This window comes from Sarcophilus harrisii, chromosome 6 (assembly GCF_902635505.1).
Source record: "Sarcophilus harrisii chromosome 6, mSarHar1.11, whole genome shotgun sequence".
NCBI classification, from domain to species: domain Eukaryota; kingdom Metazoa; phylum Chordata; class Mammalia; order Dasyuromorphia; family Dasyuridae; genus Sarcophilus; species Sarcophilus harrisii.
The window spans coordinates 40,224,707-40,296,795 of record NC_045431.1 but is presented as its reverse complement, the minus strand read 5'-3'; the positions used below and the strand labels follow the sequence as shown (position 1 = coordinate 40,296,795).

At 37.9% G+C, this 72,089-nt stretch overlaps 1 protein-coding gene across 4 annotated transcripts; it reads right to left on the bottom strand.

Annotated features, from left to right (window-relative positions):
• Nucleotides 1–14,456: 14,456 nt before the first annotated feature.
• REST (RE1 silencing transcription factor) lies at nucleotides 14,457–40,169 on the bottom strand. 4 transcript variants are annotated; one of them, XM_031943770.1, is made up of 5 exons: nucleotides 39,780–40,169; nucleotides 36,904–37,208; nucleotides 36,289–36,813; nucleotides 29,307–29,390; nucleotides 14,457–20,302 (listed from the first exon to the last, which is right to left on the bottom strand). In XM_031943770.1, exons 2-5 carry the CDS (start codon nucleotides 37,196–37,198, stop codon nucleotides 18,540–18,542), a joined length of 2,667 nt encoding a protein of 888 aa, XP_031799630.1. In that variant the 5' UTR covers nucleotides 37,199–37,208; nucleotides 39,780–40,169; the 3' UTR covers nucleotides 14,457–18,539. The 4 variants fall into 4 exon arrangements, with proteins under 4 accessions (XP_031799630.1, XP_031799627.1, XP_031799629.1 ...); XM_031943767.1 differs by having other exon boundaries at nucleotides 36,289–37,208; XM_031943769.1 differs by lacking the exon at nucleotides 39,780–40,169 and adding an exon at nucleotides 39,706–39,745 and having other exon boundaries at nucleotides 36,289–37,208.
• Nucleotides 40,170–72,089: the final 31,920 nt, after the last annotated feature.

Sequence of the window (72,089 nt, the reverse complement as noted above, 5' to 3'; positions counted from 1 at the left end):
TCCTTCCTTCCTTCCTTCCTTCCTTCCTTCCTTCCTTCCTTCCTTCCTTTCTCTCTTTCTCTCTTTCTCTCTCTTTCTCTTTTTTCTTTCTCTCTTTCTTTTTTAAACTTGTATACTTAGCATGGGGCTTAGTAAACAGTGCTTAATAAATATTTATAGAATTGAATTGAATTCACTATCTAAAAAAGTATCATGTAAACACTGAACCTTTATTCAGATCTGGTTTCCAATACCAGCCCCGCCATTTACTTAACTGTGTAAATGTGGGCAAATTGCTTCCCTTCCTTGATCTCAGTTTCTCCAATTGTAAAACAAGACAGTTGGGCTATATGACTTCTAAGATTCAACCAGCTTGAAATTTATAAACCTGTATTTGAAAGACTAGCATGTAAAAGAATAGAGTTGCTCTTATTGGTTCCAAAGACAGAAGTTAGGAGTAATAAATAAACAGAAGCTCCAGAAAAGGCAGATTTTGACTCAAGATGAAGAAAAAAATGACTAACAATAGCAATTCAAAAGTCTGTCCAAAACTTTAAGTTGACTGAGATGCTGATATGCATTTGCCCAGTCAGTTTCCTCACCAAACCCAGTGAAATCACAGGTCTGGCTCTCCCTTCCCCTCCTCCCAGTGGGAGTGTATTCTCCACTCATTTGCTTCAAATGGGAAAGACTAGTTGGCTGGCGAGGTGAGAGAGAAAGCCTAAGAAACCACAGGATTTAGATGTCTTCATGCATGATCTGGATGCACTCCTGCCAGGAAGGTCAGATTAGTGTTTCAATAGAGGACCTTTGAGGTTCCTCCCAACTTTGAGGTTCTATGAAATTCTTTTCTTTTCTTTTCTTTTTGCTGAGGCAACTGGGATTAAATGACTTGCCCAGGGTCACATAGCTAGACCCTGAATCTATGAATCTTTTTTTTATTATTATAACTTTTTATTGATAGTACATATGCATGGGTAATTTTTTACAACATTATCCCTTGCACTCACTTCTATTTCAACTTTTCCCTTCCCTTCCTCCACCCCCTCCCCTAGATGGCAAGCAGTCCTATACATGTTAGATATGTCACAGTATATCCTAGATATAATGTATGTGTGCAGAACCGAACAGTTCTCTTGTTGCACAGGAAGAATTGGATTCAGAAGGTAAAAATAACCCGGGAAGAAAAACACAAATGCAAACCGTTCATACTCATTTCCCAGTGTTCCTTCTCTGGGTGTAGCTGCTTCTGTCCATCATCAATCAATTGGAACTGAATTAGATCTTCTCTTTGTTGAAGATATCCACTTCCATCAGAATTGATCATCATAAAGTATCATTGTTGAAGTGTATAATGATCTGGTTCTGCTCAATTCACTCAGCATCAGTTCATGTAAGTCTCTCCAGGCCTCTCTGAAATCATCCTGCTGGTCATTTCTTACAGAACAATAATACTCCATAACATTCATATACCACAATTTACCCAACCATTCTCCAATTGTTGGGCATCCATTTATTTTCCAGTTTCTAACCACTACAAACAGGGCTGCCACAAACATTTTGGCACATACAGATCCCTCTCCCTTCTTCAGTATTTCTTTTGGAAAGTAGCCCTGCTGGATCAAAGGGTATGCACAGTTTGATAAATTTTGGGGCATAATTCCAGATTGCTCTCCAGAATAGCTGGATGTGTTCACAACTCCACCAACAATGCATCAGTTTCCCAGCTTTCCCACATCCCCTCCAACCTTCATCATTATTTTTTCCTGTCATCTTAGCCAATCAGACAGGTGTGTAGTGGTATCTCAGAGTTGTCTTAATTTGCATTTCTCTGATCAATAGCGAATCTATGAATTTCAAACCAATTCACTTGAGAACAAATATTTGAAGTTCAGGGGGAAAAAGTGTTGGAGATGCATGGGAGGACATCAAAAAGGCAAAGAAGGAAAGGAGACATATATTTCCCTACTGTCCCTAGCAAACTAGTGGTTTCCCAATAGAAGCAAATGAGTAGAGAATGGAGAGGAAAGGATTTTCCCTGTTTGGGAAGGAATATGAGGATGTCCAGATTTTATTGCTGCAGACAGTTTCTGGCAAGAAAAATCAGTATATGGATGTTCATGAGTTGGAGAATGGCTGAATAAGTGATGGTATATAGTGTTAAGGAATATTATTGTTGTATAAGAAGCAATCAGCAAGATGATTTCAGAGAGGTCTGGAGAGACTTACATGAACTGATGCTAAGTGAAATGAGCAGAAAGAGGAGGTATTGTGCACAGCAACAGCAAGATTACAAGATGATCAATTCTGATGGATGTGGCTATTTTCAACAATGAAGTGATTCAAGGCAATTCCAATATACTTGGCATGGAGAGAGCCATCTGCACCCAGAGAGATGACAATCGCTTGTGTGTTTTTTTTTTTTGTTTCTCATGTTTATTTTTCCCTTTTGATCTGATTTTTCTTGTGCAATATGACAAATATGGGAAAATGTTTAGAAGAATTGCACATGTTTAACTTATATTGGATTGCTTGTTGTCTAGGGGATGAGGGAGAAGAGAGGGAGGGAGAAAAATATGGAACACAAGATTTTGCAAGAATGAATGTTGAAAAGTATCTTTGCATATATTGGGAAAAATAAAAAGCTATAATGTAATGTCTGGGCTAGCTTTCTGGAGGATCTCTGGATGGGCCTTGGTCTTAGCAGGAGTGTCACCACAAGGATGGTCAGGAATAGAGTCTGGAGTCTGGAGTCTGAACTCAAGTTCACACACTCACTCACTCACTCACACTCTGTCTCCAGTCCTCTCAGCCTTTAAATGCTTTAGTACAATTACATCACTACAATACACTGAGCATGTGCCCACTATAGAACCATTACATCACACTATATCACAGCAAGTACTAAGTATATGTGATTTAGAGAACCATTATCTCATCAATCACACTAAGTAAACACCCTGCTATAAGTATCTTTGCTTCAAGTATACTTTTCTCAGTTCCCCAATATCTGCAGTCTTCTACACAATTATAAAAAATAAAATTTAGAAATTTAAGAAAACTCACTGTGAAAATGCAGATCAGCATCTTTTCTCCAGTTGCCTGGGATGCTGAGAGGCAATGTGGCTGGTCCAGAGTCACAATATTAACATGTGTCAGAGCCTGGATTTAAACCTAAATTTAAATTAAATTAAGAAATTAAAAACCTAAAATCCTAAATTAAAAATAAACCTACAGAGAAAGCTCTCTATCTGCTCTCTCTACATTTTCAAAGTAGGTCATCATTACAACACAGTTCCTATTGTGCACAATGCTCCCCTGGTTCTATTCATTTCACTTTGTATCAATTCATACAGATCTTGCCATGTTTGGGGTTTTTTCTGACACTACCTCCCTTGTCATTTCACATGACACTATAGTATTCCATCACAATCATAATCCACAAGTCAATTCAGCCATTCCCCAACTGATGAGTATCCCTTTAATTTCCAATTTATTGCCACCACAAAAAGAGCTACCATAAATCCTTTTGTACATATTGATCCTTTGTCTTTTCCTTTGATCTCTTTGGAATATAGATCTAGGGATGGTATGGCTGGGTCAAGGAATGTGTCCAGAAAAACACTATCTAAATGTGAATTATTACAATTATTCCAAGACATGACAGCTTATAAAAAATTCTTACTCCCTAGAATCCTGTGAGGACAATTGGTGGAGCTGTGGATAGAGTACCTGGTCTGCAGAGTTTAAATATGATCTCAGACACTTAAATCTGTGAACCTGAGCAAGTTTGCCTCAGTTTTCTCAGATGTAAAATGAGTTAAAGAAAGAAAAGGCAAACCTCTCCACTATCTTTGTCAAGAAATGGGGTCACAAAGAGTTGGACACTACTGAATAATAAAAAGATTTCATTCTGTTTTTCCATATTTTGGGTAGCCATGCTAGCAGAATCCAAAAAATACTGTGCCCTATAAGCATATACTTTAAAAACAAAATCATATTTTTATTAATTTCATTATTTTCCAATTATATTTTTAAAATTTTTGACATTCATTTTTAAAATTTTGAGTTCCAAATTCTCTCCTTCTCTCCCCATCCCTTGAGAAGACAAACAAAATAATGTCAATTATACAAGTGACATGTAAAACATATTTCCAAATAGCCACATTGCCAAAGAAAACAGGTAAAATAAAATATGTTTTAATCAGCACTCAGAGATACAGATCTTATAATGGTATTGATGGGTCAAAAGGTATTCACAGTTTTATATATTTCTAAGGGCTTAGTTCCAAATTGTTCTGTAGAATTGTTGGACTAGTTCACAATTCCACTAATAGAAGTATACTTTTTAAAAATTCTGAACTTAACAGCAAATAAAGTGAACATTCCCATATACAAAGTATAGCTGAAAAAGAGGATTGCCCATGAAATTTGAAATCTTGATAATGTGAAACTCTCTTTTCCATTTAAGTATATATTAAATGTGATAAGTAATTTTCAAAGCTACTCCTTCCTTTTCTCTTTGTTTTTTTTTAAGCAAACATACAAACCATGAGCAGGGGGCATTCTCCTAAATGAAATAAAGCTAAGAAAACCAAAATGAGGCAACCTCACTTTGGGGGTTTCTTCTGTCTACCCTATTCTGCTTATCTGGCATTAGGACCCAAATCCAAGAACTTTGGTCAATTTCTTATGTCTTTGCCAAGTCAAACCAGTTTTCCTGGTACCTCTGGAGAGGAAAAAATAATAAGCAAAGATTGAAGGCTTCTGATGGTTATTTCACAATTTTGTCCACAGTCAGACATGTTTACCTTCATATTTAAGCCCAGACAAATAAACTGCACCTAGGAGTTATTTCAGGTTCTATAGAAGGTTACCCTGAGTTCATGAAAACCATCACCACATGTTGACACATAGTAAAGAAACAACACATACTCCAAATACATGTAAGAGAGGCAGGACTTTGCGGTGATGGCGGTTTTGACAATACAGGTTGAGATACTCTGTGCCCTAACACATCTTTACCTTCAACTTAGGTGGGTACCTCCTTGAGACTTAAAAAAAAATCTTTAAGAATATTTACATGACAGGCAATATGGGAGTTGAATGGTCCTAAAAGGAAGGGTAACTGTGGTGTTTATCCCCACCTAGCTATAGAAAAACACAGCAGGAAGCTTGAATGCTCTTGGAAAACCATGTTTCCTGACCTTGCTATAGGAGGAGGTAAAAGAAAATCATTCACCCTCACCAGGATTGGAAATTTTCCATGCAAGGAAACAAGGAAGTGTTTACAAAGCAATTCTCTGAGGAGCCCATTTGGTCCCAGCTATGGGAATGATGGAGGCAAAGAGCCAGTGTTAAAAATATATATATTGAGTAGTCTCAAGCCATGTAGTCTTTTCAGAGATCTGGAACATCCAAGATTTCTTTTTTTTTTTTTTTTTTTTTTTTTTTTATTTAATAGCCTTTAATTTACAGGATATATACATGGGTAAACTTTACAGCATTAACAATTGCCAAACCTCTTGTTCCAATTTTTCACCTCTTACCCCCCCCACCCCCTCCCCTAAATGGCAGGATGACCAGTAGATGTTAAATATATTAAAATATAACTTAGATACACAATAAGTATACATGACCAAAACATTATTTTGCTATACAAAAAGAATCAGACTCTGAATTATTGTACAATTAGCTTGTGAAGGAAATCAAAGATGCAGGTGTGCATAAATATAGGGACTGGGAATTCAATGTAATGGTTTTTAGTCATCTCCCAGAGTTCTTTTTCTGGGTATAGTTAGTTCAGTTCATTACTGCTCCATTAGAAATGATTTGGTTGATCTTGTTGCTGAGGATGGCCTGATCCATCAGGACTGGTCATCATCTAGTATTGTTGTTGAAGTATATAATGATCTCCTGGTCCTGCTCATTTCACTCAGCATCAGTTCGTGTAAGTCTCTCCAGGCCTTTCTGAAATCATCCTGTTGGTCATTTCTTACAGAACAGTAATATTCCATAATTTTCATATACCACAATTTATTCAGCCATTCTCCAACTGATGGACATCCATTCAGTTTCCAGTTTCTAGCCACTACAAAAAGGGCTGCCACAAACATTCGTGCACATACAGGTCCCTTTCCCTTCTTTATAATCTCTTTGGGATATAATCCCAGTAGTAACACTGCTGGATCAAAGGGTATGCACAGTTTGATAACTTTTTGAGCATAGTTCCAAACTACTCTCCAAAATGGTTGGATTCGTTCACAACTCCACCAACAATGAATCAATGTCCCAGTTTTCCCACATCCCCTCCAACAATCATCATTATTTTTTCCTGTCATCTTAGCCAATCTGACAGGTGTGTAGTGGTATCTTAGAGTTGTCTTAATTTGCATTTCTCTGATTAATAATGACTTGGAGCATCTTTTCATATGACTAGAAATAGTTTCAATTTCTTCATCTGAGAATGAACATCCAAGATTTCATACTCAAAGCCAGAGAAGGCTTCCAGACCCACAGGTGGGGCTTTTTGCATCTGTAGCTGTGATTGGCAGTGGTGGAGGCGAGAAGCTGCTGCAAGGGAAGAGCCAGAATCCTTCCTTGCACTGTCTTTCCCCCAGGATTTCTCCATTTCCCCCCTCATTTATTCACCTAATGAGAAATTTGTTCAGTTTCTATCACAGGAACATAAATCTGGAGGGGGGAAGATTTTTTTTCTAACAAGCATCTGAAGGGATAACAATTTAATTGTATGTCAATCTTTAAGCATCTCAGAAGTACCTACTATGTGCCAAATACTGTGCTAAATACTGGAATAAAAGAAAAAGGCAAAAGGCAATTCCTACCCCAAGCTCTGTCTAAAGGGAAAAACAGCATGCAAATAACTTTTTGGTGTGTGAGCTTTTTCTTTCTAGTGATTTTAATCTGTAACGGTTTAATATGATTTATGTGTACAACCCATATCAGATTGCTTGCCATCTTGGGGAGCAGGGAGGAAAGGGAGGGAGAAGAACATTTATAAAAGTGAATGTTGAAAACTATCTTTACAAGTAATAGGGCAGGGATAATATTAAGTGGGAGGAAATTTCTTTTTAAAAAGCCATGGCTGAGAGATAGAAAGCTGTCCAGTTCTGGACAGAGAGAAATATAGAGAGAGATAGAGACAGAGAGACAGAGAAAGAGATAGAGACACAGAGACAAAGTCACAGAGAGAGAGACAGGGAGAGAGAAGGAAGGAAGGAAGAAGAGGAGAGAGAGAAAAAGAGAGAGGGAGGGAAGGACAGAGATGAGGTGAGAGTGGGAAAGAGAGGGGAAGAAAAGAAGACCAAAGTCAAAGAAACAAAAACATATTGAAAATAAAGGTTCTGATAATGAAATAAATGTCCATGAGCCTAGTAGTATAGAAGAAATAGAATCATAACATGCTCTCTCTAATTTAGATTTATTTCTAGTGATCCTGATGTGCAGTTACATCATTTTATTTTTAAAAAAAACAGTAATTCCTTGTTCCTGCAAAATCACAAAGGCACAGAAATTTTAAAATATAACTTAAAAAAAAACCAATTTTTATAATGGATATTTCTGCTGGCATACTAGAGTCACTAAAGTGTTTATTTCTTAACTGAATGTAACTGGTTTTAAACATTCGATACAGAATAAATAATCTCAGAGATTCTTGTAAGTTTGCTTTCTTATACACTAAAGGCTCTAGTTTCCAATGATAAGAATAATCGGTATAAGCAAAACTTCTCATTTTTATGTAGTATTTTTAAGAGGCTAAAATATGACTCAAATTTTTAAATAAAAATATGACACTCATCCAAATTCCTAGTTTACATTGGGCAAAAATAAACAATTTTTGAAGCTTTCCAAAAGGAGAATAAGATTTCAGTTTCCACTTCTTACGCCCTTCTCACTAAACTGTTGGTACATAATATTGCTAGGTTGAGAATAAAACTAATCTGAAAATTTGATGTTAAGGACCCTTAGTAGTAAACATTTGGAATAACATTTTTAAAAGCTGTTACTTCAAGGACTCTACTGAATTCTTGCTAAAACTGAAAAATTTCTAATAATGATATATAAGGAATGACGGTATAGCCCTCTTATGAAAAATGAAAGGTAATTTATTAAGTAATCATTGGGGAAACGAGGTCATATGCTAGACAAGTCAAAGTATTCCCACTTCTTCACCATCACTTTCTCTCATACTCTACTGGAGATAAGCAAAGTTTTATCTGAACTCAAGAGTGTTGGGAATGATGGGACCCCCCAAAACCCCTAGTGCTGCTTCCAGCCCATGTCCTGCAGCTTAAGGATATGGAGAAGGAGCTCACTTTTCACACCCCACTAATACCCTCTGTTATGGTAAGCCAGCATTGCATGTAAGCCAGCATTGCACAGACCCCACAGATCCCCATTTTTGCTTTACTACTTCCACAACTACCTTGCTTTCAGCCCAATCCTTGAGTCCATCATACTGGGAAGCAAGCTTCTGCTTCTCCAGGTACTGCAGCCACAATTACTTGAAGGCCCAGAAAACAAAGCTCTGACCGCCAAAGTCTTTGACACTGTCAAATTATTCAACACTAGAAAACAAGAATGTTTTTTTTTTTCCCAATAGAAATGACACTATAGATAATACATCAGCAGCAGCTTATACACAGTAGCTACATAGACTGCAAAGACCTTTCTCTCTCACCTCCTCTCTATGTTGTTTCCCCTATTAAAATGTGAATTCTTTTGAGAGTAGAGACTTTTTCATTTCTGCATCCCGCAACACTCAGCATAGAGCTTTATACATGCTACAAGTTTAATAAAGCCTTTTTCATCCATGGAGTCATTCACATCTCCTCAAATCTAAAAATCTCTTCCCATTAGATTTTCATTAAATCAAGTTGGTTGGCAAGTTCCATTTGCAACCTCATCGGTCCCTTTAGACAAATTCTATTTTTTTTGCCTTTTCATTGAAGTAGTTTCCCTTATTCCTAATTTTATCTTGGAGCATTTCCTATTTAACTTGACAAAATTTACTGTTTTTATATGATATTGCCAAGACACTATGAAAGGGATTTATGTGAATAAGATACTATCCCTTTTCTTCAAGTGGGTACAAGACATGAGTTCCACCAATCATAATATAATGTAAAAAAAGAGGTACTATGAGATGTATATTATAGGATTGTAGAGGAAGCACAGATTACCTCCAGCTTTCAGCTTTAAACACTATGACTCTGTAAGCTTATTAGGGAAGATTTCTTAGAGGGGACAACATCCAAGCTGTACCTTGAAATATTAATATAATTTTCTACAGGCAGAAGGCATCCCCTGTAGGCAGGTCAAGTAGTGTAATACCAGAGTACCCAAAGATCATCATATTTCAGATAAGAAAGTTGAGGTTCGTTTATGACATTCATGATTTCTGTGTTGAATTTAAACATTCTGTGAGCAATAACATATACATATACATACATATATATATATATATATATATATATATATATATATATATATATATATATATATTTAACAGAACAGCTTTGAACTTGAAAACTATTCTGGCAGCAGATAGTGGGAAGAGAAGGAAGAAGACAATTGCAGTATCTCAGATAGTGCTATAGGATAGAATGCTCAGATAGGATCCTATACGTAACTGATTAAATTTAACCAAGTTTCTGAAAGAGTCCTGAAAGAGCAAAATCTGGAGATACTTTTATGTTAAAAGCCCAGAGTTATCTCTGTCACTCAAAGACATAAAGAGGTGGATGTCTTCAACAGTAATCTTCCAACACAAAGACTTCTTTGATTTGTACCCACCGGACTAGTCTGGGCCTGGATGTGATATATCTATGCACTCAATGAGTTTCAGGAGCACAAGCTTAAATTTCACAGGATTACTTTTCGGAAATGGAAGAACTACTTTGTTACCATTATCAGCTCAAGTGTCAGAGGGAGTTGGGTGGTGTGAGAAAGGACCTCCAATCAGCTCTATCACAACGTGTCTGTAGGAATTTTCATTAAGGCCACCAAGCCTTTTCCATAATGCTGTACAATACACATTTTCCTATCTTAATCTTTAATCTTACAAATCAAAACAAACCACTTAGAAGCCCAGAATTTATCTTTATTATTTTGTCCTCTACTTTTTCCATTCTTAAAGTTTTTTTTTTTTGTCATGTCGATTTCCAAAAACATTTCTCCTTTTGAAGAAAAAAAGAGTAAGCAACACTGACCAATATAAACTAGTATATGTGCTGTCCCCTACTGCTACAGGAAAAAAGAAAAGCATATTTTCTCATGTCTTTGGAGTTAAGCTTGGTCAATATCTACTTGCAGCATTCAGTTGCATTTTTATTTTTTTTTATATTCTTTATATGCAAGCCCAGGAAAACAGCTAGCACACTAAAATATAAATTGTATTTATTGTATTTTATAGTGTAATGTGCAAACTGTTTTCCTGGTTTGCATACAAGTCCATGTGTCTAAGGGAAGAAAGGATAAAGTGAGCTTTTTTTTCCTTGTCACCAATGATACTTTCAGCCCTTGGAAAAGAGGAAAAAAGGCGACATCCAACTGAATTCTGATCATCTCAAATGGGACTGAACGTGTTGAGAAATGAAAAATCATTTATTTTATGCTCTGTACCAAGCACCTACCAAAGCCTAGATAAATTCTGATTTGATCATTGCTGATTTTTAACTTAAGACTATTAGTGATTTGAAAATCATTGGTGAGGAAAGATTTCTACCAGTTCTAACACTTTGATTCCGGGATATTGTTAACACTGGACGTAAGTGGATAGGAACAAATGAAATAATATAAAGCATTTGCAAGACAAAGCACCATATAAATATCATTTATAACTGAAGTTTTGGAGTTAACCTGGATGTAAAACTTTAGGGCAAACCTCAACAGAAGAAAACTATAGCATATTTTAAAAGGGAGTTTTACATTAACATAATCCACTTATTTTCTTTTAGGTTAAGCTTTTGACTGAGTTTTGTCCTTTTGGAGAAATCCTAATTTGGACATTCTAGTCTGGTCATACTCCTTTGAAGCACTATTATGGGATAGCTAGCATTTTCCCCTTGGCTCTGACTTTTTGGGAAGGATGAAGAGAAGTTTCTTTCAGCTGAGCATCTATGTTGCTTTGAACTCATCATCATATGTAGTAACTATCCTGGATGTCTCCTCTACACAATCTCCAATTTGTCAGTCTTTTCTAAAACTTATAACTAATTACAAATACAACATTCCAGATGTTGCCCAGTACAACTCAATAATATGCTTCTTTTAATGTAGCCTGAAATTGTTAAAAATTTCTTGGTTCCCATTTCACACTATTGACTCATTGAATTTGCAGTCAATTGAGAAACATGGGAATAATTTCATGAAATGAATTATCTCAAATACATACATATATATATATACATACATACATACATATATAACAAAAATATAAGTAGAAAGGAACAGATAAAAACTGAATGCTTTTAAATTATTATAAAGAACAAACTTGACCAAAGATTTCTAGCACCTCCCTCTACTTGTTTGTAGACTGTGGGAGTACGCATATAATCAGACTTTTTTGATATAGCTTAATTTTCATAAAATGTTTTCCTTCTTTATATGCTTTAATATAAGGGATGGCTCTCTGGGAAAGAGGGGGAAAGGATACATTGAGAAATATTGGTGATATAAAAATAAAATTGAAAAATCAAACCTCTTCAGTGAAATTTAGAGCAACAAAAATCCAGAGTGAATAAAAAACATTATCTGGACTATAGCATACACCTATTGAGTGAATATGTATGTGGAACATTTATTGCACATGTTGCAATATTGGACCCAAAACTGAGCCAGATAGCATTTGAAAAGTCAGTGTCTATTATCCCAAAGTGCTCCCTTTTACAAAAGGTCATCTAAAGTAACTTAAAATCACACGTAACCTGAAGCATGACACATGGTAAAAAGTAGGCTGTTACTTATCAACAATGAAGGTATGTGTGCAAAAGACAGTCATACAACATGGGATGATCCTGTAACAAGAATGAAGAAATGGTAGTGTATACTGCTTGAGAATCTGAGGCATACTGGGTACCAGAGAAAGTCCTTCTGTGTACTGAAGAGATGATTTATATAAACATAAAAACCACATAAGATGAAAATGTGAAGGATCACAACCTGTTGCTAAAACCACAATCAAATAGAATGGATCCATAAGCTCATTGGTTACCTATCAAAAAGTTGAAAGGAAAATGGCACCCATAAACTGGGGCAAGGCTGAATCAACCATGCTGTGTGATTGCACCAGAGTATTACTACATTATTAAGAAATGCTATCAGGCATTGGGGCCATAGGAGGGGATATGGAACAATTTCTAAGGAAAAGTGAGCTAAACTAAAATATGCAAAATGAGGGAGCTACTAGTAATCAGGAAAGCAGAGTTCCAATATGATCTAGCATGAGTTGTACAGGCCTGGGCAAGTCCCTTAATCTGTCTACCTCAATTTCAAACTGTAGACTGGGGCTAATAGCACCTCACTCTCACAGTTGTCAGGAAGCCCCAACGAAATATGAAATACATAGGAAGCACTTCCTTCTGAGCATACAGTGGGAGTTGCATGCTATAGAAATGCTTATTCCCTTCCCCACTGAGTATTATGAAGACTGAAAATGGTGCTAAAAGAAACTCATTCTTATCAGCAATAATGACCAAGAGCGGTGGGTGAACCTCAACTTCCCTCAGCAGAGGTAGGTGATTGTGAATGTGGAATGGGGTACATTCAGAAGAGATCTGTAACTGCTGGTTTTGCAAGGAAAAGATGAATGTGCATGAGGGGATGTCAAATGTTAGAAATAAACAGCAACAAAAACAAAAAGCAACAATAAAACTAAAGCTGAGTATCAAGTAATGAATTTTATTTTTAATTAGCAACTTATGAACATTGATGAAAATCATCTCTAGTATTTAAAGCATCAAACATTTTAATTACCTATTTAGATATTCAATCATTTTGAACTCTTTGTAAACAACTTTTATTATATTTTCTCTAGTTAAGAAATTGGATTGGAAGAAACCTAAAGGTCATCTGCTCTAACCTTCAATGCAACCAGCAAGTCCTACAGTATCCTTTGACAAGTAGATAATAATAAATCTCTCTTTAATGCTTCTGGCAAAAATAACATTCAATCAAGGGGAGATCTAATTGTTAGAATAGGCTTAGCAGTTCTGCAAGGAAAGAAAAAGGACACTTCTAACACTTTTTAAAATGTTAAATTTTTGTATTATCAAAAGCTTTCTATCTTGGATTTTTTTTTCTTAGTGGCAAAAAATAAATTTTTACCTATCTTCCAATACTGAGGAAACATTAGAAGTTTAAGCTCATATTGGTACCTACTTTTATCACCATCCCTTCCCCCCCCCCTTTTAATAGACCACAATACCATTTGAGAAGTGATTGCATGTACAATCTCAAGTGTGGTTTAATCAATATTGTCCTGCAAATACAGCTTACCTAAATTTTTAAAAGGGCTTATTAAAATTGTTCTAATTCATGCTATTCTGGTGGAAAAGATGGAGATACTGGCTAACAAGCTGTATAAATAGGTTCAAAACTGATCAAATGATTAGACTCAAAGAATGGTGTATGTTAAATTGCAAAGTCTCCATTAGAGTGAATGTTTAATATGTTTTTCAATAATCTAGATAATGGCACAAACAGCCAAAATTTAACAAACTCTTGTTAAATTTTCATCTAACACAAAACTGGGACAGCTAACACTGAATGACAAGAGCAGACTGTCAAAGATTTGATAGTTTCTAACACTGAGCTGAACCAATTAAGATTAAGCTCAAAGATGAATGTAATGTATTATACTTGATTTAAAGTTTCCCATGCACAAAATGGGGAAGATAGCAATTTAAAAATAAATTAAGCAGCCTGGTGTAAACCTGAGCTGGAATTAAGCACCTATACCTTAGGTAAGGCACATCTGGCCTACTGTGTTCAATCACGGGAACCACATTTTAGGAATGTCATCGAAAACCACTAGGATTATTGAGGAACATTTAATTCTATGCAATATGAAGACAAGCCACAGCACAGATAATGCGTGGCTCAACAATGGAAAATATAAGGATGCTCAAATGTTTAAAAGGCTGCCATGTGGAAGAGAAATAAGGAATTGGTTGTGTGTGGCCCAAAGGACTGATCCAAGAGTAATGGGTATTTCAACTAGCTACAAAAATATACTGATCTATATGTATCTTGATTATAGCCTGTTAATTATTTCACATCAAAATGTCAAGGTTTGTTGTTTGTTTTTTGTAAGCCATGATTTAAACTTCAATGGCTTTAAAATAATTACCTAATGGAAGACTTGTTTCCTACTAGAGACTATAAGGGACTCTGCTCAATCACAATTACATTGAAATAATTTTAAGAATTATGAACAAGACTTAACACCAAGGCAATACACTTTTTAATAAAGTTTATTTCAACATAACTATGCTTAGGGAAATACACTCATATGGGTTAATAATGCAATTTAGTTTAACTTTACACTACAATTTGGACCAAAGACTTGTACATGGTTTAGGTTAAAAAAAACAAAAAAAAACAAAAACAAAACAGGATTTGCAATCTGGTTTATTTTTCATCTATTACAAATGTATAAAAGATCCTCAAGTGCTGCTATAGCAAGCAGCAAGAACCATGAGAAATTTACCTTTGGTTTACCTTCAGAAAATAATACATTTATTGCACTGTAAAAGCTTCAAACATGGTGCAACAAAACATTATAAAAAATGTTTCAGTGCCAGCTTACAAAAGTTCAATAACTAGTGTAGTCTTACAAAAACAAAGCATATGTACACATGAAACAACTGCATTAGCTATCTGGATTCAGTTAATATTGCATGTAGATTGTGGATCTACACAAACCAATATTCAAGGAGTTCCTTGAATATGAGTAACACTATAAGCTCAGTTATTCTGCTGAGGTCAGCAAGGTGACAACACATTGGCTGTCAGTTTTCACCGTTTTGCAATTTATATAAAAAAACCAAAAACTTCAGCCTTTGAGCCTCAGTCCAGAATTGAGAACTACACTAACAAGTTTCAAATTCCTCATTCAAAACACACAGGAAAATATGCTGGGGGAGAGGAGGGGGTTGCTTCTGTTTAAGGTTACAAACCTCTGTCAATCAATACATCCTTCCCTCCCCCAACATAGTTCAAACAGAAATGGCTCCAGAAATGGGCCAAGCATGAAAGACAAGAGCAGATTTCTATCTACAAGAGGCATCATCAACAAGCCTCAAGAAAAATAAGCACCTATGACTGGAAACCAAAAAGAGAAATAAGAAATACACTGGAAATACTGAAAAGAGGAAACGATGTGGTACACAGAAGTCTAAAGTGTAAAGGAAATACATATTTTAGAAGACCAATAGCATAAGTTAATTAGGTTCACACACTATAGTATTTCGGTAGTTACCAATAATACAGAAGCATCAACTTACACATATGAATAGGATGTTAGGTCTTGTTACTTTCTCTTAATATATTGCCAAAAATTCTAGCTTCAGTTCTATCCAAATAAAAAACTGAAAGATGAGACATTTTCATGCAAATACTTAACATTCCAAATAAAATTTCTATTTATTGGAAATTTATATTTGGAATTATTGATTTACTTTAAATCAATAAGCAAAAATACATAGCAATAAAGGACAGTACCTAATATAGGCCTGACTGTCACAAAGTCCTTGCTTGCTGGGGAAAAGGCCTTAAAGTTCCACCTACTTCCCAGTAAAACAAAAAGTTATCTTGCAGCAACATAGGTCTTGATCAATTTAATGATCAAGTTATTTGTTAATTTGTTACATTTAACTTTTAAGGTTTTTAGACTAGTCTTAAAACTGGATTAGAATATTACTAAAGCTCTTCAGCATCTATAGAGATGGCAAATTTTCTTGCTTAAGAGATTTGAAGGGACCTAATAAAACCTCTTTGCAGAACTGAGATTTCTATAAAAGTCTCTGCTAAACATTTACCAAAAGATAGCAATTTTCATATTCATATACTATAAAAGAAAACCCAATAAAATGTACCCATGAATATTAAAACTAGGTGTTTTTAAAGGAAGACATAACTAGTATCATTATTAAAAAAATTTTTTAACATAAATATAGTTGCAACTTGATCTTATGTTGACAATGATTGTCAGAGCCTAGTATTCAACACCATTTAATCATACCCATTCATGCACACTGAACACATGCTACATCACACAACTTACTCCTGCCATGAGATTTTTCTGCTTCCTTAAATCTTTGGCCTCCCAATACCAAGTTCCATACCCTTGAACATCATCTCCAGATCTCTGCCAAAAGAAGCATCCCCCCCACATCCATGTCCATACCTCCCCCTCCCCCCAATTCCCTCCCTTCTACCCTAGCTTTCCCATTCATTCAAGTTGTACTGCTGCACATTTGGGAATATGGTCGATATAAAAACCAGAACTCATTTTCCATGATCAGGTCTCATGTTTAAAGAAGAGAACCTAAACATTAAAGTGACTTTCCAGAAATGCACTATTGGGATTCTTCAGATTTTTTTGTCCCATTGTGTTCAAATTTCATATATTTGCTATGAAAACTTTTCAGATCAAAAAAAACTTTTAAGAGCAAATTTTTTATCTGTAGTTTTCAGCAGCTGGCCAAAGAACCTAGGGGAAAAGGACCACTAAAGAAGACACTGCCCTGAAGAGATTTCCCTTTTAGTGCTAACTGCCCACTTTGAATGTGAGTTGATTTTTTTTAAAATAGCCTCGGGCTGCTGCAAAGGCGACCCAGAATGCACACACCATGGGAGCTAGCCAAATGTATTCTGACAGTGTGTGTGTGTATATATACATATATAAGAAAATCTGGATGGCACTTCAGAGTTAACTTTATTGGCTGTCCTGTTCCCTTTCTTCATGGGGAGAAGTTGGGGCTGGTCTACAAACATCTGTAAATGTCTTTTTTTTTTATCCCAGGTGAAATCTTGGAGGATTCCATGGCTCTGTATAACTTGAATGAAAAAGGAAGAGGCAATTCCCCTCCTTTCTTTCCTAACCTCAGGTTTGCTACTTACCAGCATATGGTATTTATTTGGATTGGTGACTTCATGGACAACAGCCATTTATGAAAATAATGTTTACATGAAAAGTCCAATTTATACTATGCAGTTTGAGAAGCAGCAGTACCAAAACGGACTCAGGAAAAAAAAAATCTACTGATTTTTTTACTATGTGAGATTTGACTCACAAATTCATCATATATATATATATATACATTATACAGCCAAAATGCATAATGATTATGAAATCAAAACCAAAGAGTGCCAATTTACTATAGCCACTTTAAAATAAATTAACATGAAACATGGATTCTAATATGCATTAGATGTGAAAATCAAAATACAATGGATTGAATCTGCATTTACTTCATCTGCTCACAAACTACACATTAGCATACATACACATAAATAATGCTTATTTTAGCAAACTCAAATGACTTTCCATGAAAAAGACAACAAACTGCTGCAAAGGAAATGAACAGAAAAACGCCTGCTCTGTGGTAAGCAACAAACCTGAAAGTTCTTTTAAAATGAATCAAAATAAACATGCATATATATACACACATATATATATATACACACACACATACATACACATACACACACACACACATATATATAAAGTGTTCCTGTACAGCAAAAAATGCTATTTCTAAAAGATTACACTGCATAGGTAAAAAAGGGAAAAAAAAAAATCAAAAACACAATGTGCAACATTTTAAGCCATTAAAGCACCACCAAAAATAAAAAATAGCACTCCCCTTTACTTCCCACAATTATAAACCAATGTTATAATATTGATGAAGATTGACACATATCAGAAATTTTAATCAAAAATCAGAAAAGACTAATAAATGTGGACAAAATTCACTGTCCATTAGAGGGAGAAACAAAAAACATTTTAAAAGTTATGACTGTTCATTTCTTTAACCACACACTGTGGCTTTTTTTTTTCTTTTTGTTAAAAGTGCTAATTTTCTGAAAGAGATCAGATTCCTCAAAGAAAACCACTGAGTAATTTGCTACCAATATGCTGATTTATGCATAACTAAACAAGGAACCAAAAAATAAAATGTATTTTAGATAAAACTAGAGACTAGAAACGGGAAAAACACTGACTACTGCTAACTGTATGATCAATAGAACATTTGTGTATATTTTGTTTTCTAAATCTCATTTTAAAAATAATTTATGCAAAGGCTAATAGTTTTCCACTAGCACTTGTTTAGTAGAAATGAGAAATCCGATTCCTTGGATTTACTAGTGTATGCAAGAGATTAACAAACTATTGTAAAAGGATGGTGAGGAAAAAGTATCTACCTTAAATCATTAGACACTACTCCAAAATTAAAAAAGAACTGTCTACTACAAGAATTATTCATCAGAGATCTTTCATACAAGAATTGTAGGCTTGGTCAGAGGGAGCCGAGTCATTCTAACTCCTTAGTTGCTTCCTCAAGGTAGTAGACATTGACTAAATGTCGATTAAGGTGTTTGCTATATTCTCCTTCCTTTCTAAAAGACCTATCACAGAAAATGCAGACAAAGTTGGCTGCTTCAACTGCTGTGGAGACTTCCTCCTGGGAAGCTTTCCTACTGGTTTCTTCCTGCACGGATCGAGCACCATTCAACCCAGAGTCATCACTGCCCTCTGACATGTTGTCACTCAGGTCACTGCCATCATGACTGTGGATGCCCTCATCTTCATCGATTTCCTGAGACTCGCTGGCGGCAGCGGGCACTGAGGAGGGCACCGGCACGGGCTGGGAGGCCGGCTCGGCCCGTTCTGCTGCTGCTGGAGGAGCGGGCGGCGTGGGCTCTGCCAGCAGTGGGGGTTCTGGCAGGGGCGGTTCTGGCAGCGAAGGCGGCTCTTCAGCTGTCAAGTCTTTATCAGCCAGATGCTGTACTGGGCTTGGACTCGGTTCAGTTTCCATTTCACACACGGTGTCAGTCTGATGTTCTTTCTCAGGAAGACTGTCCCCTGGTTCCCAAGATGATGGACTACAACCACATGAACCCCTCCTTGGGACTTCATCTGGCGCTCTCTCAAGAGCAGTTTCTTTGTCTTCTTCCCGCTGCTCCGGGAGCATTTCTTGGTCTTTCCTTTCTGCGCTTGCCACACTTTCAGCAGGTGCTGCAATGGCAGGGATAGGCGCTGCTGCGGGCTCAAGCACTGCCAGGTGCTCCTGAGAGCCCGGGCCTTCGTCGGTTATCGGGTTCTTAACAGGCACTAAGGCATCTTTCACAAGGACCTCCTCTTTTGGGGGCTCTTCTCCAGAGCTGTCAGACTTCTCCCTTGGATCCTCTGGAGAGAAAGGAAGAGGAGGGGGAGGGGAAGGAGGAGATTTTTCAGGGGCCAGTTCATGCAGAATTGGCTTTGCCTGCCCGGACTTGGCAGGTTTTTTACCGTGTTTACCTTTCAAAGCTTTCTTCTTTTTGTTTTTCTTTAGGCAAGCTTTCTGTCTCTTATGCTCTTCAGCGCGGACTTCGTCTTTGCCAGCTTCCTGGCTCTTTCTAGATTTGCCCTCTTTCTTCTTCTTTTTTACCACAGGTTCTGTATCATTCACTGGATTATTACTTAAAGGAGCTGCTTCACTTTCCGCCTTCCTTTTCATTTTTTTGTTTTTACATGGTTTTTCTGAACCTTTCCCAGCTTTGACATCTACCTCCTTTGACTCTGTTGCCAACTTTCGATTTCGGGTGGTCACTTGGCCTAAGGCGCCTGGCTTTTTCTCTTTTGAGGCATTTTCTTTTTCTTTTTTCTCAACTTTTACACTCTTTTCACTCATCTTTTCTACCGCCTCTCCCTTTGTTTTTGTTGGCTCTTTTTCAGTTTTTTCGCTGGCCACGCTATCAGAAGCACAATTCTCTGCCTCACTCTTTTTGGATTTTTTGAGTTTCACTTTGGAAACATCCATCGCAATATCACAACAGTCGGAATGCCTGGACTTGATATGATACTGCAGGTTACACTTCTTGGAAGCAGCATAATCACAAACAGGGCAAAGGAACTGCCGCGGATTCACATGGAGTTCTACGTGCTTTTTGAAGTTACTCCGGTCGGCCGTTTTGTAGTCACAGTGAGGGCAAGTCAGTGGCTTCGGCCCATTGTGAACCTGCCTGGCATGGCGGGTAACTTCATGCTGATTAGAGGCCACATAACTGCACTGATCACACTTAAATGGTTTCTCTCCTGTAGACAAATAAGAGAAGTGGGAAGAAAATAAGTTTTAAGCAAAATGAATTCAAAATTAATTGGAACAAATGTAGAGGGAATGGATGCAAACAATGTACCCAAACTTAAGCAAATATGCACAAAGTAAAATATTGACCCATGCATCTTTTAGTTGCCATATTTACTAGTATAGTTTCGCCGCTTCTTTGCCAAAATTTTGATTGTAAAAGGACTTATTGTTATCCATTTCTGCTACCATTTCCAGCAACTTTTAAGTTTGAGAATCTCATCCACCTTTAAAATGAGCTTTCCTAATAGTTGTAGAGTAATATATAGCAGGAGGAGGTCTTTCTGGTACCCCCAGCCTTATCCTCTGAAATTACCTTTCATTCACTCTAGCTCTATTTAGAATGTTCCTAGCCATGTTCATATTTGCCTCCTCCACTAGCATATAAGTTTCTTGAAGTCAAGAAATTATTTCTGCTGTTTTTATAGTGGCAAAGAACCAGAAATTGACTGGATGTCATTAGTTGGGGAAGAGCTGGGCGGGTTACAGTATATAAATGTAATGGGAATGTTATCATTCTATAAGAAACAATAAGCAGGTTGATTTCAGAAAAGCGGGGAGAGACTTTCATTAACTGCTGCTGAGTGAAGGGAGCAGAACGAACCAGGAGAACATTGTATACAGTAACAAGATTATGTAATGATCAACTGTAATAGACATGGTTCTTCTCAAGAGTGAGATGATTCAAGGCACTTCCAATAAACTTAGGATAGAAAGACCGACCATCCTTATCTAGAGACCGAAGTGTGAAAACTGAATGTGGACCAAAGCATACTATTTTCATCTAGTTGCTGCTGTTCATTTACTTATTTTTTCTTGTGTCTTTTTTTCTTTTACCCTTTGATTTGATTTTTCTCGTGTAGCGTGGCAAATATGGAAATGTTTTTCAAAGAACTGTACATACTTAACCTATACTGAACTGCTTGTTGTATATGAGAAGGGGGAGAGAAGAGGGAAAAAATTTAGAGCACAGGGTTTTGTGCAGGGATGAATGATGAGGACTATATTTGTATATATTTGAAAAAATAAAAAGCTATAGAAAAAAAGAACATTATTTTTGTTTTTCCTATATCCCTGCCACTTAGCATAAAACCATGAGGACTTTGAGAGTGATGGACAGGAAGGAAAGGAGAGAAGAGGAAAGGGATAACTCACTCTCTTCATTTCCTAGCCAATGGCAAACAACTAGATATTCCTTTAAATTAATCCAATGTCTATGCTGGCACAAACTCTGTATTACGTTCACCACAGTGAAAGTTCAGAACTCTGTTCACCTCACTCAAGAATCCTAAGACTATCATTTCAAGAAAGGGAACTTAGGAACTGATTTTGGCTCGTTCATTTTAAAGAAGGAAAAATTGGGGGACTTTTGATTTAAATCATTTATGTAAAATTCTCCACCATGTCCTCACCAACACTTTCATTTCACTGAAATTAAGGCCATCTCATAGGCAATTTCTCCTTTCATGCTCCAAATGTTCTCAGCACCCCGTTTTCACTTCTTCCCTTCTCTTGACAAGGAATCGCTAAATTTAACTTCTCTGTTTTCATACTCATCCCCAGGACATTTTCCTGGTCTGTCTTACACTATTCTGGTGATTAGTTTGTCTCTTCCTACTTTTCTCTACATTCTCTACTTCAACCATCTCATTCACTTAAAAAGCTTTATACCCAACACATCCAGAGGCTCTGGCTTACTGCTACAACCTCCTATTAGTTCTGTCCTCCAATTTCTCCCTGTTTCAATTAATTATTCAAATTGCAGCTATTTTAATCTTCACAATCAAGTCAATGATCTTGTTCAATCATCAACAAGGACTCCTTAATGTTTTCTGAGCAAGTCCCATTTCTCTGCCTGACATTCAACAATTCTTTTAAAATACTGAATCCCCCAATCTCCCCATCCTAAATCTTAGATGCCTTAGAATGTCGTCTTCCTGATCAAACCTGCTAGGTGGTATAGTGGACAGAATGCCAGGCTTGGAGTCATTTTCCTCAGTATAAATCTGGCCTCAGACCTGTGTGATCCTGGGCAGTCATTTCACCGTTTGCCTCAGTTTACTCCTTGTTAAAATGAACTGGAGAAGGAAATGGCAAACCACTCTGGTATTTTTATCAAGAGAACACAAACAGGGCTATGAAGGGTTCAATATGACTGAAAAACAACTAAACAACATCAAACCTGCTAAATTTGTACCCCTTCTTTTAACTCCAACTCGAGTATCACTTTGTGAAACTTTTCTTCTTTGAAACTTGTAAAACATTTTGCTTTGCACTTTACAATGATCTTCATGTGCAAATACACTGTATATTTTAGTTGCATTTTATTCCTCTGCTAGATGATGAAAAACACTGATTCTGGAATCAGAAGTCCTGAACTCAAATTGTTCTTCTGATTTTATTACCTATATATGACTTCAATTTCACACTTGGCAAGATGAATGGTTTAAACTAGCTGTAGAAGACCTCTGAAATCTCATATAGCTCTATATGTATGCATCTAGGGCAGACTTCCTAATCTCAGCCACATGCAAGAGGTGTATTTGGTCAACATTTAATGAACTGAAGAGAATCTTACTTAAAAGGATTTCTTTTTGGCAAGTTCATCACAAGATGAGAAGATACTTTGAAAGTAAGAGTATTTCAAGGGAAAACACAAGTAAATATGGCACATAAAAGAATAAGCTAGGAAAAAAATACAATCACAAATACATTGAAAAAAGTACAAAAAAAAAATTAAAAGGAGCAATAGAATAACACACATTCTATCAGAGTACATACCCAGCTAGATCACTCTATAGTAATATTACCAAATGGTATCCATACCCAACTGGTCCTTTGGAATGCATTGTAGAAAAATGGAAATTAACAATTGATCAAACAGAATATTCACACAGTCTCAAAAAAAAAATTAAAGTTGTTCAAAACTTTAAAGTATTTTTAATCTATATTAAAGTAAAAGGGAAGTCTCAAAATTATCCAAGACATTAAAATGCCTTACATTAAGACAACAATTCCATAATGAGTAATGGTAAGATACTTAATTATTAAAATACTCAAATTCTAGCAAATAAAGCAAGCACATGCATATATAATGGTAAATGCTTCTTTAAAATATTCTCAAAACATACTATATGGCTTAATATTAAATACACAAAACCCCCATCAAAGCATAAAAAGCAGTTTAAGCGAACATATCCTATGTAATAAAAGTAAATTAACACAATATAATATAGTTTCAAACACATCTGGAAACATATGCAATATTATTAACTAAAAATGCCCTTTCAAAAGACAATACATTTTGAGTAAGCATATTTTTGTTCAAAACCAATAAAGGATGCCTATTCAAAGTACACAGAAACACTCCTTTCATAGGTCATTCCCAAAGGGTCACATCTAAGTCACTATGGGGATATATTTTTATTCATTCCCATTCCTTTCCCCGTTTTTTCCTTTACTCATAGAAATAGATCTGATCTTAGTAACATTTACTGTCTAAGTGTATTCATGTAAGTCTACAACTATTAGCAATGGTGGTAACTTGTTTCTCTATAACATCACAAGAACTAAGTTTTACAACTTTTAAATTTATTCTGACAAACCGACAGGTATAATAACAATATGATCATATCTTCTGTCCAAGGATTATTAACAAATTTGTTTTTTCTTTTGATGATTGTTCATTTTTTCATTTTCTTCCCCACAAATGAAGTCAATAATTAAAGCAAAAAAAAAAAAAGGTCAAAGTCCAGAAACTACAGACAAGCTTGACAGCTAACAAAATTCAAAAATGGAAAAAAGAAACTCAAATTAGTTTCAAGTTTCATAGCAAACTGCCCTCATTTCTTTTCTTTTTAACATGTTAATTATTGCGATAACCTGGGAGGGTATTCTCATTATGTCCTTCCTCTGATAAGCTACTGGGTATTCTTGAAAACTATGCTTATAGAAAAAGACAACATATCTATTAGATGAGGACTGAGCTAGGTGCCCATGGACAGGTCTCTATGTTAGTTCTTTGCTACAGTAACCCACAAAATCCATTTACCTCTTAGACAGGTTCTGACACTAGCCAGTGGCAGAAAGAAGTAACAAAATGGATGAAATCAATCATGGCTCTCTCAAGTCTATGAAACATTTAATTAGTAGAAATGATGAGACTATTTTAGACAAAGTAGGAAAATGTGGGAAAGATTGTATGGTTACACAGATGCAGGACTGAACAACTACCCAAGGATTACTAACTGGAACAATGTCAAACTAGAGGAACATCTAGCTTTCTGCTCAACAACTTTCTTGGTGAAGACATACTTATCAGATTTTAATAGACACAATGTCAACCAAAACATTTATTAGATGCCTACTATATACTAGGCACTATACAAAACTAAGCTTACATGGGACAAGAGAGTCAGGATTCCAAAAAATCAATAGTCTGGAATAAAGTTACTTTTAGTTCACATAAATATAGAGTCCTACACTGAACAAGTTTAACTCTCATGAAGCTAAATTTTCAGGAGGCAAACTGCCAGCTCTGGAGTCAAGAAACATCCAGGTTCTTGAGTGGACCTGGCCAAGACACTGACCTTCCCCATGCCCCAGGCAACTCTTTAATCAAGACCCTATACTGCAGACCAGAGGCCTGGGTCCAAAAGTCTAAGACAAGAGAAGGAATGAAAGGAACTAGCAGGCATCTGTCAAGATGCTCAATTCTGAGACTAAAAAGGAAACACACAAGCTAGCAAATCCCCAAGAACACATTCAGCCTCAAAGGGGGAAAGAGAAAGGAATAAAAGAAAGCAGCAGAGGTGAGAAGGAACAGATGGACCTGGATAAGGAGTATTCAAATTCTCTCAAGATTAAGACAAGCTAGGGCAGCCAAGTGACACAGTGGATAGAGCACCAGCCTTGAAGATAGGAGGACCTGAGTTCAAATCTACCCTCAAGACTCTTAAAAATGTCCTAGCTGTGTGACCCTGGGCAAGTCACTTAACCCCAATTGCCTCAGCCAAAAAAAAAAATTTTTTTTTTGATTGTGAGATAAGTTTTAACAAAAGAATTTCTAAGTTTCTCATCCAATAAAATGATTCTTCATTAAAAACAGGCTTATTCAAGTCCCACACTGTAGAAATTACAAGATGAAAGTTCTCAGCAAAAGCTCCTACTTGAAGAGCAGGGACCCACCTGAGGACAATTTGTAGGAGCCCATCCATGCCTTTCCATCTTGGGCATTTCTTGCTCATGTTTCCTCATAAATAATACACAGGACCTAACTGAAAGGTAACAGGCCTTTGCTTTGGTCTTTTTATGTTTTATGGAGATCTGAATCCATCCATCTGCTTTTGTTTTCTCATACCATGTGATTAGCCCATTTTGCTTTTCCACTTATAAGGCACCCTCAATAATACCCCTTATGGTACTTTTTATGTATATTAAATCACCACATGAAACATGTTTTAGCCATTTTTTTGAGAAACTCTCAAAAATGACAGAAGATGGGAAGAGCCAATATTGGAGACAATATGGAAAAGAAAGGCACAATGGGCTCTGAATTGGTCCAGCTATTCTGGAAATAATGTGGAATTATGAGAAAAAAGTAAACAATATCTATAAGCCTTCTAGCCCAAGAAGACTAATGAGAACCAAAAAAGCCCTGTCAAGATGACTTTATACACCTCATCACCACAAACCTGCTGCATCAAAAACTTTAGCTCTGTACCCAAAGATAATTTGTCAAGATATTCAAGGAAAAAATATGTGAAATGACTTCTTTCACCCCAGAAGTACACAAAAAGTGACAATAGATATAGATGCTTCCAAAACTAGCAAGAATGGAGGGCTCCCTGAAGGAAGTGTCGGGGATGGTAGCAGCCAGAAGTTACCAATTCTCTCTGAAAGTAGCTTAGACTAGGACTAGTGTTAAGAGGATGAAGTTCTAACCTTTAAACAGAGAAGACACCCTGAAAATACAGTTGATGTTAAACAAAAAATACCACAAATATATTTTTAAAATGTTGACAATAAAAATTCTGAATCACCAACAAAAAGTACATTTTGCTAAGTATAAATACATTTTGGTTAAGACATGGAAAAGTAAAATGGTTTTAGATTTTTAAATCTAAAACAGTCAAAAATATTTGTAAATGGTTCTTAAAATAACCAATTACTAGAAAATTTTGATTAATATAAATCACAACTCAAATATATTTTTCTAAAAAGTCAGAATGCCAAAAACTTTAATGGTTCCTAAGTGATAACATTTTAGAAACTGGGAGAGTGGTACAAATAAGTATAAATTCTAACTGATATTATAGGGGCAAAGCCATATTAAAATGATAAAGGCAAAAATCTTTAAGTAGCTTATAGTTTATGGTTTGTTTGTTTTTTCTGCAATACACATAAGTTTGCCTGGACAAATAATGTTCATGAAGGGTGTAACACTAAAATGTCTATGCTGCTACATGCCATTGCAAAACTTGAACCTTAAAATGGCTTTGCAATATCTTTACACACACACATACACACACACAAAATTTATGAAATAATTTACAAAATCTGGAGCTGATCAAGTTTTAATCATTTTTATTATTTTCAAATGGCCCTAATTCCTTAAAAAAATTTTAAGGACTATACAGCAATCCCTCCCTCCCCCCCCCAAAGATAACACACACCCTAAATTCTAGGGATAAGGTTAACATTTAAATCTCTAACCAAAACAAGAATAAACATGTAACAAATGTGATTAGTTATGACTTTATGCTTTCATGTGGAAACATCTTATAATGATGAGGTTCCCTTTATCTGTTAATAGAAAACCACCATAAATATAACCCAGAATCTTAGCAGGGCAGGGAGGAGAAAATAATGTCATAAAGAATAGAAGAGTTGGAATTCTGCATCGATCTGGGCTGTAAAAGCTTTCCAGTGTCACTGGAGCTGCCTGAGGATCCTGGTGTGATAGTTTCAAGAGCTGTCCAGTTTACACAGGTAGAATGATCTATCCCCAAAGTAGAACATACAAGGCAGATTATGTCCCTGTCAGCCCTACAAGCTATATTCAATGTAACTATCCTTTCATACCAACACCTAAGCCCTTTTTTCTAATTCTTTGTTCACCAAACAACATTCTCATCTAAATTTGGTCTGCTGAATAGACTTGTTCATCAGGAAGGAGCACACCTTCCAAATGACCAGTACTTGTCAGCATGTTACCCTAGTGTTCCCATTGTAAATTATCAACAGGCATTCTTATCAAAGATTCACGCAAAAGTTATCCTCAAATAAATGGGACCATCCAATTTTGTGCTGGAAGGAGACCTAAGATATCATTACCTTCCACCCCTGTAATATTTAGCACACCAAATATGTTATTTTATGAAACTTTTTGTTTTTAGGTCTTATTTATTAGAAATTGGTATGCCAAGGTCTGATCATCCCCAGTCAAGTTTGGGAGCATGTAAAATTGAGAAGAGCCCTTTCTTGAGGACTCCCAGGGGGTCAGCACAGTTAACTACCTATTTCAGAGAGCACCCAACAAGAAACCCCCCCCCCCAACGCACCCCTTCCTTTATGCTGGGCTAAAGTGTTAGCATGAATATTCAAGACCCAAGAGTTTACAAGGAAGGAGCAAGTCCAAGGATAGAAACAGAGAGCTCTTAAAAGATTTCAGAACTACTAACAAATGTGAAGCTCCCGAATCACTAATTTTGCAAGAGTACTCCAAATCAAAACAAGGCTTCATCTCACATGCATCAATTGTCTAGAATGACAAAGGCAAAAATCTAAGTCCTGGAAAAAGGAGGCTGGCACACTGATATGCTGTTAGTAAAGCCATGAATTACTCCAACTTTTCTGGGAAATTTTTGGAATTAGGTGGAAAGAGTTGCTAAAAATGTCCAAAACCTTTGATCCAGAGATCCAACACGGCATTTATCCTGAGATGGTCAAGAACAGAAAGCTTCCCCAAATCTGGAGAGCATTACACTTTTTGCGACAACAGAGAGCTGAAAACAAAGTGAATGCTTAATGATAAGGTAGTGCTTAACAACTTGAGGCACATAAATGCAAAGGAATATTACTGTCTCAAGAAAAGACAAATGAGGAATTCACAAAAGTATAGAAGACTTATTTGAACTGATACAAAGCAGAACCATAAAAACCAATATTAACAACTACAAGAACATTAAAAAATAAAAAATGAATGCTGAATTGCTTAATAATGACCAAACTCAGAGCCTGTATTTCCCCCCCCCCCCCTTTTTTCTCTGTTGCTAGGAAGATTTACCAAGCAAGGTACAGGTATTGTGAGAAATATTTTTAAAAGCATCAGAAAAATTAAGATAATAGTTAGTCCTCACAACACCAAAATTCTGCATGTACTAAAAGCATAAAAAAACAATTCCAAAATATAGCACACAGCAGAAGCAAGATTCCTTCTTACATTCTAAGAGAATTCCAACTAATCTGGAAATGACTCAATTATAGGGAGATTAAGTTTATGGCCTAATTAAATTTGGGGAGGCTCATACATAATAGGTTGCTAATATTGTAACAGACACTCAACTCTTGAAGACTTTGCTAAATTAGAGGAGTTACAATTTTCAGTGGTGGAAGGATCCCATCACTAATGAAGTACTCACAATATATTTTCCTACTCACAAAAGTCTTTAAGTTACTAAACATCCATTGAATTAAAGTGGAAAACTTCACTAGCGTCCATTAGGTGGAGCCACAGATTAGTTTAATTATGATATAAAAACATCAATTCCATCACTAAGAAGCTGCTTCAGTAATTATAGCTAGTACTGAACACTTACCTAAACATAAGCCTTTTATCAGATAAGTCATTATTTTAACATATTTCAAAATATATTTTTAATAAAAGTTGAAGAAATAGCTGTAAAATAGTTTGTCCTCTAAAAGATGTTTACCAACCATGACAAAAGTACCAACCTGAATGAGTACGCATATGTCTAGTTAAATGTGTCTTCTGCGAGCTGGAATAGGGACACATAGCACACTGATATGGGCGTTCACCTGCAAACAAATCAATCATATATTTAAATGTCAATAAAGCAAAATACATAGCAGATCTATTACTTACTGACAAAATACATATAATTCTTATCACTATCTAAGCCCAGGCAAAATATAATTGATATAATGGTGTGACTAGTATGCAACTAAGGATTATCAGAATCTTCCTTGATTCAGTTCAACATCTGCATAAATTTTTGAATTCACAACAAATTTTAAAGTTGAACATGATAAAAACGATCCTTCAAAATGCTCTCCAATAACTGAGTGGATGCCCATCAATTGGGAAATGGCCAAATATGAATGTAATGGAACATTATCCTGTAAGAAATGATCAGCAAGTTGATTTCAGAAAAGCCTAGAATGACTTACATGAACTGATGCTGAGTGAAACGAACAGAACTAGGAGAACATTGTACACAGCAACAGCAAGATTATACAATGATCAATTCTGACAGACATGGCTCCTTTCAACATGAGGTAATTCACACCAATTCCACTAGACTTAGGATAAAAAGAGCCATATACATCCAGAAAGAGGATTGTGGAAACTGGATGTGGATCACAGCATAGTATTTTCCCTTTTTTAACTGTTGCTGCTTATTCGCTTTAAAAAAAAAAATTATTTTCCCCCCTTTTGATCTGATTTTTTTTTTTAATACGGTGTGATAATGTGGAAATATATTTGGAAAAATTGTCTATGTTTACTTGCTGTCTAAGAAAGGGGGAAAAATTTGGAACGCAAGATTTTGTAGGGGTGAATGTTGAAAGTTCTCTCCATGTATTTTGAAAAATAAAACACTTAAAAAAAAAATGTTCTTCAGCCCTCCATGTACTTTTAAGTATCTAATAACAATAATATTTTAGCTAGTTGAAAATACAGAGTATCATGAATTAAATAGTCTGGAACAACTGTGGAACTTTAAAAAAATATATAATTCTTTAAAAATCTGATTTTGACAGGCCTACACCTATGATAATATATATACAAACAACAATTGTTCAGGCAAATTTTTTTACTACCTATCACAGACTTATTGTGAGGAGAGTGCTTTTACAAAAGCTTAAATTAGTAAACACAGGACTTAGGAGAGTTAGAGAATGTAGGCTCAATTTCTACTTATTGTCTGTGACCTTTAAGAACTTAAGTTTCTTCCCACTATCCCCATCATATGGCAGTATTAACACTTGTACAGTCTTCCCCAAAGGGTTACTGGAAGGCTCAAACAAGAGTAAGCGCTGGGCATGCCAAAACCGGAGCTTTGTTCTTGAAGCTGAACGCTGCACTAAGACTTTTGGGACACGTCTCTGAAGTGGGCTGCCAAGCTTCATGAGCCACAGCAGACTGAACAACTTTATGAGATGGATTAGTATTCACAAGCACTTTATGGATAATACTAATAAAAATCTCAAGTTCATGTCTATAGCTCCTCTCGAGATGACTCGGAGGGCAAGCCTGGAGGAAAAGCCCCAGTGCCAGTTCTGCCTCTGTGCTTGTGACCCCAGAAGACTACAGCTCCTCCTCAGTCAGAGAAGTTCTGTGGGATGCCCCCAAACCCTCAGCTGTCACTGACAGTAGGGGGGAGCAGGAGACACAGCCAAAAGGGGCCTGGAGATTTCCAGAAGCTCTAATCTGGGCCCATCTTCCCACCCAGGCTAAGTCTGCAGTGGCCCTGGCACTTCCCGCCACCTGCAGCCAGAAAGCCCGACTCGTTCGCCCGCTTGCCAGCCCTGTAACCCTGAACAAGCCGCCCAATCTCTTCGTGCCTCAGTTTCTTCCCCCAGAATGCCTTGCAGTGAATACAGGGCCAAGGGCAACCCCTGACTTCCTCTCCACTTTCACCAGATCCTGCCCCCTTTCCCCAGCCCCCCCCCACCCCACCCCCTCCCCCCCCAAGCACTTGCTGAGCACAACTGTGCTGGGAGACACAAATAAAAAAGGAAACTCTCTTCAAATCCATGTATATTAGTCACAAATCTGCCATCAACGGCAGAGAGTTGGTGTGATGTGAGTGAACTCATGTCCTGCCTCTGGAAACCCTGAGCTGCGTGACCACAACGGGCTATTGACTCTCAATATTCCAGGCCTCTGAGTAGAGACAAGGTGGTTAAGAATTACGTAGTTTCACACCAGGGAGTTTCCCTTAACGAATGAAATCACAGGTGAAAGCAATCAGAAAGGTGATCTGATATAATGGAAAGCTCTATTATTCTCTTAGACTTGGAGACATTTCAACTCCTACACTTAGAAGCAATGTGACTGTAGGCAAGTTAATTAACCTCACTAGGCCTCAAAGTTCTCCATCTGGTTAAAAAAATGAGATTAAGAATGAGTCTACTTTAAGTGGTACTGCTTTGTAAATCTCAAAATACAAATTCAAGTTATAATTTTGTCCTCTGAAAAGTGGAGGGAGAAGAGAATAAAATGCATGTGAGAACAGAAAAAAAAAGTTGGGAGAATGGACTGGAAATTAATGCATAAAAGCTAGGAATGGATGGTCCTATTAATAAAGGCCTCTGTTTACCATAACTTGGGTCTGGAGACATTTTAAGAAAATGGCAGATTTTATTAGGGGAAACACTTGTGGATGGATGAAGCCTTCTGTCACCAAAAGGAGTGAAGACACTGACAATGTCAACTAGACTTCAGGGGTAGCATTAAACTGATTTTCAACTAGAAACATTCTCCCATGATGGAAAATTTCATCTTAGAGAGAACATGTGAACTTGTACAAAACTGGGGGGAAGGAGAAAAGAGAGATATGGGTGACTTTTCCTCCAAATCATGAAGTAATAATATACCATCAAAACTATGTTACCTTCAAACTTACATGTAAATAACAAAACAATAAAACAAAAGGAATAGACTAAACAAGCAGTTTGAAGGAAGATGGACAAATTGCTGGAAAGAACCTGGGTAAGTTATTTTGCCATTTTCCAATTCTAAGAATTGATTAAATTACAGTCTTTCCACATCAAACAATTTAGAAATTATCAATGAGGAGATAAGAGGTACTTAAAAATGTTTTAAAACTCTAAAAATAAAAAGAATCTCCAAGGATCACCATAGTAGAACCAATATCCTGACATATTTAAACTCCACTGACTTTCAGAGTTCAACAGTTAATCCTCAATACTAAAAACATAAATGAGGCATAATAGTATAAATCAAAAACATATGAAATGACTTTTAATCTCAGTTATCAAAAATGTAAATGGTTTTGATAGCTGACTTTTTTTTAACTACATAGCAGTCCCATTCCAAAGCTATCAATTATAACAACCTCAAATGAATTCTATGTAACAGTTAAAAAAAAAAGTCTATTAAAACTTCTAATGGGATAAAATGGAATCAAAATAGATTTAAAAAAACAGAAAAAATACTAAGACTGCTAAACAAAGTAGACTAGTACTCATTAATTCTTACTCTACATAATATTAAATCCTACCACCAACAATCTTAACTTCTCATGCACAGCAGAAATGAACATTACCTATTCAATAAAGCCTTCTCCAAAAGGAGAATCATTTCTGTCCTGCTGTTGACAATTCACAGGAAAAAAATAGTATTACAGTTTTTCTTTTACCTCCTAACTGGGTATTAGTAGACTGTAAGGGCACTTTTGCCCTTAAAAATACCATGGCACATGGAGAAGCAGTGGCTGAGAGTCTGAGGACATGATCATATCCCACTTTGGAGGTGTGGTCAGTCCCTTTACTTCCACGAGCCTCAGTGACCTCTGTAGAGAGGGTGAGGAAGCGGGGCAGACTAACTAACTTCTGGGGTCTTTCCAGCTCTAAATGGATGATCCTTCCTTACTGATCTCTCTCCCATTTCTTTGCCTCCCATGAAGGAATTTAATGTTTAATGAATGAAACAAATCAAGAATATTATATAATGAGTTATTAGTTACATCTGCTATAATCCTTTGAACCAATCTATTGCTTAAAATCTTTCAATGAAATGCACTGCTTAAAAAATTGGAATATAATATCACGAATGGGTAAGATCTACTTCTCTAGCTATTCATCCATCAAGTTTCCAAAACTATCAATGTACTTGTTGGCAGGCCCTTCCAATCCTTCTTGCCCCTCATTTTTCTTAATGATGCCTTTTAAAATTATATCCTTCCCCCTCAACTTAAGAAAACAGTTAAAACCTACATAAACATTCCACACCCCAAATAAAGATGTTTTATCTTTATAAATCTTCCAAAACATTAGTGAATTAAAATTCTCAATGACATTTATCTAAAAAAACAAAAAAGGAAAAAACTTGTTAGGATATTTGTATGCCTTTTCCCTCTCTTCCCACATTTCTCCATATGTTCTGCTTCTCAATCCTCCTTTCTCCAGAAGCCAAGTACAGTTTTTTTTCAAGAAACTAAAAAAACATATTGAGTTAGAAAATATAAGATCAGGAAGATCTTATTTTAATTAAGGTTAGTTTGTCAAATAAGCAGTCCACATGTCTAAGAAATTCAACCAAATACTGAAACCTGTTACGGGGCTGCAAATTCTGAACCGGAAAGAAACACACACCTACTAAGTTTGGGCTATGACCTAGTGAAAGTTTAATGAAGATTCCACTATGGATTCAGGTAATATGGAAATTTTATGACCATCGTTAAAAAAACATGGGTTGATCAATTCTCCCCACTTCCAACCTGAATTAATCACAGCACTAACAATCTCAGCACTACTCAGAATCCTTATTTAGAAAAATTGCTTTTTAATTGAAACTGTCACCTGGACAAACTTCATTGTATGAAGTAGACAGGCCACTGGGGCCTGGAATCAGAAAAAAAAAAAAAAAAAAAGTTTAAATATGACCCCAAACATTAACTAACTGCAGGGATCTTAGCCAAGTCCTCCAACCTGTCTTTGCCTCAGTTTTCTCATCTGTAAAATGGCAATAAGCCACACAGCACTTACCTCCCAGGGTTATTTTGGGATCAAATGAAACAACTGAAAAGCACTACACACAGTGTCTGGCACAGAGAAAACACTGTATTAAAGTTAGCTCATTTTGATGAATTCTTTTAAAAATGTACTTATGCTAACGAATGGAAGGAATTGTAAAGACTAAAATAAGAGAATCTAAAAAATTTTGAAATGCACTGACTCCTGTTTATTAGACTAATCTTTTTCTTAGGCTATCGCTAAAATTAATCTGCCTGCTAGGAAGAACATAATGGCCAGGAGACGGGAAAGATTGCCCAGGAGTATCCTGGTTGGCAGAAGTGGCTCATGATTCCACTAGCCAATAAGCCACAAAAATGGATAAAATGCCCACAGATAGATCATTCATCACAAAATACAGGGCACACTTCACTCACTACATAATTCAAGAACCAATCCAATTGATTTTCTTGTACTGAAGAGTGAGCAAGCCCAGTGTAGCTCAGAGGAACCCCTTTACCAGTGTGCTGTGTGCCAGAAACTACAAGCACGGAGAGAACATGGAAGTTCTCTTCCAGAAGAGGGATTTCCATTCGCACACTTGTACCACTGAACACATAGAGTTCCTCTGCCAGTCACAGCCCTTCTCAGGCAGGATCATTCAGACCTCTTCCCTGTCCCACAGGGCTAACAGACTGGAATCCGAAGGTTTGGCTAAGGAGCGGGGAGGTCTACCACAACTATCAGGAATCCCATCCTCTCCTTAGTCTTCTTCAGGGGTTTGAGCCTCTTAGCTCTCTCTCTACTCTTGTTCATTCAAGCAGAACAGTGTTAACTGTCCCACCTCCAGGTGGTTGTAAGGAAAACACTTAGAAAGGGCCAGTTAGATAAGCACTGATGTAGTATTAGTTATCAAATACTGTTTTAAATAGGTGGCCCATCTACTATGGCTTTTAAATCCTGTATTTTACTGTGAGAGACTTCGTTTTAACACAACGCAACTAATATTACTAACTGTGATAGACAAATGGAAATCTCTAAACAGGTGTGCCAACACAGCTTCATATTTTGTACTTTAGCTCTGGCATTCTTCTGGGAAAACTACTAGTAGAAGGTACCTAATGGTAATAAAGTTTTCCACCTAAATAACAATATATTAGAATATTTATTGTCTCCATATTGCCCTTAATTATTGATAACTGATTGGTATTGATATTGATATATAAGCATTTTTATACCATGTATAAAAATATAAGACATGCAAAAACTTTACTACAACTAAAGTGCCAACCATTTATAAAGTTAAATCAATTTTTAACGATAAAAAGGCCTAACAGATCTCTTTTATTCCCAAATAAATTTTTTTGGGGAAGGAATGAGCAAATTGTGGAAGACTATAATATTCATGAATAGAGAAGTCTTGCCTTTTGAGATTTCATGAGTTGTAAAATGAGAATTAATCAGGTTAAATTTCCCAACTCACCAGGCAAATTCTGTCTTTCCTAAGCTGATGTAATAATATGAGGGGCTTTTCTTTTGACAGCTGTACCATCTAAAAAGGGGGGTGGTTTACACTAAAGGAAAGGAATGTCCTTTCTAGAGGAAAATAAACATTAAGCATCACAGGTAAAATTCCATTTAATTAAATCCACAGAATGCAAAAAGATTATTAGCATTCAGTTTCTATTATTGCATACACTGGAAAGTAAAATAAAATTTTTAATAAGTCCTTTAATGTAGACTACTTTTTCCAATTAGTCTTGATAAATGAGGTTTTGCTTTACAATCTAAAGTTTGCTGGTGCAAACAGCACTAGTTCTAAAAGATTTTAAAGTCGTCTATCCAGATCAGCCTCTTCTCTTCCCAGATGAGCACATAAAGATCAAGACCCATGCCTAAGGTTCAACAGAGCAGGTTGGGGCAAAAGCAGGTCTGGACAACAGGCTCCCATAAAGGAAACACAACCCACAAAATGGACAAAAACCAAAAAACTTACCGGTATGTGTTCGAATATGTTGAATGTAATTATTTTTCCTGTCTGAAAAGTAGGAGCACTGCGAGCAGGTATACACTTTCTTAGGAAAATGATTTCGCAAGTGTTTCTTCCAGTGATACTCGCTTACGGTGGTATAGGTGCACAGCATGCACTTGTACACCCGCTCATTCTCTCCGGCTTTATTGTGGTGCTTCAAGTGAGCTAAGTAGTGATCGTATCGGTTGGTGTTGTAGCCGCACCGGTCACATCGGATAGGCCCCTTGGAAAAATCAGCTTCTTCAGCAACAGAAGGCTCCGACTCCTTGGTCTGCGCTTGCTGTGCTTGTTTCTCTGCATTTTCCTCTGCAAAAAATTTGTTGGCACTGTGGACTCTGATATGATGTACAAATTCTTCTTCCGACTCAGCTTCATACTGGCAAGGTTTGCAGCGGAAAGGCTTGCTCTTCAAGCTCTTGCATTTGTCCTCAGGGGTCTCTGGCTGATAGGGAGTCTCTGAGGGAGGATCTTTTTCCGAACTAAAAGTCTCTGGAACAGATGATTCATACACAGTTTGAGGGTCAACAACAATGATTTCCAAAGACCCCAATTCCATGTTTTCAGGTCTATTTGACTCACTTTCTATTCCAGGAGCCCCTTCGAGACCCTCCCCATCACTGTCTGAGAAGTTGTTGTCTCCCACTGTGGTCAACTCTGCCATTTGTCTTTCTTCTCCAACCATGTAGTCACAGCAACCGCCATTCACTTCCCCAGTCAAGGCCACGTTGGCCAACATAATCAGCTGAGGTGCTGCCAGCTCAGCTTTGGAGAGGTCATGTAAGTCGTACATGTCGTTAGGCAATGCCATGACGATGTTGGCATTCCCAGTGAAAAGCCCGTTGCCTCCAGTCTGACCTAGCACCTGAGTGGCCATAACAGCAGCTCTGTAAGCAAAGACCAAAACAAATAAAATCAAACAGGTAAGAAGACAGAATTTTAAGATCTAAAGCTGAAATAACCTACTTTAGCTTTAAAACTTTTAGAGCCTAAGAAAATTTTATCTTGCCTTTTCCAGAAATTTGAATTCAAGTAGTTTTTCAAATACATTACTCAACACTTTTTATTTTCTTTTAAATTGAGTTTTAAGAGCTCTTGTTCCTGAGAATCTGAATCCAAGGCCACCATTGAACAGCAGGCATGACCTTGAGTTTTGAAAGACTACACGAGCAAAATGCAGCCTCACAACACAAGTTGAAAGCTTTCTAGAGGCAGAGGATTAACTAATTTAGACAAATTCAAAGATGATCATTAAAAGACTCCTATCTAGAACGACTTTTTGGCAATAGCAACTCATAAGAAGTCTAGTCAAAGGAAATGCATCAGACCAATAAAATCAAGTATTAAAATCAAGAGAACTGGAAGTAATTTTAAATGCTGTTTAAAAATACTTTAAATCACATTTGTGGGAGGGTACTACATCCCAAACAAAATGGCTTGATTTTCTCAAAAATAAATGTCAATTTCAATAATGTTACCAACAAAGTTTCAAATAAGTGCAATATGTATTTATTTGATTTATATTCCTTCCTTGGTTTCTCCACTCTAGCCCTTCTGAATTTCAGGTGCAAAAAGTTAACAAGTGACAATTCCTCTTCAGTTCCGTTTTTTTTTTTTTCCATCTGTGGCAGCACTTCATGGAAAGACATTTCCATAACTTTGCAGAGCTCTCCCCTCCCCTCCACATTTTACTGGTCTCTTGAATCCTACAGCTCGGAGGCCTCTGAAAGCCACGCTGTGCATTCATTATATATACACAGACAAGTCTGCAAAGGGGGAGACCGCGATAATTGGTCAACTTAATTGAATTTCATAGGAACTCAATCCCTAATTCCAGATGACTAACCTATTGTGAAAAGGACCATCGAGTTTGTTTTAATTTCTAAAGGGTTCCATTGGTTTAAAAAAAAAAAAAAAAAAAAGCGAATGCCCCCAATTCCTAGCAAAGGAATGGGATATTGATTGGCCAGGCCCCTCATGGATGAAAAAACAAGCGTGGAAGTGCCCCCGGGAGGGGCGGCAGCAGCAACTTGGTGCTTGCCTGCGGCCCGCCGGCCCCGGGGCCTGGAAGCCATGGTGGCCCGGGGCCCTTCTAGACCGGTTGACCCCCCGGGGGTCAGGCTGCCCCCCCACCAAGGGAGAAAACAAAGGGGGCCGGGGAGCCCCGTTCGGGAGCCCGTGGCCCAGCGCCCCCGTAACCGCTGCCCGGCCAGGCCCGAACAAAGCCAGCACGGCCCGGCGCCCCCGGCCTGGGCGAAGTTTCCAGGAGAATGCCAGCACAGGGCGGCGCGGCCCGGCCGGCCCCCGCGCCCCCCTGCGCCCCCAGCCCGGGCCCGGCCTTCAGGGCGGGGGCTCCCACGGGCCCGCACGAGCACGGGGGACTGCAGACATTCCGCTGCCTCCACGGCTGCATTCCTGCCGCGAACAGGCATTCGGCCATTTTCTCCAAATACCCGACACAAAGCGGCTCCGGCCTCGGCGCCCCCGGCCCCGCCTCGGCACCCCCGACCGCCCCAGCCCCGCCTCGGCCCCGCCGGCCGCCCCAGCCCCGGGGCCCGCACTTCCTCGTCCTCGCCCCCGCGCCCCCGGAGATGGGGAAGTTGGGGGGGGGGTCGGCTTTACCAGCACTTTCCGGACTCGGGCGCCCCCACAATTCTCCTGCTTCCCTCGGAGGCGAGGAGCGGCCCAACTCCGGCCTGGGCGCTAGCGGGAGAGGCCGCCCCCCTCCCCCGGGGGTCCGGCGGCACCCCCACCCACGCCGGCCCGGGCCCGCCCGCCCGCCGCCTCTCCCTCCGGAAGTTTCTGAAGTTGAGTCCCCCGCCCCCCTTACGGCCGGGCTCAGGCTCTGGGGATGGGGGGAGGGGGGGCGAAGCTCGCGTGGGGGTGCTGCGGGGGACGGCTGGGGCGGGAGGGCAGCGGCGCAGCCCGGATCGCTGTCCAGCCTCATGGGCCGGCGCCCGTCCGCTCCGAGGCAACAGCGCCTTCCGGCCGGGGAGCGGCTCGGGCCGGGCCCGGGGAGGGGGCGGGGTGGGGAGCGGGAGGCCGCGCGCCGCTGGGGGCCGGGCCTACGAGGGTGCGGGGCCACGGGGTCCCCAGCGGACAGCGGCAGGAAGTGGGCTCGGGGGTCGGCCGCCGGAGCGGCGGCGGCGCCCTCGAGGGGGCCAGGTGCGCCCCGCCGACCGGGTCACCTGGCCGAGGCGAGGCCCCGGCGGCCCGCTCCCTTCCCCCGCCCGCCGCGGGGGTGTAACCCGAGCCCGCTGCTCGGCCTCCCCCCCGCCCGGCCAATGCAGCCCGAGCCGCAGATCAGCCCTGGACAGCGCCTCTGCTGCTGCCGCCGCCGCCGCCGCCGCCGCCGCCGCTTCCCCCACGCCGCGGCCAGCCTACCTGAGCTCTGTCCCCCTCCTCAGCGCGGTTCCTTCCGGCCGGGCCCGGGCCGTGGGGGGAAGGGGCGTACTTACCGGGCTCCGAGAAGGGGGGCAGCACGTGCACGGCTTCCTCCTCCGCCGCCGCCTCCTCCTCTTTGTGGACGCGACTTTGAGCGATTGTTGGCGGGGGGAAAACAGTTTCCGACGAGTAAAGTTGGGGCCGAGGCCGCGGAGACCCAGCAGGCCCCGGGGAGCCCGGCTGCAGGTGGTTCTCGGGCAGCGAAGGCTTCCCCGGCAGCTCCCGCCTCCTCGGGGACCTAGCGCGGGGCCCGCGGGGGCAGCGGGGCCGTCAGAGTCCCAGAGTCCGGGGCAGTGATCGAGGCTGCTGCGCCGCGCGGCCGCCCGATCCGCACATTCCAGCACAGGAGGCAACGCGGCGCAGTCCGCCCGCCCGCGCCGCCGCCGCCGCCTCCAGCGCGCCACGCCCCCTCCGGCTGCCCGCGCGCCCGCCGCCCGGCGCGTCCCCGGCGGGCGCGCGCGCGCCGCCGCCCGGCACGTCCCGTGGGCGCCTCGGCCGTCGCCGCGGTCCCGCCGGGCTGGCGAGCCCCGCGCCGGGGCCGGGGCCCTTGGCGACCGGCCTCCCCTTTTCCCGTGATCTGAGCTGCCTCTTTGGGGCTCCGGGCCGGAGGGCCGGGGGGGGAAGGGGCCCGAGCACATGGTTGCACCTGGGGGGATCTACACTAAACCGTCCTCGCTTTCACTTCCTGGGGGTCCAGAAAGGAGACTTGGGGGCATCAAAGCGGGGGCCCCCTCCCTGACTCGGGAGGTCTCCAGCGCGGACTTGGGCCGGGTCTCGGCTCGCTGACGCGTGCATGCCCCCGGGAGAGCGCTCCATCTTTGGCTGCAACGCTTCCTCCTTTGTAAAGGCAGGCCGGGCTGGGGAGGGAAGGCAAGCCCGGCTCGGGACAGCTCCCGCTGACCGCGCCGCCCCTTACCGAGCGGCCGACGGCCACGCGGGGCAGGCACCTGGGGCAGGAGCTGTGCCTCGGCTCCCACACACGCATGGAGTCAGGCGAGGGTCGTGCTCGCGGCTCCAGGGGGTCCCGCGCCGGGATCCGGGAGAGGGGAGTCCTGAGCTCTCCAGCGAGAGGCCCGGGCGTCAGTCTACGCTAGCGCCCGACAGGAAGCCGCGCACGAAGGCAGAGCGCGGCTGAAGCTCCTGGCCACATCTGCCTTTGGTCCGAGGGGCACCCGGCAGGCCGAGGACGGGGCACCCGAGCAACCGAGTCGGGCCCGCAAAGGGCGGCCCCGGGACTGTCATCGCGGACATGGTGGCGCTGGAGGACTAGGGGCAGGGGAAGGGGATCCCCGAAGCTAAAAACAGACTGAGGGGGTAGTCCCGAGTCACCCGTGGGGGAAGGGGTTCCCCGAAGCCAAAAACACAAGCTGAGCGGATAGTCCCGGGTCACCCGCGGGGGAAGGGGTTCCCTGAAGCCAAAAACGCAAGCTGAGGGGGTAGTCCCGAGTCACCCGTGGGGGAAGGGGTTCCCTGAAGCCAAAAACGCAAGCTGTGCGAGTAGTCCCGAGTCACCCGTGGGGGAAGGGGTTCCCCGAAGCCAAAAACACAAGCTGAGGGGGTAGTTGCGAGTCACCCGTGGGGGAAGGGGTTCCCTGAAGCCAAAAATGCAAGCTGAGCGGGTAGTCCCGGGTCACCCGTGGGGGAAGGGGTTCCCCGAAGCCAAAAACACAAACTGAGGGGGTAGTCGCGAGTCACCCGTGGGGGAAGGGGTTCCCTGAAGCCAAAAATCAAGCTGAGCGGGTAGTCCCGGGTCACCCGTGGGGGAAGGGGTTCCCTGAAGCCAAAAATGCAAGCTGAGCGGGTAGTCCCGAGTCACCCGTGGGGGAAGAGGTTCCCTAAAGCCAAAAACACAAACTGAGCCGGTAGTTTCGAGTCATACGTGGGGGAAGAGCCAGAATTCCATGGCAGGCCTTCCCGAGCCTGGTTGCCCAACTCTGGCTTCGGGAAGAAACAGGTTAGGAACAGGGATAACTTGGGAAGGAAAATACTGCATTCTGCTTGAATTGAGTCGGTCTATAAAACACTGAGCCGCATGGCCCCTGCCTCCAGATAGCTTCCTATCTAACGGAGGAGACTCCGTGCACATAAATATGCCCCGCTAGCCCAGTCCTGGGTAAAAAAGAAATAACTGACAAACGCAAAGTAATTAACCAGAGAGCGGGAACGCAAAGTAATTAACCAGGGAGCGGGAAGGCTTCCTGGAGAGAGCAGGACTAAAAGGAAGCCAGGGAGGCCGGCCCCGGGCAGGGGAATCTCCGAGATGAGGGATAAGGAGAGGAGTCCAGAATCAGGGCCTCTTGTTCACAGGACAAGTAGCCGGAGAGGTCACCGCATGGAACAGGATGCATCTAGCAGCAAGGAGGGAAGTGGGGGAAGACCTGGAAAGATGGGAGATGGCCAGTCACCAAGGACTTGGAAGGCCCAGGGGTACTTTGTGTTTGCTCCTGGAGGGGACAGGAAGCCCCTGGGGTTTATCGAGTGGGTGAAGTACCTGTGCTTAGAAAAATCACTTTAGTGGCTGAATGGGGAGGGACTTGATGCAGGAGGAAGAACCAGCAGGCCCACCGCAGTGGGCTATAAGGGATAAGGGGCCTGTATAAGGATAAGGCTATGGACTCAGCTATGAAGGGATAAGGGGCCTGTACAAAATCGCGATATATAAAATACTGTTGTGTGTATACACATGTGTACATACTCATCTAGTGCATTCATATATGTACACAGACATATCCTCAGACTCATGCATACCCCTATAAACTGTTTCTTTCCTTCCTCATCCCAGTATTGCTCAAAGCACCCCATTCAATCTGTTAACATATTACAACTAAACTGTTCCAAACTGCTAGAAACACCTGGCAGTCACTACAGGGAACTGTTTTATCCCAGTGTCTTAACTTCTCCTTCAATTACTACCCCCATCCCAGCCCCAAAGGTTACACCACAGGGTCCCCCTTTTTCCTATAATTCACTAATGGAGGAGGCAATGTGAAATGTTGGAAAAGACACCAGACTTGGGATCCAAAAACTTGAATTTCTTTATTTAATATTCTTAGTAAATTCAATTCTTACCATTTCAAACTTTCTAAATGTTTACTCACTGACTTAAATTTTCACTTGGATGCTGAACTCAAATGGAATTCAAAATTTTTCTTCCAAAACCATCTCTGCTCCTGGCCTTTTTCTGCCAAAAGGCAAATTGGTAACATGCAAAAATGCAATGTCAGAAGAGAAATTTTCATTCTTTGTATTTGTGTCCCTAATACCTGGCACATATTAAATGCTTGTTGATTGATAAATAGGCATTTCAAACTTAACATGTCCTTAGCAGGCTAAAATCCCATCTTAAACGTTTACTAGCTTTGTGACACTAGCAAGTCACTTTATATCTCGGTTTCCTTCCCTAGATGGCCTTCAGCCCTGGCTGTATGTATGGTCCTAAAATTCTATGATCTTTTTCTAACAAATGCACCACATTCCCTATCTCTCTTAAGGGAAATCATCCTGCCATGCACCCAATCTTATAGCTTCAGTCCTCCACTTTCATTCTTTACTTCAGCATTCCAAATCAATCTTCAAGTCTTTTCTTAATTACCTTCTTTTTATTTACAGGACCAGCCTTAATTACCTCAAATTTGTACTTTCACAGTAGCCTCAATTGATCTCTTTGCCTCCAGTGTCTCCCCTCTCAATCCATCCATCTTTCAATAGAGTTGACAAAGTGATATTCCTAAAAGTCTGACTCCCGCTCACAGGGCACCCTATTTCCTCTTAAAACACAATCCTCAGTTTGTCCTTCTCAATAAGCCTCCAAATCTATTCTTCAAGACCACTTTTATCTTCTTTCCTCTCATTCACTCTTCACTCCAACTGGACTCTTAGTTGCTATTCCTGTATCTGAGATATGATCTCCTACTTTTGTGCTCCTGCTTAGGCTCCGTCCTCAAATCTGCTACTTGGAACTGACTTAAAGGAATGACAAAAAGGAAAGCCTTAATAAAGGTCTAAGGTTCAAAGTATTCCAAGTTTGTTTCTTTTATGAAAACTGCCCTTTTATAAAGAAAAACCTGGGAAGACTCATATGAACGGATTAAGGCTTAAGTGAGTAGAACTAAAATAATTTATACAATGACAATAATATCATAAAGACTAACTGTGAAAGACTTAAGAACTCTCATGGATATAATGACTAACTACAATTCCTAAGAAGTTCATGATGTTTCATCATGCTACACCCTTCTCCTGATAGGGAGGTGAGGGACCCAAAGTTCAGAGAGAGGGTAATGGTTGTTTTTTGGCACTGGCAATGTGGATGTTTGTTTTACTTGATTATTCATAGTTGTAATAGATTTTGATTTTCCTTTCTCAATTGGGGGCCAGTAGCACCTTGGAAGGGAGAGAGGACAAATTTTTGCTTACTGAAAAAACTATATTTGATGTTTAAATTTTATCCCTGTTGAATTTTACATATATTTAGCCCAATACCTTAATCTGGGAAGGTCTTTTCAAATTCTGATGACATGTAGTGAATTAGCCCTATCCCTCCAATTTTGTTCCATCTGCAAGTGTGATAAATATACTATCCATGTCTTTTTCCAAGTCATTCATACAAATATTTAACAGAACAGGGACAATCACTGAGAGGAATCTGTGACACTTTATTAAAGACCTTTCTAAATTGGTCTTTAATCATTAATGACCACTCTTTGGGAATGGCCATTGACCCAGATTTTAATCTAGGTAATTGTAATCTAATTGTAATTAATCTCATAAGAATAATATTGAAAATATTGTTCAAAACTTTGCTTAAAAAAAATCCACCACCACCATCCCCATCCAACTATGTAAACTATCATAACTTTTTTTTTTTTAAATCATGGACTCCTGTGGCAATCTAGTATAAACTATGAACTCCGATTCAGAACTTGTCACCTATGTTCATAATTAAAGAAAATGCTATATTTCACCTAAAGGTCAGTGAAAATAAAGATGTATTTTTTTTCCCCATCTGTGACCTTTAGAGAGGGGAAATTCTGAAAGCCTAAGATTAAGAGCCTCTGATCTTGCAGTAACCCAGTCAAAAAAGGAAATTACATTAGTCCAACATGACTAATGTATTTGATGAAGCTGTGTTGGTTTTTATTGTCATGGGTCACTTTTCTAAATTTTCACTGTTATTCTTCCTTTGGATCTGACTCTTCCTGACCTGGTGGATTGTATCACACCAATATTGTCCATGGGAAGGATAAGAGAATGGTTTACCATTTTCTTCTCCAGAGGCAAATAGAAGTTAACTAGGCCAGAGTCACCCAGTTAGTATCTGAGGCTTTGAACTTCCTGCCTCCAGACCCCTAGCTTGATCCACTCGACCACCAAGTTGCCTCTTTTCAAATTTTCTCTAGCAGGGAAAAAATACTATTATTTTTAAAAATATATGTTTTATATGTTTATATGTCCACCATCATTGGAAGAGGGGAGAAGAGGGAAAAAAATCTTGTAAAAATGAATGCTAAAAATTTTCTTGGCATGTAACTAGAGGAAAAAATAAAATACTATTCAAATTTTCTCTAGCCATCCCTTAAAAATAAAATGGCCTAGAAAGACTCTAAATTTGGAATTCTTTCCATGAAGACAAATTCACTGACCCTAATTTGCACACTTCATTATTTACCTTTTTTTAAAGTAATTCAAAACATCCCTTTAGTTGTAGGGACTTCTCCCACTCTCTGGGATCTAACAGAGATCACTGCCAGCGATCATCAGCCAGGAGACAAGTCAGTTCTTGAAGCACTTTGAGTTGTAATTCATCAGGGCCAGGTGACTCAATCAAGGTCAGTTAATTACTGCCTTGTTATCATCTTTCTTATCTTATTCAATACAAAGAAAATTTTTTAGTTAAAATTTTTCAATTCAAGCACAGGTTTAATCTGCCTATGGAAGGGAGGTGGGGAGGAAAGGAAAATATTTGGAACACAAGGTTTTGCACAGGGGAATTTTTAAAACTATCTTTGCATGCATTGGGAAAATAAAAAGCTATTTAGAATTTTTTCAATTCATTTTTTTTTTCTTTTTCGCTGAGGCAATTGGGGTTAAATGACTTGTCCCTAGGGTCACTTAGCTAGAAAGTGTTAAGTGTCTGAGGGCAAATTTGAACTTAGATCCTCAGGACTTCAGGACTGGTGCTCTATCCACCGCTGCCTACTAGTTGCCCCTCAATTCATTTCTGAACAAAATGGAATCATATAGGATCTGAATTCCAGACTTAAAAAAAGTCACTAACTTCTCTCTGCCTTAGTTTCCACATCCATAAAATTAGGGAATTGGAGTTAAATGATTGCCTGTCTATCTCTAAATTTATGATCCTGTAATTTACAATTGTGCTAAATGGCCAGAACAGTAAAAAAAGCTGTAGAACTTCATATTCCTTGAGATTGTTATTTTTTCTCATTCATCAAAATTCACTTAGCCTAAGACTTAAGGCTGTTGTTGTAAAACTTGACCATTATTAATTTCTTTCTTTAAGTACCGGTAACTCTCCTTTACATTGCACCTCATGGTATACAAAGCACTTGAACCACACTAGTCGCGGCATAAAAATGGTAGAATTGGTTTTCTCCACATTAATGGAACGGGAGAAGAACAGCTGAGGCTGTAAGTAGTTCAGTAACGTGGCTATTGTTCCCCAGTTAATAAATGTTTGAGAAAAGATGGGAACTCATCACAAAGATCTGAGAAATGAGCAGTCCTGGTATCTGGTTGATGTGGACGATCTCAGAGTTGGTTTGCTTCATATTATCTTTCTCACTGTTCCTTGTTCCAATAGGAACAATGTTCCTGTTGCTTGGACCTTAATAAATTAATAAAGCACCAGCACTGTGCTAAGTCCTGGATATACAAAAAGATCTCAGCTCAAGGCACTTACATTCTAATGGGGGAAATAGCACCTCCAAGTCACACATCAAAGTCCCATGTAGGGTAGAGTGTAGCAGAAAAGGAAATAGTGATGCATTTTCTTTAATGTCAATTCCACTGATAAAATCGTGAATTTTTGATGTTGAACATTTAACAAGGAACCAAGGATCTTAAATATTAAATATGTGTAGCTTTGCATATAGTAAAGGAATACTTTTTGAAAAAATCCACTTATTAACTTAATAGGCCTATGGAACACTGTTTTATGACTTCAGTGTAGTGATTTACAATTTCTCCAATAATTCTGTATTTTCTGAAAAGTTTCCAACCATAGTATGATTCTCCCCATTTCATCTTAATCCCACAACTACATGGTGCTTGCCTATTTCAACACTGATATCCTTTCACTATCACTAACACTTTACAAATAATTATCTCATTGATCTTCACAATCACAATGGGAGGTGGGTGATAATATTCCTCATTTTGAGACCAACTGACTTGACCAGGGTCACACAGCTAATATCTGAGGCTCCATCTGAACTCAGGTCTTTTTGATTTCAGGCCTGCAGCTCTGTCCACTATCTAGCTATCTCTCAAGTAACTTCTATGCAATTAATATTTTATTTCTCTAGACTGATCAATCATTACTTGTGGAACACTTACTATCTGTTTAATATTTAGTGTAGTGGAATGGAAGAAATTAAAGTCTTCTTCATTTGATAAATAGTCCAAGGATATAAACAAGCATTTTTTCTAAGGAAGAAATCCAAGCTATCAACAAGCATGTGAAAAAATTTCAACAAATCACTTAAAGAGAAAAATAAATTAAGCCTCACACCCACCAAACTGGCAAAACTGACCAAAAAAGGAGGAAAATGATCAGTGCTGAAAGATGTGCAGGAAAACAAGCACATCTACTGTGGAGGGGTTAAGAGAATTCTAGAGATCAATTTGGAATTATGCCCTCAGAGTTAGTAAATTTGCATATGTTTTGTCTCAGAAATACAACACCAGGCCTAGCCTCTAAAGAGAGAAAAGAATGAAAAGGATTCATATGTGCAAAGATTTATAGCAGTTCTTTTTGTGGAAGTGCAAAATTTGAAACTAAAGGAATGGCAATAAATCGGGGAATGACTGAAAAAATGATAAGATGTGAGTGTAATGGAATATTATTGGGCCAATGATGACAGAGATTGTTTCAGAGAAAGCTAAGAAGATTTATATTAACTAAAAAAAAAAGTGAACAGAACTGGGAGAACAATTTATATACATGAACAGTAAAATTAAACAAGTTTGAAAGCATTAAGACTATAATCAATACAATGACCATGATTCCCAAGGATTGACGATGAAACACCTCCTAACACAGAAGTGATAGCATGTGTTGTACAATGAGTCATGGATTAATTTTTTTTTTGACAGTCAGCATGGGTTTGTTTATATTAACTAAGTAAAAGGTTTTTGTCACAGGGTCTTTTTTTTTTTTCTTTTTTTCCCTCTTAATAGTGGGGAGGATAGGATAAAATGAAGAAAAATAGGTATTTGTTAGTTGAGGAATTTTTTTCTTCTCTTTTTAAAAAATTGCTCATTTTGTATTTTTATTTTTATGATTAATTTAAAAACTTTTTAAGTTTTACATTCTTTTCCTTCCTCCAGAAGGCAAACATGAAATCATGTAAAAATCTCCATATTAGCTGCTATGTTACAAAAAAATTTTTTTTGCTATGTAGTTTTCTTCATCTCTCTCTCTCTCTCTTTCTCTCTCTCTCTCTCTCTCTCTCTCTCACACACACACACACACACACACACACACAGTCTTAGCCTAGCCTTCCTCAAAAGTCTGTTTTACTTCTAACTGCTGCTTCCTTTAATCCTGGCTCCCTCTTATCACCCTACTTCCTCTTTCTTTTATCCCCTTCCCCTCTTGCTTTGTTCTTAGGTAAAACAGATTTCTACGGAATTTTCTTTTAAAAAGAAAAGAAGTCAAGATAGTCCTAATTTGTAAAATTTTCAAAACACTGGCTTTGGACTAAATGGTATTTAAGCTGTATCCAGTACTAAAAAATTATGTGAATCTGTAACATGATCCCTGACCTCAGGGATATTGCAATCTATTTGAGGTAAGAATACTAACATTTCCAAATGATAAGAGATCCTTTTCATTATTTTCATGATTGAAAATGTAAGGAATGGCAAATATATCTTATTTTAGAAAATGTCAGTGATTAAATAAATGCAATAATGCACAAATTCTGTATTAAAAAAAAAAGATCTGGTGAATAGTATATCTCCATGAGACTACTTGTAGCAGTCAGGATGATATATAAGTGAATTGGAGAAACTGGAGCATATGTAGACTTCCTGAGCATTCAGAAAGGCTGAGTCAGCTTTAACTGAATTTCTTCACTTCATTTATTTCTTCCATCAATCATGGTTTCCTATGGGAGACCATGCTGCATGTGGTCCTAATAAACAGGAGTCAGTCCTTGGCCTCTGCATTTTTTCTTTCTTATTATAAGTTAAGAAAGTGGAACCTCAATGACCTTGTGAATTTTTAAAAAAATTGTAAAGAAAGTCTGATTTTTCAGCATCAATGCCCTAAGGAGCAAAACCCAACTCTTACCGGTAACCTTCTGGATTCAGGCCAACAGATCCTAAGACAAGGACTCATCTGCCAGTCATCCCGCATCTAGACACGACATCCGGGGCCATCTCTAATCATCCTGATGGATATCTGGCCATTGGACCCAAATGGTTCCAGAGGAGAATGTAAGACTGGGGACTTTGCACAGCCCTCCCTCACTTCGATCCAATTCATTTGCAAGCCATAGTATCAACTTCCTGACGTCATGGTCCTCTTGGAGAACAAAGAACAAAACAATATTCATAATTTCATTTCATGGTTATTTTGGTTTATTAGGGTTATTACCTTAATTATAAGGTTTCCATGGTCCTGGATGATTTTAAAATATTTCATACTACATGTGTTCCTGAAAAACAGAAGTAGACAACAAATGGAAGAAATTATAAAAGCAAACCAAAACCAGATTCCTTACTGAAGATAAAGGTTGTGTTTTGTTCTGTTTTTTGGCTTTGTTTTGTTATACAGAACAAACAAGGCACTTAAAATAACCTGTGAGGAAGGAATTTTGATATCTAAAATCTGTAAGAAATTGGTGAAATTTTATATGACTAAGTTTTCCAATATCTATTCCAAGAGATAGATGGTCAAAAAATACTAATAGGCAGTTAAAGAAAGTAATGAAAAATCATTAATAAATAAACAAACACCTGGGAAATTGCTTCAATTCTTCAGAAATTAGAGAAATGTAAATTAAAACATTGTGAAGATACTATTCCCACTAAGTTAGCAAAGACATTAAAACCATAAAATTCATGCTAGCTGGTGATTAAAAAAAAAAAAAAAAAGCTCATTTTAAATCCCAATAAAGCTGTGATTTGTTTTGGCTCTCGTGAAAAGCAATATGGCACCATATAATAAGAGTTGCAAAACAGTTTTTACCCTTTAACCCAGTGGCTGTGCTGTTAGGATTATTCTCTAATGATGTTACTGATCTTTAGAAAAGTCTATATACAAAAATATTATCAGCAGTTTTATTTGCACTAATAAAAATTGAGAATAATTGATGTCTTCAATGACTGGGGGATGGCTAAACAAATAGAACAATATGGAAGCAAAGGTAATTAAGCATAAAAATCATTGTGCTTATATTAAATATTTACTGTGCGCAGAAAGAATTAACCATGGAATGTTATTCTCTATATGAAATGACAAAAGTGAAGAATGAAAAGAAATAATGGAAAAATCTTATTAAAGTGATTAAGGGAAGAAAACAGTCCTAATAAAATATGGATATAAAATTATTTAACAATAAACAGGAAAAAAATCCAGAAAATACACAGAAGAAAAGGAATTGAGAACAGGACACAAATAAAACATTTTTTTATTTCTATCTATTTTAATGCACTTATAAAATATTAAACATATATTTAACAAAATTCTTATTTGCGTATATGGGAGATTTTGTTAAAAATAATTATTTACAGGAAGCTAGATGATGCAGTGGCTTCAGATACTTGGCACTCATTAGCTGTGCTTAACTATGATTGCCTTCCCAAAAAGATTATGTATATATATAATATAATAATAATAATAATAAAGGAAATGCAATTAAAAAAGAATAGAAAAATAGGCAGTTTTTAAGTGTTAGACATGGCTAATATGGGAATAGATTTTGTATGACTTCACATATATATGCATACACAAACACACCCACCCACCCACCCACACACACACACACATGTATACTCAATATCGTATCTCAAGGGATAGGAGAGGGGAAAAAGAGAAAGAATTTGTAACTCAAAATTTTAAAAAAATCAATGTTAAAATTTTACATGCAATTAAGAAATATTTCAAAAATAAATTTTATATATGTGTATAAGATTTTACTGTGATTAGAAAGAAATATGAGATTCCTCCAACTCACCCTTACCTTAAGGTATATTACATATAACATATATGTTCAGCATTTTTTCAGTGTATTGACCAGTTGTGCCAATGTTTTCCCCTTTACTTTTCTTTTTTTGGTCTTAAAAAATGTTATTTATCATTTCAGATGATGTCCCCCCTCTTTCCATAGTTATGGAAAACTATGATTATATTAAGCAAAAAAGACATCAATGAATTATTTTTTAAAATAATAATTAAAATTAAAAGTGTTAGTATTAGGTTTTGCTTTTTATATCAGTTATTTTCCCCACTGAGCTCTACTTTATGTTACTTTCCTTTTGATGGGACTGCTCCCAATAACTGAATGAAACTCAAAAGTTGGGACCTACAAAATGGGTTCATGACCTAGGCATAAAGAATGAAATTATTAATAAATTAGAGGAACACAGGATAGTTTACCTCTCAGACCTGTGGAAGGGGAAGGACTTTATGACCAAAGCAGAACTAGAGATCATTACTGATCACAAAATAGAAAATTTCGATTATACCAAACTGAAAAGTTTTTGTACAAACAAAACTAATACAGACAAGATTAGAAGGGAAGCAATAAACTGGGAAAATATTTTTACAGTCAAAGGTTCTGATAAAGGCCTCATTTCCAAAATATATAGAGAATTAACTCTAATTTATAAAAAATCAAGCCATTCTCCAATTGAAAAATGGTCAAAGGATATGAACAGACAATTCTCAGATGAAGAAATTGAAACTATTTTTAGTCATATGAAAAGATGCTCCAAGTCATTATTAATCAGAGAAATGCAAATTAAGACAACTCTAAGATACCACTACACACCTGTCAGATTGGCTAAGATGACAGGAAAAAATAATGATGATTGTTGGAGGGGATGTGGGAAAACTGGGACATTGATGCATTGTTGGTGGAGTTGTGAACGAATCCAACCATTTTGGAGAGTAGTTTGGAACTATGCTCAAAAAGTTATCAAACTGTGCATACCCTTTGATCCAGCAGTGTTACTACTGGGATTATATCCCAAAGAGATTATAAAGAAGGGAAAGGGACCTGTATGTGCACGAATGTTTGTGGCAGCCCTTTTTATAGTGGCTAGAAACTGGAAACTGAATGGATGTTCATCAGTTGGAGAATGGCTGAATAAATTGTGATATATGAATATTATGGAATATTACTGTTCTGTAAGAAATGACCAACAGGATGATTTCAGAAAGGCCTGGAGAGACTTACACGAACTGATGCTGAGTGAAATGAGCAGGACCAGGAGATCATTATATACTTCAACAACAATACTATATGATGACCAGTTTAGATGGACCTGGCCATCCTCAGCAACGAGATCAACCAAATCATTTCCAGTGGAGCAGTAATGAACTGAACCAGCTATGCCCAGAGAAAGAACTCTGGGAGATGACTAAAAACCATTACATTGAATTCCCAATCCCTATTTTTATGCACACCTGCATTTTTGATTTCCTTCACAAGTTAATTGTACAATATTTCAGAGTCTGATTCTTTTTGTACAGCAAAATAACGTTTTGGTCATGTATACTTACTGTGTATCTAATTTATATTTTAATGTATTTAACATCTACTGGTCATCCTGCCATCTAGGGGAGGGGGTGGGGGGTAAGAGGTGAAAAAACTGAAACAAGAGGTTTGGCAATTGTTAATGCTGTAAAGTTACCCATGCATATAACCTGTAAATAAAAGGCTATTAAATTAAAAAAAAAATTAAAAAAAAAAAAAAAGAGTTGGGACCTAGTATAGGGGCTCAAAGAAAGTTACTTACCTCAAGTTCAAATTGCTTCCTGGATACATTTCTAAAATTATAGCTTGTGAGCCCCCATCGGGGTGTTTACCTTTAATAGTTTAACCAGTTGATGGAATTAGCTCAATACAAAGGCATTTACAGAGACCATAAAAACAATTGCTGACAGAACATTCCCTCCCATGAACCTGGAACTTATTTGCTTTCTAGAAACTACAAAAAGCATTAGTGGGAAGAATGAGCACACACTTAGAGTACACTAGGACAGAGGCACAATCATAAAAGTTCCACAGCCATGATGTTTTTTGGCTTCTCATCTATCTGGATCAGCTGTTTTGCTTCCAGTACCTCCAATTAGACATTCCAACTAGATCTATTCAAATTCAACATGATCAACACAGAACTAATTAATTTTACTCCCAAAGCCACTCCTTTTAGGAATTTCCTTCTTGTGGAAGACACTACTATCCCTACAGCCATCCAGGTGTGAAACCTCAGTATCTTTGACTCTTTACATGATAATCAGCTTCCAGATCATATCATTTCTATCTCCACAACATCTTCATGTGTGTTCCTTTTTCTCTACTTACATAACCATCACTCTGGTTCAGATACTCATCACATCATTCATAGTCTATGAATATTTTGATATATCTGAGGCTTTCTTTTTTGTTTCATCTTCTGCAAAAAGGTATCAACAGTGAATTTTCTCTTAAAATTCCAAAGTGTTTCGCAGAATGGTTGCCCCAACCAATTCATAGCTCTTCCAATAGCATTATCAGAAAACTTGACTTCCCATGCCCTTCAACAAGTTCTATTTTTTGAATTATTTTTTCTTCTTTGGAGGAGTAAAATATCTCTCTCTAAAGTCTGACTTTAAAAACTCATAGTATAAATACTGAATTCGTTTCCATTTATTGTGATATAAATACACAAGGATAAATGAAGAACTGCATTTACTTTTTTAATGTTTCTTTTTTATTTTTATTATCTTTTATTAAAGCTTTTTACTTACAAAACATATGCATGGGTAATTTTTCCAACATTGACCCTTGCAAAATCAACTGCATTTACTTAAAATTACAGAGGTCCTTTTTACAAAGGATGGTGTATTTGGTGACCCAAATTATAATGACCTCAATATCATAGGTCAAATTCACTGCCATGTATATTGACTTCCCTTCCACACACACACACCCAACTCCAAACCCTACCAAGGGGAACCCCACCACCTTGTCTCTTTTTTCCCCATCATTGATCTTAGAAAATAGAAGCTCTTACTCCAAATCCTTCAAAGATGGGAGTTGGGGGGAAAAATTTTAAGTAGATCACTATGTAATGTATGCTATAATTAATATAATGTAGTGCCTTTTCATTACTTCTAATTCAAATTGGGATTCATTTTTAACAACTCCTTGCTGTAGAACCTACTTTAAAGTGTAGAATTAATCCTTTCTTCACCAACTTCACTAAATTATCTGGAGGAAAAAAGTAACATCTCAGCACTCCCATAACTATTGAGTGCCCAAACACTAGGAAAATGGAAAATTACTTCATTCATTCACTCCCTCACTCACAGAATCAATGAATTTGAGAACTGAAAGGGATCCTCATTATAATATACTCAACAACTAGTTATCCAACTTGAAGACCTCCAAGGAAAAGGAGTCCACCACCTCCCATTGCAGCCCATTCCACTTTTGATCAGCTCTAATTGTTAGGAAGTTTTTCCTGCTATGTACTCCAAATTTGACTCTTAGTAATTTTCTCCCAATCTTCCACTTAGATGTCAAAATGATCTTCCTAAAATATAGAGCTGTTGTTGGTCCCCAAACAGCATTCTTTCTCCTTCTTTTTGCCCTGTAACTAAAATGCATTTCTTCCCCAATTCTTAGCTTTTCTGAAGGCTCATCTGAGTAGCTAACACCTATATAAGTATCCTCTACCATTGTTCCATTAACTTTTTTTTGCATCAGTATTTATTTGAATTAATCTTGTGGGAAAACATGTTTTAATGGGCACTGTAGTCTGCTATAGAACAAAGCAACTATGCAAAGAGGGATAAAATTATGGAAGTAAGTAGACATCAAAGAGTTTGAATATGATGTCTTTTCTTTATATTTCTTGGGGAAGAGGATATGGATGTAGATAATCCCTGAACTGAATCACAGCAGAGATGTATTGAGAGAGTGTCTTAAGAGAAAATAGTTTTATGTGAAATGGGGAGGAGTAAAAGTAATAAAATGGCAATAGGCAAAAATGAGAGCTGCGCCAATTCAGATTCTATGTGTCATACAATCCTATCCAATGATTGACTTATCACAGGCCTAATATTTGGACAAAAATAGACTATTGGCAAGTAAACTGATTGTAAGTCACAGGGAAGATACAGATTTGTAGAAATTTCTTCATCACAGTTTCCTACATCAGTAAAAACTGATTGAACAAAAGGTTTTGCAAGGGTGAATGTCGAAAATTATCTATGCAGATGTTTTGAAAATAAAAAAAGTTTAATAATAATCATAATAAAAGAAATTTATTGGCAAAACTATACTTTCAGTGGACTCTACCACCCATTAAGACAATGTGGCCCCTTCTCAGAATTACAAAGCTAGCAAGAGTTACTTAATCAAGCTTCCTGCAGGGGTATTAGAAAATAAATGCTTAAGAGTGGACCTAAAGTTTGTAAGTCATAAAGTTATTCTAAACCTCTAAGGTCCCAAGTTTAGATAGGTGTACCAGTGATACTCTAAAGCCTCTGAAACTTGTGACGATGGTACCAATATTATAACAGTCCTTTGGTATACAGAGGATGAATCTCCACTGAAATACAAGGTTCCGATTCAAAAGCCCCAATAAAAAAATTCCATTACTCTCTCAATATCAGCAGCAAAGTTGAGTTACTTGAGAATTGGTTGGATCCTGGAAAATGAGTGGATGCCCATCAGTTGGAGAATGGCTGAATAAATTGTGGTATATGAATATTATGGAATATTATTGTTCTGTAAGAAATGACCAACAGGAAGATTTCAGAAAGGCCTGGAGAGACTTACATGAACTGATGCTGAGTGAAACAAGCAGGGCCAAGAAATCATTATATACTTCAACAACAATACTATATGATGACCAGTTCCTCAGCAATGTGATCAACCAAATCATTTCCAATGAAGCAGTAATGAACTGAACCAGTAATGAATACGCCCAGAGAAAGAACTCTGGGAGATGACTAAGAACCATTACATTGAATTCCCAATCCCTATATTTTTGCCCACCTGCATTTTTGATTTCCTTCACAGGCTAATTGTACAATATTTCAGAGTCTGATTCTTTTTGTACAGCAAAATAACGGTTTGGTCATGAATACTTATTGTGTATCTAATTTATATTTTAATATATTTAACATCTACTGGTCATCTTGCCATCTGGGGGAGGGGTGGGGGAAAGAGGGGAAAAATTGGAACAAGAGGTTTGACAATTGTCAATGCTGTAAAGTTACCCATACATATAACCTGTAAATAAAAGGCTATTAAATAATAAAAAAGGGGGAAAAAAAGAAAAAGAAAAAACAAAACAAAACATTCACAAAAAAAAGAGAGAGAATTGGTTGGATCTTCTGCTTTTTGTATCTGTAACTTTAGGACCTGCCTCATTGCAACCAACAATGCTTATGATATGATGGAAGTTTAATAAATAGATCAAATTCCAAAAGAAATTACTTTGTAAATTATGAATCAAAAGTCAGTAATGCAAAAAATGCCTGGAAAAATACAAATGGAAGAACATGAATTAGTTAATATTAGAAAAAATTGCTCTTTCCTTCTTTCCCCCAGGATGTCCACAATGCACATTTTCTAAAAACTTAGGGGACTACTTATTTCCCCAGCAATACTTTGCAAAACAGCTGTGTTAAAGAGTTCTTCAGGACTAATTTTTTTTTAACAAATTATAAGCTAGAGAAAAAGATGCAAATTAAGGAGGGCTTTTGATGAAGTCTTTACCACCAATCCCTATATTAAATGTAACATAGTAAGCATCTAAGTTCAGTGAGGAGGTGTTGTTTCTTCAAGGCTAGCTCAAAAAATCCTAAATTAACTGTAGCAGTAACATTTTGTTGGTCCCCATATAGGGGAGGCTATTTTAAACATGTGAATTGATGTTTTCATGTAACAAAGTCCTGGAGAAAACGATCTAGAACTATATGCAGTTTTTATCTCCTTTCTTTTAAGAAATTTTCTTCTAATTGCACATGTTTAGCATATATTGGATTACTTGCTGTCTAGGGGAGGAGGTGGGAAAAGGAAGGGAAAAAATGTGGAACACAAGGTTTTGCAAGGGTGAATGTTGAAAATTATCTATGCAGACATTTTGAAAAAAAAAGGTTTAATAATAATAATAAAAGAAATTTTCTTCTGAATAGCACATATTTATTTTGGATTGCTGGCTAGCTTGGGGAGGGAGGAAAGGGAGAGAGAGGGAGACAAATTTGGAACATGAGGTTTTGCAAAGGTGAATGTTGAAAATTATCTTTGCATATATTTGGGGGAAAAATATATACTATTAATAACAAAAAAGAAATTTTCTTTTGTACTTTAGTTCACCTAGGAAAGCAAGATAGCATTTTACTACTTACCATCTAAAAGTCATAGAAAGGTGTACTCATGAGTTTGTTAGTATGAATTAGGAGGAAAAAATATTAAATCTTTCAATGAGATTTGTTTATATGAAGAAGCTAGATTCCTCAGTCTTCAGAAAGATTGAAGTATTGGACTGAGTTGAATTGAATTTGGATAAAAAGACCAATATCCAGTTCTCTCCATGCTAAAAAGTACATCTGTTTGGATGCTATTTTTTCCACAAAGTAAGAAATAATTGAATCCAAAAATAAAGTTAAAATGAAGTATTAACACAGGAATATAACTGCAGCAAATTAAAACTTCACACTTGAATGGCTGTCACACACAAAAGCCCATGCTATTCCAGGAAGTCCTACCTATTCTCCTAGAAGTGGGCCTACAGGAAGGAGAAACATCTCCAGATTTCTTTTTTTAGTAACTGAGCTTCTCTGCCTCCAGAAGCTGCTGGATATCCTGTGACTGGCAGGCAATAGCACCTCACAGAATATAGAGCCTCAATGGTTTTCAAAAGCCTTCCATCATTCAACAAGGCTCTTCATCTTCCCCACAGGAAAGTTGACCAGCCAGCCACAGCCTATTCCATGTGATTCCAATTAATTTCTTTACACTTATCTGTCTACATCATGTATCTACCAGTAGAATGTCAGGTCCTTAAGGACAAAGGTTTTTGTTTGTTTTTTTACTCCTGTCTCTATCTCAATATTTTGCAGGCTTTATTTGTTTAATTAAGTTTGATAGAAGCAAATACTATGGCAAGACATTGAGGTTTATACCATTTCTGAATTTTTTGATCTTGATTAGAGCTCTTTTTTATACTAAGGTTTTCAGGAGGGGACCAACTCAAACTCAAAGTTTTTTTGTTTTTTTTAACAGTCTGTTTTATTTTTCCCCACTTAATAGTATTTTGCTTTTTCCAATTACATGTAAAGATAGTCTTCAATATTCATTTTTTGGAAACTTTTAAATTTCTTATGCCCAAAGGATTTTCAAAGTGTGCATACTCTTTGACCCAGCAGTGCTTCTACTGGGCTTATATCCCAGAGAGATCTTAAAGAAGGAAAAGGGACCCCCATGTGCAAAATTGTTTGTGGCAGTCCTTTTTATAGTGGCCAGAAACTGGAAACTGAGGGGATGCCCATCAGTGGGAGAATGACTGAATAAGTTGTGGTATGTGAATGTTATGGAATATTATTGTTCTATAAGAAATGATCAGCAAGATGATTTCAGAGAAGCTTGGAGAGGCTTACATGAACTGATGCTGAGTGAAATAAGTAGAACAAAGAGAACATTGTACAGGGCTAAAACAATACTATATGGTGATCAATTCTGATGGACGTGGCTCTCTTCAACAATGAGATGATTCAGGCCAGGTCCAATGAGCTTGTGATGAAGAGAGACATCTGCACCCAGAGAGAGGACTTGGGAATTAAGTGTGGATCACCACATAGCATTTTCACTCTTTTTGCTATTGTTTGCTTGCATTTTATTTTCTTTCTCATTTTCTTTCCTTTTTGGTCTGATTTTTCTTGTGAAGCAAGATAATTGTATAAATATGTATGCATATATTAGATTTAACATATATTTTTACCATGTTAAACATGTATTGGATTACTTTCTATCTAGGGGAGGAGGTGGGGGGGAAGGGGAGAAAATTGGAACACAAGGTTTTGCAAGGGTCAGTGTGGAAAAATTATCCATGCATATGTTGTAAAAATAAAAAAGCTTTAATAAAAAAAAGATTTTAAGTTCTAAATTTTCTTCTTCCTTCTTCCCTTACCTCTTCCCTTCCCTAAGAAAGCAAGCAATCTGATATAAATTATATAAATAAAATCATTTTAAACACATATTAATTCAACCCCTAAATTCTAAACAATATAACCAATCTTCTGGCAACCTTCTTTTTCAAATTCCAAACGATTTAAATGAGATATTACTACTTGCCCAGATCATTAGGATATGAGAGTTTATTGTAACTGTCATTATGATCAAATGAGGGGATTCAGTCATGTTCTGAGGTCTTTCTGTTAGAGGGTATAGAAATGCCATGGAGCCCTGAGCACCCTGTTCTGTGCTGAAATGAAATAGATACTCACTGGTTGATAGAACAGTAAACACGAAAATGTTTACTTTTCCCTAATGAAACATATGGCAGCAAGCACATAGAAGCACTTCATCTCCAGGTGTGTGTGGTCAGCAGGGCAAAGCAACATGATGACTGGTATGGTCTTCAGAAATCCACCATAGCAGAGGCTAGGGTGTGAGGGGGAGCAGTTTTATACCTTCAGGGGTCCAACAAGCTGCCAAAGGAAACTGGCTAATCAAGTCCCAAGGTCAACTTTTAGAGAAAACTAATCCATATTAAGGGAACGGGGAATCCTATCAATCAGTGATTAAACTTGCCACTCCCTCTGAACTCAGCACCTTAAAATCCTGGGTTTAAAGCTAAAAAGGCTTTGGATACCAATTTCAACTCCTTCCTTTTATAGATGAGGATCTAAATCCCAGAGAGGTTGGGACTAATTTGAGGTCATACAGGGAAGTGACTGAGCTAGGGCTCCAGCCCATCCATCATCATGATGATTCTCCAAATCCAGAATCATCACAATCACTTTAAATTGAAAAACAACCCTATCTTTTCCCTATCTCTCACCTTCTAAGCCTTTCCTGGGAGAGCATCCAAAGTAGGGTGAACAGGAGGATGATGGCAATCATGTAGCTAGAGCTATGCAGGTGCCATAAAGTGCTATCCTTAGGTTTTACTTTGTTGCCGAGAAGGAAGGGAGGATCCCAGATTATCCACTATGACTTCTTTAGACGTTCCTAGGGAATCTCAGATAGCATTTGAAGTGGTAACAGCTGCAGGGTTTAAGGGTAGAAATTTATAACTGATAAAAAGTTCTTAATTGCAGCTCTTATCAATGAGTAATTGTTCGTACAGATTGCTCAAGCCCTTGAGTCTGTATAATGAACAGAACGCTTTGCCAAGTCTGCAGGAGATACAAAAAATAAAAGGTATGGGAGAATGCTAATCATTTTTGTACATGTTGGTACTTAACAGATGGATCTGATCCAAACAGATGCAATTCTTAAACAACATGGAGAGACTTATATTAGGCAGGGCCATAAAAAGTGTACCTGAGCTTATTATTATAGCTTCAGGTCTCTTTATCCACTCTATCAACTCAGTTCAGTAATGGAGGTGAGCCCTGTGCTATCAGGGATTGCCAGGGAAACCTACGTCCGAAGCACAATATTTGCTCTCAGGGAGCTTACAATCCCAATGAGGAGACAAAATATACACATGGAATAGATAACAAATAGATAAAAAACAAAGGGAGACAAAGGTTTGCTATGGCACTAGGAGTGCTGATCTCTGCATCTCCTAGGCTTTATTTATCCACTTGTGATCTTCTTTGAGAAGTCATGGTTATTACTGGATCCTGGACACTTTATAAAGGGTCTTATGTGTTTATAAGCACAATGACAATGAAAATATAGATGGGCAATGAGCTAGGACAGAACTCAAGAGGATCAAGGAAGAACACTGGATTATCTCTGGGATGCTGTCCAGTTCTTCCAAGGATCTCACGTTGCTTGCTAACATAAGTGTCCTCTCTTAATGATGTTATATGGCTCCTAATTTTTATAAACACGGAAGTCTCTGAAAAACACAATTGTGGATGACCTAAGCAGTGGTCCTCAAAGTGTAGTCCAAAGAATTGTTGGGGTCTCTGAAACCCTTTCAGAGGGTCTACAAATTCAAAATCATTTTTATTTCTAATATAGTAAATAGCTATAAATATAACCCATGCGAACAAAAACTTTTTGAACAGATCCTCGATAGTTTTTTTTAACAACATGAAGATACTGAGAACAAAAGTTTGAGAACCACTGACCTAAAGGATAATGCTCAGGTAGACTGAAGCAACATGTTGCCATATTCTTGTCAATTAAAAGTTGGGTAAAATATGTCATCCACAAGATATGAGATTAAAAAAAATGAGTTCATATGTCACCTTTGCATTCTCTTAAAGGAACTACTTGAAAATGCCATCCTTTGAAAAGAGACATCTACAAAAAAAATAAAAAGAAAAATAAAAAAAAAAAAAAAAGAAAAGAGACATCTACACTCAGAGAGAGGACTGAGTGTGGATCACAATGTAGCATTTTCACTCTTTCTGTTGTTGTTTGCTTGCAGTTTTTCTTATTTATTTTCTTTCCTTTTGATCTCATTTTTCTTGTACAGCAAGATTATTGTATAAATATGTTTACATATATTAAATTTAACAAATAGTTTAACATGTATAACACATATTAGATTGCTTGCCATCTAGAGGAGGGAGTGGGAGGAAGAAGAAAGAATTTGAAACACAAGGCTATGCAAAGAGCATGTGTTTTATGCATAGAAAAATAAAAAAGCTTTAACGACAATAAAATAAAAATAAAAAGCTTTAATGACAATAAAATAAAAATAAAAAGCTTTAATAATAATAAAAAGAAAATGCCATCCTTTGGGTATATCAAGGAGAATTCCCATAAGATGCTTAAGAAACAGCAAGAATTTTTTTTAAATTAATCAATGTATTTATTTTTATTATTATTATATATTATATCATTATTATAAATGCTTTTTATTTACAAGATATATACATGGGTAATTTTTCAGCATTGACAATTGCAAAACCTTTTGTTCCAATTTTTCCCCTACTTTCCCCACCCTCTCCCCCAGATGGCAGGTTGACTTATACATATTAATATGTTAAATACAATATGTGTATACATGTCCATATGGTTATTTTGGATCAGCAAGAATTTTAAGGCAAACATTCAATGCCAGAAACAACTCAGAAAGCAATAGGTATGCCATTAGCATGTTTTATCCTCAGGTTGAAGATGGTACCAAAAATTTGGCAATATGAAGAGATATCTCTCCATATGGAAATGAGGGGGCTTGTGTCTACCCAAAATAAGTACTATTAATAGGAGAGCAAGAAGTACTTTGGGCATCTATCAAGTCTGAAGAGCAGTGACCCTGTGTGATGGGTAGGTACCCTTTGCATGAGAGGTTATCAAGCTACATCAAGGGAAACAATCTGAGCCTTTACCCCATAACTGGACCAATCAAATCCTGACTTTGTATTTTTATTGAGAAAATCTAGCTTAATGCATATGTGTGTGTAAGAGGAGGGAAGCCTGGCAGACATTAGTTTTATAACAGAAGGAAGTATCCATATCAAGTAAATAACAGATCCAAAGAAAAATTAAAGTAGAGCTTGCATTATATTGATTATATTTTCCAAATCTAAAATCAGAGCATATGTTTTTTAATAGCTTTTTATTGACAAAACATATGCATGAGTAATTTTTCAACATTGACCCTTGCAAACACATCTGTTCCAACTTTTGCCCTCCTTCCTTCCACCCTCTCCCCTAGGTGGCAGATAGTCCCATACATATTAAATATGTTAAAGTATATGTTAAATACAATATATGCATACATATTTATATAGTTATCTTGTTGCACAAGAAAAATCAGATTTAGAAATAAGGTAAAAAATAACCTGGGAAGAAAAACAAAAATGCAAGCAAACAATAACAGAGTGTAAATGCAGAGCATATGTTTTAACAAAGGAACTCAAGTTTACTTACCTGCCGAATGAGGGCCTTCCTAGACCCAGATCTATAATCTTATGATTCTATCTTTTTTGAAAGAAAAGCATATAAAACCCCACATACTTAATTGTCTTAATTGTACATGTTTAACATATATTGAATTGTTTGCTGTCTAGGGGAAGCGGTTAGGGAAAGTGAGAGAGAAAAATTTGGACCACAAAGGTTTTGCAAGGGTGAATGTTGAAAACTATTTATGCATATATTTTTTAAATAAAAAAGCTATTTTTTAAAGCTTAAAAATTTTTCTTAAAATTGAAAATTAATTGAAAAACATAAGACTTAAAGTCAGCTTATTTATAATAAGATGAGATCACGATTTTCTTTCTGGCCTAGTTTTCTCTTTAGGAAAAAAAAAAGAGTTCTTGGAAAAATCTTACCAAATAATTATGTATATTCTAGAAACTTAATTTCTAGAAAGCCCTTGTCTTACTGCTTAGGCAATTCGATAATTTTTTTTTGCTTAATGTATTTATCTTTATTTTGAACTTAAAAGATACCAAGGTAAAAGGGCATTTCCAGAGACATAGGTTAAAAAAAAGGATTGTTTATGAAAATATAAGTCTCCATTATATGTTGCTTCTTCTTTTAAAATATATGTAAATTTAATATATAACTTGCAAAACTGTCTAACTTGTCTGTAACTCTGGCTTGCCTTCCATTTTCTTCTGTGCATTAATTATAAAAGGTACTTCAGTGATCTTTTTTCTCTTTTTTTTATATTTTTTTTTGTAGGCTTCTCTCTAGTCCCTTCTTTCTATACAGCTCTTGAGAATAAAAGAAATCAAAATATGCAAGTTCCCATTCAATCCCTGATTTTTGCACCTTGAATGCATCACCACCTCATCAGAATTCTTAATCAACATCTCTTACCCAGACTAGTTCTACCCCAAGAGATAACTGACTAAAGTGTTCTTGAGGTGATGCTATAGCTTTAAAATTATAGATCCTCAGGCAGGATGATTTCAGAGATCCCTGGAGATACTTACATGACTTGATGCTGAGTGAAGTGAATAAAACCAGGAGATCATTGTACAGAGATAAGAGATTATGTGATGATCAATTTGGATGGCCGTGGGTCTTTTCCACAATGAGATGATTCAGGCTAATTCCATGGATGGAGAGAACCATCTGCACCCAGGGCTATGGGGACTGAGTGTGGATCACAACATAGCATTTTCACCTTTTTTGTAGTTGTTTACTTGCTTTTTGTTTTTGTTTTTCTCATTTTGTTTTTGTTTTTGTTTTTCTCATTTTTTTCCTTTTTGATCTGATTTTTCTTGTGCAGCAAGAAAATTGTGGAAATATGTTTAGAAGAATTGTACTTGTTTAACATATATAGAATTACTTGCCATCCAAGAGAGGGGATGGGGGAAAGAAGAAAAATTTGGAACACAAGGTTTTACGAGGGTGAGTGTTGAGAACTTCTTTGCATGTATTTTGAAAATAAAAAAGCTATTATTTAAAAATAAATAAAATAAAATTATAGATCTTAAGTCAAAACAGATCATCCTCTGTATGAGTTTTGAGCAAAGGGAGAAGTCAGAAAGAAGAGGTAAGGAGGGGCTGAGAGAATCAAGACAAGGATCTATTTTTTAAAATAAAGCTGTAGAGTTAAGGAGCCCTCAATATGGGATGGAGAATCTGAATTTATATTCTGCTTCTTTTACTTGACTATGAGTAACCTTGAGATTCTGTCACTAATCTGGCACCTGCAGTTTCTTGAGTTGAGTCAGAAATTCTCCTGTTCGTCAGGGTAAGGGAGTACGTGCAGCTCTCATATGATTTTGAGCCAAGATAGGCAATAATAAGGCTGGGATGAAAGTTAAGGGGATTGAATGAGGTGAAAGAGTAGGGAACTAGACTGTAGGTATGCAAAGGTTTCTCCCTCATCCCAACGAATAGATTTCTTCTACACCTTCCTGCATTCCAGGATTTAGAATTAGACATAATACATCTCAATTAACATCCTGGAAAACAATCAATTGGATGGAAAGAACCATCGGCATTCAGAAAGAGAAAGAACTATGGAGACTGAATGTGGATCAAAGCATAGTATTTTCACCTTTTTTGTTGTTGTTGTTTGTTTGCTTGCTTTTTTTTTCTTTCTCATGCTTTTTTTCCCCTTTTGATCTGATTTTTTCTTGCACAGCATGATGAATATGGAAATATATTTAGAAAAATTGCATGTTTAACCTATATCAAGTTGCTTTCTGTCTTGGAGAGGGAGAAAAATTTGGAGCACACTATATTGCAAAGATGAATTTTTTTTATTATAGCTTTTTATTTACAAGATATACGCATGGGTAATTTTTCAGGATTGACAATTGCAAAACCTTTTGTTCCAAATTTTCCCCACTTTCCTCCCATCCCCTCTCTCGGATGGCAGGTAAACCAATACATGTTAAATATGTTGAAATATATGTTAAATACAGTATATGTATACATATCCATACAGTTATTTTGCTGAACAAGAAGAATTGGACTCTGAAATAATGTACAATTAACCTGCGAAGGAAATCAAAAAATTGCAAAGATGAATGTTGAAAGCCATCTTTACATATATTTGGAAAAATAAAATATTATTTAAAAAAATAAAAGGAAAAAGGAGAAAAAACATAAAGTCTGATGTAATAGTCCAGCCTCTCTGCTACCCCTATTGGATTACAGCAGAGTGTAGTTCCTTTTCTTCTCTCACTGTTTAGACTTTCCTAAAGTTTCTTTTTTCTCCTTACATAAAAATTCTCATTTCCTAGCGCCTTTCCTTTCTATATCACTGTTTAAAAAAACTAGTTAAACATATATTAAAAAATTAGTTAAACATATATTGGATTACATGTGATCTAGGGAAGGGGATGAGAGGAAGGAGGGAAAATGGGTACACAAGATTTTACAAGGGTCAGTGTTGAAAAATTATCCTTATATATGTTTTGAAAATAAAAAACTTCCCCCAAAAAAGACTATTCTCCTCTTGTAGAGTTCAAACTACCTCAGAAGAAATCAGCAGAAGCATTTTAAGTTATACTACTAAGGCAGCCATTTGATGGAGTACCTGGACCGGAGTCAGGAAGACCTGGAGTCAGACACTGACCAGTTGTGTGATCTTGCACAAGTCACTAAACCCAGTTTCCTTATCTGTAAAATGAGTTGGAGAAAAAAGTCGACCACTCTAGTATCTTTGCCAAGAAAACCCCAAATGGAGTCATAAAGCATATGACTGAAACAACTGAGCCAACTCCCCAGCTCTGGGTAACCCTCACGTTTCCATTTGTCCTCTTGTTCTGGTATTGTCAAGAGCAAAATTGGGGACCAAACCCACACTATTCAACCCCAAGAGGGCCTTCCTGTCTGATAATCCATCATTTTCTCTCCTCTAATTGATACACTATAGAATTTCCTCAGCAAGGACTACAGACTTCCTCAAACTTCTTCAAGTCTTAGACGATACTTGCCATCCTTCTTATTCCCTGTCATGGGTCAGACTTTATAAATATCAACAAGAACATCTTCAGTTCTCTCCTTTGCCCCTTAACATTTTTCTGTACTGTGTCTTCACCCATTCTCTCCTTTCTTCCTTTATCAGTATTTGCATCAAATGAGATCACACATAGAGCATGCTTTTGCAAACCTTAAAGTATACTATAAATGCTAGTGATTTTTATTATTATCTATTTTTACTCTTCTATTTTATTGAATGAATGAATGAATCTAAGGTTGAAGAGCTAAACTGTAAAGGGCCTTGAATTTCTGGCTAAAGATTTAAACTTAATTCCAAAGGCAAGGAGGAGCCATTGGTAGTCTATGAATAAAGGATAAAATTTGTACCTGGTGCTCTTTTAAGATTAGTCAGAGAGCTAAGGATGGACTGACAGATTTCAAAAGAGAAGGATTTGAAGCTGGGAGACCAGTTATACTAAAATAGTCCACATAATAAAAGACTAGAAAAGTATGATTTACCAGATCTAAACAATTAGAAGAATATCAAGTGTTCATGGGTAAGCTGAACTAAGATAATAAAAATGACAATTCTACATAAATTAATCTACTTATTCAATGCCGTATCAATCGAACTGCCAATTTTACAGAGCTAGAAAACATAACAACACAGTTCATCTGGAAGAACAAAAGGCCATGAATTTCAATGGAATTAATGGAAAAAAATGCATATGAAGGTGGCTTAGCTGTATCGGACCTAAAACTCAATTATAAAGCAGTGGTCCTCAAAACAATACTTAGTATTGACTAAGAAATAGAATAGTTGATCAGTGGAAGAGGTTCATAAGACACAATAGTCAATAATTGAATGTTTGAAAAATCCAAAGACCCCAATTTCTGGGCTAAGAACTCACTATTTGACAAAAATTTTCTGAGTTGGAATGACCTCAGAGGACAAACAAGACTGGATCAAGAATTCCCACTAAAACATTTAAAAAGTGATTGTCTCACTTTAGTTTGAGAGCTCCCATGAGAGGACATCAACTCTATCCCAGGTATTGGGAATGGACATCACAATACTTTTCCATATAATTTTGTCCATTGTCACAGATTATACTTCACCTCTCCTAAAGTTAGTCTCTTTTGGAATTCATCTGTTTGCAGATTTACACTGCATTAGATTATCCAAACACCAAAAATTTATTAAATACCTGCTAAGTGCTTATAATGTGTCCAGCTCTATGCTAAGGGATACAAAGATAAAAAAAAAAAAAAAAAAAAAAAAAAGTTCCTTTCCAAAAGGAACTAACACTCTACTGGGGAAACAGCATGTACACATAGTTTTGCACAAAAAAGAGAGGCAAAGTAAACACAGGGTTATTTGCTGGTGGAGGTGCTATGTAAGGCATTAGAAATTAGGAGGAATAAGGCAAACTTTGATCTGGGCTTGAAAGGTGGTTAGGGATTCTATGAGATTTGCTGATACCCTTCGTTTTCATTATTTAATTTTTTCATTATTACTCACCCACCCCCACTCTTTTAGAGAAACCTCTCCTGTAACAAAGAAGAAAGAAAGGAAAAAAGCATGTCTACCAAATTAAGGAATGAATTGAAAAAGTTTGGTACTGTATGCAAACTTGCTGAATTCTGGAGGGAAAAAAAGAAGCATTACATGTTAAGTGTTTGCTGAGTGCCCAGTCCTATTATCAAGTGCTTTACAAATATGATTTTGTTTGGTCTTCATAATTATTAGGGGAAGTAGGTGCTATTATCATTTCCATTTTATAGTTTAAAGATGAAGGGATTTACCCAGAGTCACAGAGTTACAGATTCTAATTTAAGGTTTCCTGCTTCCAATCCCAGGGCCACCTAGGATTTCTGGAGGAGGATTCTATCAATCAGCCAATTAATCAGTCAAATAAGCATAGATTAAGTAGATCAGTGGATAGAATCCCTGACCTGAAGTCAGGAAGACCAATCTAACCTCAGACATTTACCAGCTGGTCAAGTAACCCTGTTTGCCTTTCTCCAGAGGAGAAGGAAATGGCAAACTGCTTCAGTATCTTTGCAGGAAAATCCTGTGACAGTATGGACCACAGGGTCACACGCCTGAACTTTTAACATGTTTTATTCACTGATTCCATTTCAGGAACAGTGTAAGGGTTTAGGGGATCCAAAGACCTCCCTCCCACCAAAAATAATTTTAAAATCCCAACTGAGGAGCTTACTTTCTACCCAGGAACTCCAAGTGCCACAAAACACAGGGAAGGAACAAGAGCCTCCAAAAGGAGACACCAAAAAGGAAAATCTATTGATATTCCCCACAAAAGTTAATTAACAGTACTCTGAAAACTATTTGTGCGATTAACACATCAATTCCTTTTGGAAGGGTATGGGGGATAGCCTGAAGCAACTAGATTTTAGAGCAATTACTGGAACTGACCAGTTGAGGCTGAACAAAAGAAGGGTGAGAGCTAAAGGAGCTAATTGTCTTGGAGAACCCGAGAATTTTGGCAGACAAATGGGAAGGATTGCAGTCGCCAACACCGTATCAATGAATAAATTCCAGAGGAAAAGAGCACGTTCCACCAGCCACTTAAAATAAAACAGTAATTTTAAACGGGTCAAATGTGCTCAAAACTTATTTATTTAATGAAAGAATTTCCAAGCTAGAGGGGACACCTGAGTCTCCGAAGTCCCATGGTAACTGAATCCCCTCTACTACTACTGGCCACCCAGCTCCCACTTGGAGCTGTCCCAAGCCAGTTACCCCTCCCCAATAGTCCAATTTCTTTTTGAGCAGGCCAGTTCCACAGCCTGGGGTCCACCCATTTAAGTTGCTTTGTAATTGGGGCCAAGAAGAGCAAGTAAGTCAATCAGTAAGCACTTAATGAAGGCTCACTGTGTGTCCGGCACGGTGCTAATCCCTTTAAGACAAAGACTACACTATCATTTCCTTTAATTGTGATTTTGCTTTAAAGAGCTTTTCTGCCTGCAGAAGCTAGAAGACTGGAACCAGATTCTGGTTAACAAGGTTAGCATCTCCCAGCAGAAATGAATGGAAATCTGGGATATAAATAATCCTCTAGACCTGTGAATTATGGGAGAGATGGGTGAAAAGCTGGAAAGGATCTTGGAAGCTCATCCATACATTCATTTGGCAGATAAGGAAATTCAGTCCCAGAGAAATAAAATGACTTAATAATGTGACCACTTAAGGGGTCACATTAGATTCAAATCTTATTACCTAGTTCCTAGGTAAAATAATTCTCCTTCACACAATCTAATTCGGTGTTTATGCTCAAATGTCGCACAAAACATCTTTTAAGCTCCAATAAAAATCCATATACGACTAGAACTAATATATTGCTAGGTTTTACTCAGTGTTCTGTGATCCATCTATCTGTCCATCTGTCTGTCTCGCTCAATATAATACATGTTTACATGCTATATCTTCATTTTAAAATACAATTTTCAAAGCTCAAGAATTCTTTCTCCCAATGTTCCTTCCCATTCTAGTTTAATTCTATGGTTTCTTTTTAAAAATTACAAATATTGCTGATACCCTTTGTTTTTACATAAATTTTTCATTATATTCCCTCTCCTGCCTCCTCCATCCCCCTCCAACTCTCTTAGAGAAACATTTCCATCAAATTAAGGAATGAATTGGAAAAAGTTTGGTACTTTATACAAACTTCCACACCATTGTTTCCCTGACCCTAAGTCTGACCATGTCACTGATAGCTCAAGAATCTTCAATGGTTCCCTATTGCTTAAAGAATCAAATACAAATTCTTCAGCTTGGTATTTGAAGCCTTTCACAATATGACCCCAGGATACCTGACGAGGCTCACACCTTTCCAGTTTATTGTACAGAATTAACTTTCTTTTACAAATCCTACATGAGAGTTCTATCTCATAATCTCTATGCCTTCACCATAGGCTGTTCCCTGTGCCTGACAGAATGATAATAATAATTTTAATAATGATATTTTTAGAGTTCTTTCAAGATTTCAAATTACTTTACAAATATTATCTGACTCAAGCTATTGCTATCTCAAATGAGATTAAATAATTTTCAAACGAGAAAGCTGAGGCTGAGAGGGGATCCAATGATTTGAACGTCTGTGTAGATTTTAATAATGCACTCCAATTAACTCAGTTTGGTCCAAAATTTTAAAAGGTGTTTTGTTTTGAAACTGGAGTGCTTTATCATTTTCTTCTCCAGCTCATTTTATAGTGAGGAATTGAGGCAAACAGGGTTAAATGACTTGTCCAGGGCCACACAGCTAGTAAAAGTCTGAGGTCAGATTTGAACTCAGATTTTCCCAACTCCAAACCAAGAGCTCAATTCTACCACCTCCCTGCCCCAAGACCTCAGTGCCCGCTGATCAAAATTTTTAATCCTTTAGGGGGGCTTCTTTTTGCTTTGCAAAGGGTCATTTAGCAAGGATTTATCAAGTTTTTTTACATGTGCCATGCTGGGAAGGCAAAAATTAAAAACCAAGAAACAAGGATTTACTGTTCTAATGGCGGCAAGAATACACAGACAAGAGTGGACAAACAAGATGTATGAGTGTGCCTTTGTATTTGTATATATACCATATATCCCAGGAACACTCTCTTGTACAAAGTTTGAATCAAAGCTTGAAGAAAGCCAGAAAAACTTTTTTGGGGGGACATAGAATTCTGGCAAAGAGATGATGATGGATGATGATGACGATCTCTGCAAAGAGATTTCTGTGTTATCTCGATTGATCATCGTAACCACTCTGCCTGGGAGATGCTACAATTATCCCCATTTTACATCAAGAAACTAAGGCAGAGAGAGTTTGAAAGGAAAAATAATTTCCAACAAGGAAGAACAAGGGAGCTGCTTCGGTCCTGGGGATTGACGTCTGAACTGAGGTATTCAGTCCTACTTAATGTTATCTCGCTGGATAATTATTTTTCCTTTCAAGAGTTTACATTTTGTTCCTCTCTCATGTAATTCCTGTGCACAGTAGGGATTCAGTTCTGTTCAGATATCAATTCCCAGGATTGAAGCAATTCTCTTGTTCTTCCTTGTTGGAAATTATTTTTCCTTTCCAAGAGTTTATATTTTGTTCCTCTCTAGTAATTCCTGTACACAGTAGGGATTAATACCTGTTGTATGTTTATTGATTCTGCCCCATTGGACAGTCAGGGCCACAGGGAGGTGTATAGAACAGCCCTCATCTTTGAATTTTCCATAGAGCTTTGCACATGGTAGCCATTTAACATACCTCTTGTTGACTTGAACCCATCAAAATGGGAGCAAAGAGAAGCAGACTTCCTTTTTCTTAGTCCCTTGCCCCTATGCCCCTCCATCCCTCGCAGGGCACGCGGGCAGTGAGAGCTGGCAAGGATGGCAGGAGA

Bases quoted from the DNA above. Each gene is read 5' to 3' on its own strand.
- REST (XM_031943767.1), bottom strand. From the start codon at position 37,198: ATGGCCACTCAGGTGCTAGGTCAGACTGGAGGCAACGGGCTTTTCACT. The intron at 29,391-36,288 runs GTAAGTTTTTTG...ATTTGTTTGCAG, and splicing joins ACATATTCGAACACATACCG to GTGAACGCCCATATCAGTGT. The intron at 20,303-29,306 runs GTTGGTACTTTT...ATTTGTCTACAG, and splicing joins ACATATGCGTACTCATTCAG to GAGAGAAACCATTTAAGTGT.